Consider the following 60,948-nt stretch of genomic DNA (forward strand, 5'->3'; position numbering starts at 1 on the left):
GAAGGCAAGGCCGGGAAGACAGAGCAACTAAACTGCAGGAGTGTACGTTTGCCCAACGTAGAAGTGAAAAAGCCCAAGCCAAACAGAGAAATGTTGCCTTCACCAACCTGGCTGGTCCACTTCCTGAAACAGAGGACTGAAAAGAACCTGCTGTGGCTATTGTGGGTTGATCCAGGCTGAGACGAGCGCATTGGAAGGTGGCAAGCGGCTCTGTTTCTCAGAAGCTGGCAGGGGAACATGCTGCTGCCTTCATTTTCCTTTGCTGCCACTGTACTGCTCTGTCTCTCCTTCCAGGCCAATTGCAAGGAGAGGAGGAGGGCAGAAAAGTGTGATAGCACCCCCCCCCCACACACACACAATGAAGAGAAAACGGGAGAAAGGGGCAGCAGGTGCAGAGTGCAGCACAACACAACAGTCATATGCAGGGCAGCACGGCTGGTGGGAATGGTTGTAATGGTGGGGGGGTGTCTATGGGGTGCCATGCCACCTCCTCTCAGTCCACACCTGACACAACCAAATCAAGTTGCTTCATTGATCGGCCGCCCCTGTGGCCCATTGGTGATGATGGTACCCAGAAATGGTGGTATTGCGGCCCAGATGGCAGTCTTGAACCACAGAGCTCAGGTTTACCATGAAGAACTGTGGCAGGAAAGAAGGCAGTGGAGCCTGACTGATGGAAATTCTGTTTTGAGACCTCACAGCAGTGCAGTCTCAGCCTGACTTGTCAGGAAACAACAGAGCAAACTATTTTCTTTTTTTAACAAGGTCCTTTTTTGTTTTTTATTTCTTGCTTTGCTGCATCTTCCAGAGATTCTGTGGGGTTGAGCCTAGCTGCTTATTCTTGACTGCATTCACACGAACAAACAGTAAATCGTGTCAGGTGCTCGTGTGAGGGTAAGGCCTACTGTGGAAGCATGTACGCATTGTGCAACACCTTAAAAATAGGAGTCCTGTTTTTAGGAGTTACAGGATGAACCGTATTCAATGATGTCATGGAAAGATAGTCCAAAGTAGACAGGAAACTCCCTTTCTCTGTAGGCGGACTGAGGTATCGTGGGAAGTAGGAGATGGATAGAGACCTCATCTGCAGCTGTTTGAAGGAACGTGACCAGAGCAGAGTTGTTACTCTTCAGTTGTGCCCACCTTCTCACTTTAATTTCTACTAAAGTTTTTGTCTGTAAGAGAGTTTTCTGAAGTAGATGAGGGAGTGACATTCTATCACAGAGCACCGTTAATCCCAAATGAAAGGGAACAATTGAGTATGAACACATTTCCCCATCTTTCCAGCTATGACTTCACCTCAAAAGACTATCTGCTTTTGTTCAAAACACCACTACTGAAATAAAAGTCCAGATTTGGTAACTCTGTGTTCCAGAACACGGAGCCAACAACCAGGTTGGCTGCTCTCCATTTTCTCCTCAGCTGTCGCCTTTCATCTTTGCATTCTGATCTTGCTGAACTGAACTTTTCCCACAAGCTTCTTAGTGGTCGGAGGCCAGACAGTGCTTTGGCCCTGTCTACCACAATTGCTGCCATTTTGGAAACAATGCTGCTCAGTAATGGAACATGCCATTCTTTTGCCATTGTGCTCCCAAGGCACTTCCAGTGTGGAATGTCAAAATGAGTGAGCTCACCAGGTTTGCGTCCCTCACATAATGATCAATTCCCAAGGCTTTTCAAAGAATAATTACCTGGAAATGTGTTGGGCCCACAGGACAGTGGAGAGCCAATCCTCATTACCCTACTCATACGTCAACATATATGTTTTCCGGTGTTTTTCAGTCTACCTTATGCCACAGGCAGCTTCTGCTCCACTTCTGTTTTTATCTCTAAAACATTCTGTTTTATCTCTGAACTTGCCCTCTGTAACATTCCTGGTAGCGGATGTACCAGGAAAATGAGGAATAGCCCCCCTCCAGCCATCATCATGATGCACCAGCCTGAGCCAGAGAGGCTATTTTTCTGTTCTCTCCTGTAGTTTTCCAAGGATTGAAATAGGGCTGAGCCAGTTGCCTCAGGCAGCAGATTGGCAGGGCACCCCCCGTCCATCTATCCATTCACCTCCACTGCTTCTCCTCCTTGCTCTCCATGAATTTGGGAAGACAAAGGAGGAAGGGGCAGAAGAGGAAATCTGGAGGAGTAGCCTCAGCCATTTTCAACCACTGTACTGTGGCACACTGGTGTGCCATGAACAGTCCCCAGGTGTGCCAATTTGGCAAATAGTAATTTCTTAGTAGGGCCATTGGGGATGTGGGCCCCTCCTTGACAGCATGGTGTGCCTTGTCGATTGTCCAAAAAACTGATGGTGTGCCTTGACCATTTTAATGCCTTCTCAATGTGTCATGAGATTAAAAAGGTTGAAGATCATTGCTCTTGCTCTTCTACACTTCCTCTACTTCTCCATCTCCCTCTTTCTTTTCCAATCCAGAAAGCAGAAAAGCAGAGACTGATGCATCGTGTGGTAAGGGGGCAGCATTTGGCACCAAAAGGTCTTGGGCCAGCCCTGGATGGAAGAATCCAACTGGCCCAATAGAAGCGGAGGGCTCTGCATCTTCAAAAAATAACTCTCATTTTTCTTTAAGGAAGTAGCTTCTGTCTGGGGAGCTTTAGAAAACAAGTTTTTTAAAACCCTGTTATATAAAAGGCAACTATTAGCATGACTAAAACAAATTCATGGAATCAGAACTCTGGCGCACTCTGGTCAGAAATGCACATTTCTTATCTTCGTTATGAGGACATGGAAACCCTGGGAGCTCTGGGGTCTAGTTAATTGAGTGAGTTTTATTAAACAAATAAAACAGCAAGAACGCGAAAGGAGCAATTAAAATATGGCTCACTACTGGGGCTGGAGAAATGCCTCAGAACAGTTTTCTGAAGTATTTGCATGGGATAAATGAAAACCAGGATTTGGAGAAACGGAATTTGCATCCAGTTGTGCACAGAAAGGAGGTTGAAGAGTGTTTGGAGCAAAGGCAGGGGTGGCCCTTCCATTAGGCACGGCGATGTGGGTTGTGTCAGCAGTAGATTGCAGGGGAGTGAGAAGGTGGTGGATTGGAAAGTCCTTCACCCCAAGTCTGCCACTGTTACTGGCTCCCTCCAGTCTGCCACCGTAGAACCTGTATTGATCTGGTTTCTACCCAATAAAAGCAAGCTAAAAGTTAATCACTTGCCTCCTTACTGTGCCTCCTGCATGGTCTCTTCAGACACAGACGTGCAAGGCTTCTGGTTTAATTTACAGGGGCCATGTGATTGCTGCAGTCCCTTTAAATTGAATGTCGAAGTCCTGCACTTGTGAGAATGAAGAAACCTTGCTAGGAGCACAGTAAGTGACTGGCTGCCATTTTTTTTATTGTGCGGGGGTGACACACCCAAGGCAGTAGAGAGTTGCATTCTGGGTCATGTTGATACTGAGAGAGGGCTTGCACTTGAATCTACGCATAAATGTTTGCAAGAGTTTCTGCAATCAAATAACAAGAATGTTACACTTGGATCTAAGACAGGGAACTGGACTTAGTTCCAAGAGCATATGAAATGCCCTGCCGGATCAGACCAAAGCTTTTATGCCTGAAACAGCAGTGCCTCATCTCTTCAAGACAAGTGTCTTTTTTTCTTAATTTTTCAAAAAATGTTATTAGAGCAGTAAAATACAAAGATTACCATTCATAAGCATGACTGTAATTTAAAAGCCATACATGAAACATGATCTCAAAATATATTGCTTATATGATCATAATAAAAAATAATCTAGACATGCAGTCCTATGAACCTTCCACATTTGATGATAGGAAACACGAGCATGCTCAAGCACACTATATCAAGCATTGCACAACAATGAATGTAGAGGGGGAACAGTGGCAATCTTGGTCCTGGTTCTGCCCTTGGCCACAGCAGCAAGCTGCCACCCCCCCCACCAGCTGGGCTACCACTTCCTGCCTCCCTTCTGGAGGCCCAGGGAGGCCACCTGCAGTCTCCCAGACCCTCCGAAGGTCTCGCAAAGCCCTCAAAGGGCCAAAAAATCACTTCTGGTTTCATGGAGGAAACCGGAAGTGACATTTTTATGCCCTTAGAAGGCATTCTGAAGGTTGGGGAAGCCTCCCAGCCCTCAAAAGGTCATATGCTGCTTCCCCAGCCCTCAGAATGCCTCTGGCTGACTGAGTTCCAAAGGGAGGGCCCATAGGGGGTGGATGGTGGTGCGGCACTGCTCCCCCGAGCCTGGTGCCCAGGGCATTTGTCCCCCTTGCCCCCCCAGGTACACCACAGGAGGGGAGTGTGTGTAAGCCCCTATACCATATTGTATCAGATTGCTGCAGCAATGAATGTGTGACCCAGCCCTGACTGTAACATTTAAAACTATCAGTTCTGGGAATTGGATAATGTGCATCTCCGAACAAGCCTTTTGTGGGAGCTGCTAGAGCACGTCAATGGATTTACCTGTTTCATTGATGCTGCTCTAGAGTTGTGCTGAGATGTATCTCAGAAAGGGCCAAAGCCCCTTGACGCCCCTACGAATCTCCCAGTAACACCCATAAGTTTTACCAGAAACCCAAAGAACTTCAGAGACCACCCAATCATCTGGGAGTCAAATCAAAACCAACCCACACACTTTGCCTTTTAGCAAAGAAGCATTTGCACGGCCTGTCTCACAGCTGAACAAACTGCCCAAGGATTATTCATGGGACTTGTTTGAATTATTTTGAATAATGAGTAAATCTGAAAACAAGGCAAATTCCACACAGACCACCAGTGCCCCAAGAGACAGCGGTGACAGCAAAGCTGCTCTCCTACCTCTGCTATAGCACCCTTCCTACAAATGCATGGCTCCAAGATAGAGGGCTTAATCTTATGCATGTTATGTATAACAGAAGCACACACAGAGGTACTTATGCATTAAAGGAACAGCTGACACAGAAAACATTATAGTGGCCACAAATTATGAGAAGCCCCTGCTAAGTTTTTACCATTATACAGCAGAGTACAATGTACATCTACCTTAACATTTAGTCGGCATTCTGAGTACCATCCAGCCAGAGGTAAGCCCAATTCAACCCCATGGATTTGAATGGGAGAGTCAAGCCCCCAACTCTTCTGTTGAAATCATTGACCCTTAAATAGTGTTTAACTTTGGCTGGCCTGTGCCCTGTCATTTACCAATAATAATAATTTTTTAAGTAGAGTCAAAATACCAGAAGGAAAAAGTATAGATGGATGGATAGAAAATGCACTATCAACACAGCAGGACCAACCACACCATAAAGGAACAGAAGACAGGGGCGCAGATGCAAGTATAAGTATAAGCACCTGCTTGGGATATAGCAGCTATTAGCAGTCTTTACAGCTCTCTTGGTGCTTGTGCACGATTCCTGCAGGACCTGCTTGACACAACAGAAGGGATAATTCCTTAGCCAAATACTTCCTGGGTCATTATGTGGACTAACTAAGGCCCCTTCAATTCTAAGCTAGGACCATCGACATTCAATATGTTGTCAGAACAAGGGATGCAGTAGAGTTGACAGGATTTGTTAATCCTAACGTGTACTAGTTGAGTAACTAATTCAATGGCATTTTGACCAGCGCTTCTTAAAACAGGCACATAACACTTGGCCTCCCAAGAATGACAATCACTGATGCCACCCCTGTCATTGTATCTAACCTATTTAAGCAGCAAACCTAGTTATGATAGCAAGAGTGTAAACATGGAAGACTTACAGCCCAGTCCTATGCATGCCCAGGCAGAAGTAAGTGCATTGAGTTCAATGGGACTTGCTCCCAGTTAATTTGTATAAGATTGCAGCCTTAATTACATTTCTGTCCCAATACTAGTTAATCTGCCTTCCTGGGAAAAAAAATCCCAGCATGATTTCTTGTCTGTATCTTGAGCAATTAGTCTTTCTTTCTCATAATGAATCTGTAAGGACACAGCATGGTTCTCCAAGTCATAAGTAATTTTTCCTGGCTTCAGTAAGTATACGCAAAAAATCAAAAGCCATCCTTGGTGCTTCGGCACTTTTGCAAGAGCAAAATACCTTTTTTTTTGGGGGGGGGGGGGTTAGTCATGTTTGTATTTTTGCAGCGAAAACAAAAAAAGAGTCTTGTGGCACCTTCAAGAGTAACAAATTTATCGTAGTAGATGTTTTCAGTATCACTTACTACATTAGGCTTGATAAGGTGTAATGGCCACTAAAGGAATATTAGGCTTTCTTTTTTTCTTTTTTTTAATCTTTAGATTCAACAACACTGCAGGTATTTGTGTTCTTTGGATGGGAGAACACAGGAGACTTATGTTGTCTTTGTAAAATTTATTTTAACTACAAAAATAAAAGCAGAACAATACGGAAGCAAACCAACACTTCTACAGCAGCCAGCAAGTCCCCAGAACAAAAATCACTGTCCTTCCTGGTTACTATCATCCAAATTCCACTTCCCTCACTCTCATTCTCCCTAAATTCAAACTGCTGTTGGCTCTGTCTCAGCCCCTTTCCTCAGCTGAAAGAGTGTTGGGTATCACATTCTCAGAAATGGAGAGAGATTTCCAGCTATCAGGACCCCACTTCCCATTCATGAAACATCACACTGAAGTACTGGCTGACTTTCACCCTAACAAAGTATGGTCACCTCACCAGACTCCCTGTATGGGCAGGGAGTACACTGCCCGGGTACCATGGCTCTGCATGGGCAGTGGCAAAGCTAAGAGGGGGTAGGGGGTACATTGCCCGGGTACCGTGGCTGGAGAGGGTGCCAACCCACATCGCCAACAATGGACCTGAGGTGATGCCTAGGATAGATACAGACCTCAGAGGGGTGCAATACTGAACCTTTGGGGGGCACAGTTTTTACTGATTAGTTTTTTTAACGCATGGAAAATGCAACTCACAATTTATATTTTTGTTTTAAGATAAATGCAACATACTTAAAATATAGATATAACAATATTATTCATAATTTATTATTTTAAAGGATTTCTATACCACCTTTCTCACTGATTCTCACAACAAATGAGAGTCTTACAAACCCATGGCGGTTCTCATAGGCAGGCTATCACCAAACTCCATTATTTTAACAAATGGAGTTTTTACAGTTAATGTTCTTTGAGAAACTCCTAGAACTCATTTCCGGATGGCTTCCATCATGGTGTGGTTGTCATTCTTTACACCGATACATGCCATCAAGCTTTCAGCAGGAGCAGCCACAAATCACCCAGGTGTTATTTATTCTTGGAGCTGACCTCCACCCTCCTCCACCAACTTATTGCAGTGACTTCTTTGCCCTCTCACAGTCCAGTGATCAGCAGCGACAGTGACTCTTTGTGGCTCTGTTCTCTCACAATGGCTTATCAGCAGTGTCAGTCTCTCTTCCAAAGAATGGCCAGGGTTTCTCCCACTTCACATCTTCAGGCAAGGCAACAGCTTAATCACCAAGCCACACTTCTGGGAGGCCTTCTGAAGTGCAAGGAGGTTCTCTGGGAGGCCTCCTGAGGTGCAAGGACGTTGTGTACGGCCTCCCCACACCTCAGAAGACCTTCCTGAGGCTTCTGAGAGATACTTCTGCTTTGACAAAAAACTGTAAGTGCCTCTCAGAAGCCTCTGCGAGGCCTTCTGAAGTGTGAGGAGGTTGCATGTGGTCTTCTTGTGCCTCAGAAGGCCTCCCTGAGTCTTCTGAGAAGCACTTACAGTTTTTTGTCAACCAGAAGTGCCACTGAGAGACTTTCTGGAGACACCTCTGGTTTTTTGTGAGACCAGAGGTGCTTTTCATAAGTTCCAGGAGGCCTTCTGAAGTGTGATGAGGCTGTGCATGGCCTTCCTGCACCTCAGAAGGCCTCCTGGAGGCCTATAAAACCATATTTGATTATCTTTCTCAAGTACAAAAGAAAACGTTACAGCACACAAACAGAGCTCCCAAAGATACTGAGGGCCAACCTGTATTACTTATTCTTTCAATTTAAAGTTTAACAATCTCAAGTTTTGTGCTTTTCATTTTTTTCAACAAGACATATTTTTAAAAATTGAAGTTGGCAATTTTTGGGGGTGGTGGTGCAAGCAGTTAGCCTTGTGGAGGATGCAAAATAGCCTGGCACAAGCCCAGGGTGAAACCTCAGTGATGCCTGAAGGGTGGACAAATGGCAGATATGCTGTTCCTGGGAGTCTGACTCAGGGGTTGGACACCCCCACAAGCCTTCAAGATGTTTCTTTCTAATATTAAATTTGATGGGGCGGTGGGTCATGGCTTCATGGTGAATCTTCTTTAGCCCAGCATCCAACTGCATCTCAGATGTCCAACTGCATCTTCCATTGAGGCAACAGGTGGTGGGGATGGTGGTCTTCCTGACAGTCTCAGGATTTCATTGCCTTCCAGAGATGAAGGGCTGCTCAAAGAGCAGAGTGAATCCAAGGATGCTTTTGACAAATGAGATTGGCATCTAGCGGACACAACAACATACCATGCATCAGAACTCTGACTTACTAATGAGCAGAAATGAAGTAGAGCTGAGCATTGCAGAGAGGCTTCTTCCAGGTGCATACACACCCACCCAAAGAACCCATAATCCTATGCCATGAGCTGTGAAATGGGACTCATACCTTCAGATATAGGAAACGATGTCAGGGTTGATGTAGCCACAGAAGGGAGCAAAACATGGCAGGCATAATATGTGATATCCCCCACACTTATAAAGAAAGCAGTGGGCCTAAGGTTGATGCTGTGGGTAGTGGCTCTCTGTGAGTGCAGCAAAAGGGGACACTAGCTGCCACTTACTTCCCTCTTCTTCTTCCTGCAGTGTGTCGTGCAGAACACGTTGCTGTAGTCTGTGATGGAATTGATCAATAATGCTGCAAAGACAAGTCAAAGGACCATGTGAACTGATGTGAGAAAGTGAAGAAACCAGAGAACACCTCCACTGCCCCTCAGGTCTCTAAGACAGAGACTGCTCACCAAGTCATACATCTTTCTTCATTGAGCGCCTGGGTGTGGGGCCATGAGCCTGTTAAACAAATAGGAAAAGAATTAAACATGGAAGATGCGTGGGGAAGCAGGTCTTCCTTTCTTTTGCAGTCATATGTTGTTATTTTTCAATTACAGACTGCCACACACTTTCTGCCACTGTTCGATTCTTAGGGGACTCCCCAGATTGGGGGCTGCTTTTCATTTGGGGGCATTTTTCTCAAGGAGGCTTCCTTCCATGTAGGCTTTTTAATGTAGTTGGCAGTGTGAGCTACCTTTTCCCTGTTCACTCCCAGTTAAAAGGGAGAAGCAAGGAGTTGGTGTTAGTCACTGAATGCTACGTGCTCCACCTGCCAGGCCTATGTGAACAGGTCTAGGGTCTGAATCTGAGGAGTTCTAGAAACCCTCCTTCATATGGTCCTTATGTTGAGGCCAAAAAGCTAGTTTGTACATTCTGAAGAGAATACTAGTGTACAGATTCTGTACCTCCTCCTTGGGTGAAGTATTAACAGACACTGCATGGAGACCCCTAAGTCAGGCTAGGACGCATCTTTCTTCCCACAGTGAGGCTTTTCTCTTACCTGAGAGTGGTAAACCTACCAGAAACCCCAGAAAATGGTGAAGAGAAACAGAAACAAGAGCCACTGTAGCCCTGTAACAAAGTCACATTAGGGTATGTCCATCACGAGCAAGAACATGATGCTACATTGAAATCAAAGAGCAAGAGCTGCTCTAGCGGTTTCTAGAGGAGACCTAGATTCTCCTTGGAAAAACCTCTGACATCACAAAGGGTCTAGCACTGATTAGCTCACGGGACTTTTGTGATGAAAACACAGCAGACTTCACAATTAGGCAGGAACGCCACACCATAGCTATTATCTCTTCCCTGTTGCATGGTGGTGGGGAGGATTACAGAAGGCCCAGACATACATACACCCCTTATGACCCCCTTTATTCTCACAACAACCATGTGAACTCAGTTAGATGGAGAGAGAATGACTGGCCCAAGGTCAACCAGGAAGCATCATGGTTGAGCTGGGATGTGAACCCATTTTCCCTGTTGTGGTCCTCTCTAACCATTACACCACACTAGCTTATATCATAGGTTTCATTTGTGTATGATGGGGAAAGTTGATCCAGTTCATTGTAGTGGGCAGGAGGTCTGGTCTAAAGAGTAGAGCCTCCGTTTGCCTGAAGATAGCATCCGCAGGTCGCCAGTTCGAGGCCACCGGCACTGTGAATGGTGAGACCTTGAAGCAGCTGACAAGCTGAGCCGAATTATTCCACCTGCTCTTTGGTGTGAGCAAAGAAGCGTCTTGGTTGCCCTCCATGTGAGAGATGAAGGAGCTGCTTGTCGGCTTGCGTGGGAGGAAATCGGAGGCCAGAATGTGATACCAGATCAAAAAAATCCACCTGAAATGTTGTGGTTCTTGAAAGATAGAACCTTTCTTCGATTGTAAAAATCCCTACGGGGATTTAGAACAGCCTGCCCATGTAAACCGCCTTGAATAAAGTCTGAGGAGAAATCTGACGACCAAGAAAGGCAGTATATAAATGCATGTATTATTATTATTATTAGTAGTAGTAGTATCTAAAGCAGTGGTTCTCACACATTTAGCACCGGGACCCACTTTTTAGAATGAGAATCTGTCAGGGCCCACCGGAAGTGATGTCATTACCAGAAGTGACATCATCAAGCAGGAAAATGTTTAACAATCCTAGGCTGAAATCCTACCCACGCTTATCCAGGAGTAAGTCCCATTTACTATCATTGTTTAAAGAATATACATAGTAGCTTATTCAAAGTACAGATCTGTAACATTTCCCCAAATGCAGTTACATACCATGGGAGCATTAAGTCTAATATATTAAAAATACTGAAATGAATGGGGACCCACCTGAAATTGGCTTGTGACTCACCTAGTGGGTCCTGACCCACAGTTTGAAAAACACTGATCTAAAGGACAAAGTCAGACATATCTTCCCTGATTTCCATCGTTACTTTCATACAGGTCCACATGTAAAGACTTCCACACATATGACCCTGCTTTCTGGTATGTTTACAAATCAAGCACACAATGGACTGACCCAGCCTTCAGAGATATGTGAAAAATCCCAGATGCTGTGGCAACTATGCCCAAAACAGTACATGTAAAAGGGGCATTCATTTTTAGAATTATACATTGCAGTGATGCATGAGTACCTGACTGGCTTCTTGCTCTTGTGGGCATGGCCAAGCATTCAGTGCTGGAAATACAAATGTCAGGATGTGTCTTGGCCCAGTCATGTAGCATGGCAAGCAGTAAGCGCACAGGCCTGCCTCCATTTTCTCTTTTCTCCTCACTGGCCACTCCAACCAGGAATTGCAACTACTATATAGCTTGCTGTACAGGCTTGTGCTGAGGGTTTGACTCAGTGGCATAGCTAAGGAGGGCAGGGGGCTTACGTTGCCCTGGGTACCAGGCCTTGAGGAGGTGTCAAGAGAGCTTGACACTTGAGGTCAAAATTGTGGAAACCTTGGTATTTTTGAATAATGCCATAATGTTATGCATCATTCAATAGGTAATTTAATGCTGTGTGCAATGAAACAAACTGCACTGAATTAGCTGTATTATATCAAATGTTATAGCCAAATAACCAGAAAAGGAAAACACAACTGCATTATGTAACAAAAAGTGGATTTTGCTAACTCAAAACTGACCAATGAGACTGAGTGTTTTGGGAGCCAATGACATGTTATTATGTTATTGACATGTTGCAATTACATGTTATTATGATACAGCATGAAACCAATAAAGTGTTAATATGAGTCAGCTTTCATTTCCATGTATCATAATACAGTTACCCCTGCTAATTGTGTAAAAAGGCACTTTTTCAAGTGGTGCCCTTCTTATATTTAGCAGGGGGAGAATAACTGTTCCTCTTCACCCCAGCACAGTGTCTCGAACCAATCAGAGGCACATTTTTTATTTATTTACTTAATTAAATCTGATTTTGTCTGCGAGGGGCTACAAATCTTCTTTGAACCCAGGTAGCAATAGATGCCTTAGCTATGCCACTGAGGCAGCAGAGAAAGTGGGTGGTGAGCTCCTTGGAAGAGGAAATGGGTTCCTCCCAGTTTTTACTTTTTAAAAGCCTGGGTGTGATGTCACTTCCAGTTGTGACATCACTTCAGGGGCAACATTTTGAGCTTGGCACCTGGCTACATGATCATTAGCTATGCCACTGTGTATCACAATACAGTTGTCCCTGCTAACTGCATAAAGAGGTACTTTTCCAAGTGGTGCGCCTTTTATATATAGCAGGGGGAGAATAATGTCCCTCTTCACCCTAGCACAGTGTCTTTTCCCAGGTACCAGGAAACTTTGCTATGTCACTGTGCATGGGCCAGTATCATTGATAATACTGATAAGGAGACACAGGGATGTTAACACTCCTTTAAGGTGCCTGGATGGATGCAGAATGTAATTGTATCTACCTTGGCCAGAGCTCTGTTAGGTTCCAGCTTCTTCATTTTGAAACATCAGCAACACTGGTATAACTTGGCTAGGCAATAAGGTATTTTGTCTGTGAATTCATCTATGTTTCCTTTCTATTCCAGCCAACATCCATCTCTGGAGCTTCAGCAGAACCAGTGTTAAGAGTTGCTAAGTGCTTGTTTGCTGCTTCAGTTCAATTAAATAACAAACTTTTGATTGGAAAAGAAATGTATGAGAAATATCTTCAACTGGGAGATCTGGTCTTCAGGATCTACAAACATGGGTGCTTCACCCACTCAGGAATAGACTGCTATGAAAGCAAATTACTCCGTGTTTTGGAAATGTTGTTTGTCTGTTTAAAATTATATCCTGCCTTCTCCCCTCCAGTGGAGGTATTCAAGGTGGTTAACACCAGGCAAAAGATTAAAACTGTATAAAAATAGAACATGCAAGTCACTAAAGCAGCACCATTAAAAACAATCATGACTTATAAAAAAAAAAAAACTTACAGGCTTTTAAAAGGCTGCCAAAATAAAAACAGAACATTGCTAACATTGGGGGGTGGGTGAGTAACTGCACCTCCTGTGGAGGGAGTGCCACATGCTGAATGAGACGAGGTCATCTGAGTATCCAGTTTAGGGGGTGAAGGGAAGGTGACTAGCAATGCAATCCTATGCATTTCTGCTCAGAAGTTAAGTCCCATTGTGTTCAAAGTGTGTATAGGATTGCAGTCTTAGGTTTTATCTATTTAGGCAAGTTTTTTTTTAAAGTATTTCAGCTGAAGATACTAGGGATAAAGGAACTCTCAGTCTAAACTCACACCAATGCCCTTTATCCAATACTTGTGCGTGTGCGTGCGCGTGAACGTGACACATAGTGCTTGAGGCAACCATTTTGTAAGAACTAAGTATTGTTCATTGGGACAGGCAGAGCTCTTTAAAATGGGCATTGCTAGTCACCAATTGCCAGTGCAGTGTGTGTGGGGGAGGGAGAACAGTGAAATTCGGCAGTCAGGTTTTCCTCTGGAAGTTGAGGCTCCTTCTGCACCAGAAAGGGGTGCGGGGATGAGATTTCTAAAAGTGCAAAAACTCTAATGTTTGAAGGTGCATCAAGGACTTCTGTTTGACATCGCTGCATCAGAAACAGTGTGGTGAAAGCAGACTTTAGCCTACCCCACAGTCCCTTCTCAGATAAGGAACCATCTCCATCCATGGCAGCCAGAAACACTGGCTGCAGAGAGACAGCTCCTTACAGTGGTATCTCAGCACCACAACAGCAACTCAGTAGCCCCAGGATCAAATACGTGCTAGTTTAAGAATGCACTAGGCAGCTATGGAATGTTTTGTGTACAGTATATCATTCAAAAAGGCCTGATTTGGATTGGGACTGTGATGGGGGGGGGGGCTTTGCATGGTTCTCCTAACCTGAATCCCCCCCCCCACTATTTGATCAGGGGAATGAAGCTCTTATTGGTGCAGTATTGATACTGATCCTGCTTGTCCTATCTTACCGCATTGGTTCCATGATGGAGATTAGAAGTTGAGGATGGAAATGAGCTGGTGGAGGAGCAGGCACCAGGTGCCACCATTTGACTGACTTTGCTCCTATGCCTTTTGCAGTCCAGAAAATTAGCAGGTTTGGGTGTTCTTGATGTGGAGATGAAGTAATGGGGAAAGCTTCACTTGCTTAATTTCTGCATATCAGGGTGATATTAAAGGCACAGTATAAGGAGTGGTAAACAATGAGGACCATGCTGCCACTGGGATGGCCTATGGAGGGTGCATGGATGGGATGTGTTGGAGCCTAGTATATGTTACACAGCTGTTAAAATAAGCAAGAAAACCTTTCAGAACACAAAGCATCCTGAATAAGCTTAAAAGCTGCTTTGTCAGAAAATCGTTGCACTAATGAAGCTCCCAGTCAAACCTCCATATGTGCCCTCCCACCCATCAACAATCTCATCCTTACCACCTGCTGAAGCTGGAGTTACAAATAAGCCAGATGATGTGTGTAACTCCACCTACAAAGTGGGCAGAAAGTTCAATCTATTTATTAGTTTTAAAACCATGTCTGAAATTCACCTCTGTCGGGTTCTCCAGTGTAGCGGGATCAAGTTATGAGAAAAAGCCAGCAAGAAGAAAGGAATGTTGTGGCAGGAGATGCTTCCTGGCTTAAAACTCCTGCTTTTGAGCTTTACCCACTGAAATTCAGGAAGTGACTGGATAACTATGGCTTCCAAATCTCTGGAGAGGCTCCTGAAGGCTTCTCAAAGGGCAACTGATTAATTGCTCATTTTGTCTGATGAGGCTCTGAGGCAGGAACTAATGCTGATTACCTCAGTCAGATGACAGGCAATGCAGCCCTCCTTGCTCCCTCTCTCTGAGTTCCCTTCTCTGAATCACTCTGGGGTTTCCACTGCTCTTTGGGGACAAAATTGTGTCATTTTGATTGTTGGCAATGACTTTTTAATCAACTAGCCATTCTATTTGAAACCCAGCAGGTATCAAATCAGAATGTGCTTGTTTCATGGGACCGCCACTGCAGTCTCTCACTGGTCCCATAAATATTCACATCAGTCGCAATGCAGAAATGCAGCTGAATGAAGACGGTTGTGCCTGATCCCCAAAATAAGGTGATCGCTTGCAGGCTGCATCTAGTTAATGAGCTTAATGTTGTTCACCATTTCAGAGCCTTTAAGAACTTCCTGAAACACAGCCATCTGATGATTGGCACCCGTCAGTAGCCCTTTAAGGAGGGATCTTTCACGTTGGAAGAAACCTTGAAATAGGGGCCGCAGCACTGTAATCATTTCAACACCGTGCTCCTAAGTAATGAGTATTCTTGTTTTAATCTCTGATTAGCTGAACTCTTAGAACAGCTCGCCCCGGCTCTCTCCACTTCCCTGTCTGTTGGATGAAGATAAGGCTACATGGAAATAGGAAGTATTAAAAGGCCCCCTTCACACCCCCATTGAAGATTTACCACATTTCATGAACCACCATCACTCTGATCTACTACTAATATTAAACAATTAAAAACTCACCAGATTACATTTCACGTAACACATAGTTTGGTCCCCCCCATCCTCGAATAGTGATTTTCAACCTTTTACATCTCATGGCACATTGAAAAGGCATTAAAATTGTCAAGGCATATCATCAATTTTTTTGACTACTGACAAGACACACCACACTGCTGGCTGGGGGCTCACATTCCCCGATGGCCCTACTAATACATGACTCTCCCCCTAACTCCTGCGGCACACCTGCAGACCATTTGTGGCACACCAATGTGCCATGGCACAGTGGTTGAAAATTGTTTCTCTTATAGTTGGCCTCATAGTAGGCTGTGGAGCAAGGAGCTGCTCTCTGCTCTGGGTGTGTACCTTTTGCATCATTTCGGGAGTCGAAGAGCCAAGGGGAATGAGGAAGCTTCAGAGCAGTCTCACATGTAAGCAGGTAGTTGGCAGGCTCAGTTGTGCTTTCCTCTTAGAAAAAAAAGGCAGGCCGACATTGCACTGGTGATATTGGAGGTTGTTTTGGCATCTGAATCATTACCTTAACAGCCCTTCATGGCAATCGTCTATCAGAAGGGCTGAGAAAGATTAGGCAATGCACTTCAGCTAGCTCACCATCCCAAGGTGACTGGCATCATTTTGTGCTTACACTGAATTTTGCATACTATGACATATCCAGGATCATTACTGCATGCCATTGTTTTCACACATCACTGATTCTAAAAAGAAATAAAATCAATAGACCTTAATCAATGAGGACCTGTTCCCCTTGCTTTCGTCTCATTCCCCCTCCATTCCCCAGCCATTAATTTCTTGACTGCATAAGCATTGCAACCAAGGCTCCCAATCCAATGTCCATGTCTGAAGGCAAACAATGCTTTATTTTTAAAAGGTACATGGTGCTTTCAAGCAGAAGTCTCTGTATTATAACCACCGTTTTTTTTTAAAAGAGTGAACCATAAAAGGAGCAGCATACTAACTGTATAACAGCACAAAGAGTCGCATAATAAAGTAATCCATCATTCAGGGGTACAAATTACAACCCTCACCTGAGCAAGGTAGTCCTCACCAAGGTTGAAGGAACAAGACTAGGCAGGCTACTTCATCCATCCAATGCACTGATACACTACTTTTAAGCAAAAGGTCCTCAAAGTGGCTTACAAAAGAATGAGTTGTTTTCATTCATTCCACCAGGAACACTTTCAACAGACAATATAAATAAACCAATATTGTGTGTGTTAAAGATGGATACCTCAAAGATGCATTGCAACTGTCTAAACAAGGAAACATTGTTTCTGTTTCTCACCAAAGCTAACATTTTCTTACCATGAAAGAAATACTTCAAGTTCATGAATAAAGAAGGGAATTGTTTTCCTTCCCCAATTAATTTTTTAATCTTAATTCACAATCCATCCTGCTGCAGGCCCAACTATGCATACCGAAGGGAATCAGCATTGGGCCCAAAAAACCCCTCTTCTCACCTGCCCCTCAAGTGCCATTCCAGCCATTATTCAAAGTGAGAGGCTGTGAGCTTCCTATAACCCTTTCAGTTGCCCGTCTCCTCTTCAGACTCCAACCTGAAAGTTCCAGGCATGAATAAGTTGTGAGCTGGACCCTGGAGGGAGAAGGGAGCTGGATGGACATATGAATGGCATGCATAAGTTCTTCCACACTGAGCAGTGTTCAGAGACTATGGTGTCCAGAGACTACGCACTATGGTGCATTCTTGTGGACTGAACAGGATGATAGGGAAGAAGGTTCCATTGAACTCCCTGCTGATCCTTTTTCGCATGTACATCGATGTACATAGAGTGTGTACCATTAATTTTTATTGTACTTGGAAAGATATTGTACTTTGAAAGCTACATTCATCTTGGCATCATGTTCTAATCCTGGCATCATGTTATCAGTGCCTTTGCTTTTGTTTGATAATTGAACAGAATTCCTTGATCTGAAAAACTCATTTTTTTCATTTTTACACACAATTACACAACAAGCAACCCCATGGTAAGCTCATTCTGCCTTCCCTAGTCTTGCCGCTGATTAATGTTCCTACACTCATTTGAAATGCGGCCTACAATACTTGAAAGAACAGAACAGGCATCCACCCTCCAGCAAGTTCAACAGGCACAGCATTGCCTTTGTCTAGTATTTTTCATCTTCAAAGCACTGCACGAACACCGACTAATTAATCTTCTCTGCACCCTTGGGAAGGAGGTGACTAAGTAGCCCGTGCTATTATGTTGTGCAGCATAAGAATCAAACAAATTAAGAGATGAGGAAGCTATGGTCTAGCAGAGTAGGTCATGTTTGTTCCCCATGCGCAGTCACCTCTGGCTAATGTGCAGAATTACTCTTTACATATTGTTCTCCAGGGCTTTGTTGAGGCATGTTTTAAACAGCTTTAATAACATGATTTCCACCCAGTTCCCCAAGGATGTTCTTCCCCAATCTGTTGTTTCTTTCCATGGGAGAAATACAGGCTGCTGCTAAGCCCAGCATCTGTGTGTTGGCATCCTTCAGTCTCGGAAGACTATGGTATCGCACTCTGAATAGTGGTTCTGGAACAGAGTGTCCTCTCCAGTGCGCGAAGCCTGGGTAAAGTAGATATGGAGGATAGACTGTTACCCATGCAGCAAATCTTACCTCTCCACGTCGCTGAAATGGTCCAATGGAAAGGCAGAAGCCAATATGGTTGGTTCCAGCGGCGTCGCAGGAGTTGCCAGAACGTGACTGGGTTCAGCCATGAACTGCCTCAGGGACTCCGGCTCTGAATTTTGCCTCAAGGTTGACTCCTGAAGCCTTTTCCATAACTGGATGTAGCCACAAGGCAGTGGAGGTTTGGGATCAGAGTTTTCCTTCTCTCAGATGAGCTGCCTTCCCAGGCTGACGAGTCCCATCTACTCGGTGGCTGTTTAGTCGCCTCTTACGACAAGTACAGCCAAACTGAGGGCCTATTCTTATCCCCAGCCCCCAGGAGACAATAGCATCTACTTGCTGAGCAATAGGGGTTGTTTTCCCAGACTGATTTTGGTAGAGGAAAGATGGTCAATTTCTTCAACCTGAGGGCCAGATTACCCCAGTCAAACCCCACAGGGCTGATCCCCTGCACCAATACCACCCCCTTAGCAAACTTACCAAGAGGGATGACATTGAGCAAGAGAAGCAGCAACCCACTGCTACCAGACTCCTGGGCTTGGCTGGATTGTTCAAATGCAGCAGTATTAAAAAGCAGTGTTTTTCTCCTGGCTAAAAAGAGAGAAATGGGGGAGTGACTACAGGTTGCCAACTGGTCCTCCTTATCATCTCTGTTTTGATTGGCCTCTGCTGCAGTAAATGTGTGTAAACTATAGGGCTGCACAGAACATCAAGCAGAATGTTGTTGACCAGAAACACAAGGAATATATATTGGGTGGCAACTTTAAGCACAGTTGCATTTCAGTCCTAAACACATTTACTCACATTGTCACATCCAGTTGGATGCATAGGACTGTGGTCCTAGCAAAGTCCAAAAGGACTTCAAATGTGATATACTTCTGAGTAAAGCTATTTAGGACTGGCCAGTTAGTCTTCAATGGCATGCCCTGGTATCCGTGGGGGTTCCATTGCAGGATCCCTCGTGGTTAACTGAAACCACGGGTACCAGCAAGCACGTATCCTAAGGGACTTTCCTGGGCTCCCCTTATACAACCCCCGCTTATAAGGCATTGAAAATGTCATTTCAGGTTTTTTAAAAACCCAGAAGTGACTTTTTTCATTGAGAGGCTCAGACTGATGTCCGCGGCCTCTGCTGGACTCAGAGGACCCTCTGGGGGCAAGGGGAGCAGAGTTGGGGGGCCCACAGACCCAATCCATGTATAAGTGAATCCACAATATGGAATTTGCAGATATGGGCCCTCCCATACCAAACCAGCCAGAAAGCAAATTATTCTGCATGTCCTCTAGAGAATTTTTGTGCCTGTCTCTAAACGTATAAGAGTATCTGCTCCCTGAATTGTGTAAAGGAAACTTAGCTCGGATAACTATTTCATGTAAATCCAACCTAAAAGAATGCCAAGGACATGACAGAAATCACAAGTCCAAGAGCTGTGAGGTAAAAGTTAGGAATTATGCATGCAGTATAGTACTAACAGCCTAGGTTACAAAAATAAGCAAGCAGAAGAACCTGCAGAAGGGACTAAGGGCCCAATCCTACCCGGTTTTCTAGTGCCAGTGCAGCCGTGCCAATGGGGCATGCACTGCATCCTATGGTGAAGGGACGGTCACAGAGGCTTACTCAAGGTAAGGGAACATTTGTTCCCTTACCTTGGGGCTGCATTATGGCAGCAGCAGTGCTGGAAAGTTGGATAGGACTGGACCCTAAGACAACAAAACATCATTGTTAACATTTTGTTCAGAAGAGGTAGCGGCAGCATTTTAAAAATAAGACCAAATTAAAGTTTCAGAATCAAACTGCAAACAGCAGCTTGTCATGAAAATTAAAGCTGCATCCTTTATTTGGAAGGTGATACTGTCCCCTCCCATAAGTGACCCTCATAGCAGAAGATTGGACCAATAAGGTAGCAACTAAACAACTACCCATCATCAGCCCTACTACTGCCACAAATAAGCTTTTTACATGGTGCAGCTGTACCATGGAGGTTAATGGATTAGCAGTGCACACGTAGGAGCTATCATACAGTTTGGAAACTGGATCTGGTTCCTCTGGTACATCATTTGATTGGGATTAGTGGATCTGACTTTGATTTCCAGGGAAAAAGCTCTGGAATATTAGATCAGCCACAAGACTCTGTTCAGCAGCTTAATTCCTTGCTTGTTTGGCTACCTATAACAAAAACAAAAAAGGAAAAAAATCCTTAATAAAGGAGGCAAAAACTTGTCAATAGTCAAATCTTTAACAGTTTGCTCATCTGACTGATGGGAACAACTACCACCAATTGTGGATTTACAGGAGTTTGTCTTCTGACTCAATTTAGAAACAGTAGTCTGTTAAAGCCATTTCTGTCCAGCATTGTCTATATGCAACAGGGATCAAATGTGTACACCTGTAGGTTGGGCAGAAATGGGTTAACAGCATAGGTAGTTGATTGATCCCAAGCACACAAACATGCATTCAAGGCAGGTGTGAAGCAAGAGGGAAGTGGTAGCTTTAAACACTGGCCTATTAGTAACGATACAGCCAAAACTGTTATTTTATTGCTTGCTGTATGAAGAGGTTTTCATTCCGGATTTCTGTTTCCTGGATCACTGAGACAAGGCATCAGTACCATGAGAAAATTGTAGCCTCCAATTATGATCAGTGCTTCAAATGAAGGTCTTGCTACCATCTTGTGGTTATGCTGAGAATGGCAAGGCATACACCCAAAACCACAAGCATTGGTTGCCTTCAGGACCACTTTACATGCTTCTCTCGCAGATGGTCATTTGACTCCACAATCAACATTTCTTCCCCTCTGTAATTTCCTGTGTGCCTATTTGAAGCTGATGCAACTAGCTTAGTTCACAATAGTTTATGCCACTATAAATCTATTTGTCTTTAAAGGTGCTACAAGACATTGTTTCTATATTAGAAGAAATACTATTAGAATTGTATTTAGAATACAATTTCTTCTACAAGTAGAAATTAACATGTACCTGCTTCTAACCTGCACCTTGTGAGTCAGATGCACATCTTAGCTCTCCCAACAAGTGCCTGTGTAGTATGTACTTTTGATATATGTGGGGGAAACCATGCAGCTGCCTCACCTACTATAGACTGGAATGGGGGGGGGGATCACAGGTGTGGTGATAAAATAGCAACATTTAAGGATTGGGGACATTTTACACCTCTGTTACCCCCAAGACTTCATCAACTGCCAGGAAGAACCAGAAGTAGCAGACTATCCAAAGGCCTGAATGAGTCCTACTCCCAGAGACAAGCACATACAGTGTTACCCAATTCTAGTTCCTGTGTGGCATGCAATGTGGGGAGGTGGGGGGGCTACATACAATTTTTCCTGTGGCCACTGTGATACCTTTAGAGAAGCAACAACTGGAACAGCAGCAGCATCTAAGGACTAGGGGACAGTTACAACACTATCCCCCTCCTTTCCTGGTACTTCATTTATCACCCATGCTTTGAAAGCCTCTTATTAGGCAAGAATATAAATATTTTAAATATGAAATAAAATGGATAGTTGCTAGTAAACCAAGCAGGTACTTTCCAGTCTATGCTTCTGTAGCTGATCAGCCAGTACATACTGCTTCCCACTTTTTGCTTTCCAATTGAGCATCTTCTGAAGCCAGCAAGAGTTCTGGCAGCTGCCATCTTTGTACCTTAATTAGTAGGGGTAGAGATGGAAGTAATGGTGGTACCAACATCCTGCCAACTTCCTTCTGAGGCCAACTGACAGTCTCTCTCATTCCAGACTGCACACATAGACTGCCAATTGTTGACCTCTTGAATACACAGTAAGGTTTTTTTTGGTGTTTCTACCATAGCAGATGAAACTGCACCAAGGGCTGCTTCACATGATGAAAATGGAATTATCAAGAATGTCTGTTCTCTAGGGCTCCTGGAGATCATCCCACTTTCTTCATTCTGCTCTCCTGGGTACTATCCCTCCCCTTGGTGGGTAGGCAGGGCATCCATTTTGCATAAGCACTAATGTTTGCTGAACAAGCACTAGCAGACTCTTCAACTCTCATATAAACAGAACAGGAACAAACCAAGAAACAGAACACTATGTTTTTTTTAAGCAAAGAAACCAGCTTCTAAGAGCAAGGAGGAACCAAGAATATGAATAGAAATAAAGACATGCCTGTGGCAGTCCTGGCTACCACCATCAGGTATGTGGTGAAGGCAGAAGTCAACCAAAAACCCATTCTCCTGAAGTGGTGGGCCAGTGGCCTCTGGGAGTCCAGGAAAACATACATTTCTGGTAAGAATTTCCATTTTCTCTCAGGACTCCTGGAGGGCATTCCACCTTCTTCATGCAATCTTCAGGACATATAAAAACAGTGCAGTTTGTGGTTAGGCCCACAGGTGAACATCAGTCTGCCAGAAGCCACTACATAACCAGTCTCCTAAACAGCTGAGGATGTGGGTACTATTGGCATTATAACGAATGCTGCCATTTCTTCTGACCTTGGGGAAAAGCTGCTGTGTTAGATGCCACTGACGCAGACATTTCTGGGCCCTATGGGACAGTGTTGTGAGAACTATCTGAATACCCCAGCTCCTAAACCACTGCCTTTCAAATACCAGACTGTCACTCTGAGGCTGAAGATGACATTCCTCCTGGGGGAAAAAAAACCAAAAAACTCCCATGTCTCCTCACTGATAGTCCTTTTATCACAAGTGGCAGTTTGTCGGACCTAGAAATTATACAGAATTCAAACTCATAGGGAACTGGTCAAGAGATTTGGCCTGAAAGTCTGTGCATCAATAGTTTCTAACACAGGAGCTTTCCCCCAAGATCAGAAGAAACAGCAGCATTCATTAAAATGTGATCAAATTTCCTACAAGCCAGTACTCCTTTTGTGTAGGACATTCTCCCAGGACCCCTGGAGAAGCATTCCAACTTCTTCATTCTGTGCCTTTTGGGTTATAACCTTTCCTTGGGCAGCAGACAGGGCCTCCATGTTGCAGTTGCTTCTCCAAAGGGGAGGGCTTTCTGTATTAAATAGCATTCTGAACTGCGAAAGATCCATCTCCAACAGTGTCTATATCCACAGATTCTCAGGGTGTATCCCCTCATTAATGCTCCACTGGTTCATAGATTCCCACCCTAGAATTTGAACTGAGTCCTCAAACCTCTGATTGGGCTTTCCTTTGTGCCTATGGCTACATGTTCAATAAAATTGTTGATGTTGCCTTGTTCTTTTTTATGGTAGAAGTTCCAGTTTCTTTTTTCCACCAACCCCAAAGGACAATAATTGGCCCTGTGAAAAATGTACTGTTAGGTGGGTCTGCGCAAACATTTTGGGCTTAGAGCTCCACCAAGACTATCTCTGCCAGTAAACAGGACAGGGTCACCTGCCCCTTTGGAGAAGCAACTGCAACATGAAGCCCCTGCTACCTGGTTAAGAGGCACTTTTTCAAGTGGGTGCTCCTCTTTTATTTAGCAGGGGGAGAGTAACTGGCCCACCTCACCCCAGCACTGTCTGTTCTAGTGGCAGTCTGCTGGTGTTGCATCTTTTTAGATTGTGAGCCCTTTAGGGACAGGGAGCCATTAGATATTTGATATTTGATTTTCTCTGTAAACCGCTTTGTGAACTTTTTGTTGAAAAGCGGTATATAAATACTGTTGTTGTTGTTGTTGTTGAAGGAAAGGGGCTATACCCCAAAAAGTACAAAATGAAGAGGTTGAAATGCTTCTCCAGGAGTCCTAGGAGAATGTCCTACATAAAATGAGTACTGGCTTGTAGGAAATCTGATCACATTTGGAAGAGCCCTTGTTTTTCTTAAGTTATTTTTTCATCTCAAGAATGAGATTATCAAAATGAAAAGGTAAGCACAAAGTAGTCTGAATCAGTTTATTTAATTATTTTAGTTTAAACTACAACTTAAAATATTTTTTGAGATTTGCAGGTTCATGGAGAACACGTCTGCCTACCATTTCTTTCCCTCACACAGAGCAGCAAGAGAAAAACTGTAAGCAGAGGTTGTATACATAACCTCATTCAATAACAAGAACTTTGAAATATTCTGCCACTGAAGATAATGCAACACACAACTCCAGATCCTTGGACTATAGATAGCAACTGTTACTTTCCACTGGTTCTCTTTTTTCAAGAAGAGCTTAACTTTCCTATCTGCAGAGCTCTTGAAAATACAGTAATTTATCAATATACAATTGCCCTAAGAAGAGCGTCCATGCCATTTGCAGTTTCTTTGGACTCATTCTAGGTCATCATAAATTAAAATATGTCTCTTGGTTCTCCATTCAACTGCAATGATACTAGGAGCAAGTTGAGCTGTTTTGCAAATAATTTGGTTCTGCAGAAACAATTTTAAACAGCACAAGCAACAAGTATACTTGACAATTAAAAATCTGGTATGAGTGTGTATCCATTTAATAAGGTAGCAGCAGCCGGGCCGGGCTCATGCCTTGGCCTCCTGCCCCAGCACCAGCAGGGACAGGCAATCAGAGCCCTTGGAACGCGGGCCCCTGCTCATAAAAGGGCAGTCGTTATGGCTGTTAGCCATCCTGGCTCTGCCGTCGTGTGTGCCACATCCATCACCCTTGCAACTCTGCTGTCTCCCTCTGCTTTGCCCTGACCTCATCTTGTGCCTGCCACCTCTCCGGTCTTGACAGCCAAGAACCAACTAAGCCATGCCAAGAGGGCGCAGATTGCTTTTGAGGATAATGCAGAGGAGAAGCTTCCAACGTGGTGTCCACCGCCTGGTCTCATTTATGGTTGATCCAAGACTTCGTTTTTGTATCCCTTGGCTATCAATTTACCGGCGTGGACCTTCTGGACGTCTTACCAGACTGATTCTACGCCAATCCTTGCACTGTGACTGGATGGGATGTGTCACCCATATGATTCCGAGATGCACAGGTCTGCAGAGCACCAGGCGTCCTGGAGAAACTCAGGACCAAACTGCACTGAGAGCAAGTTTGGCCACCTTATATTTTTTGATGATCATTTATTACCATAATTTTTAGAAGTAAAAGAAGCATCGTGCTGGAGGACAGATGGGAGATGAAAGATTGAAGCATTTGTTTGTTATTATTAAAATTAAAATATTCAGTAAGGTCCTTAACGATATAGAAATTGACTGAATTGCCTTCAGTTTGCCTGGCTTGTCATTAAGTCTCTGCTTTAAAAAAATAATTATTTTTTTTTTAGTCCAATAGACTTTCAAGCATAGCTTGGCATGCACATCAGAGAGAGACTTCCTCCTTAGATTGGTGCTACAAAACCCAGTGACAATCTTTTTCACATAAAATGCAGCTGCAAAGTAGCAGCTTCATTATGGGATCTTATGGTTTTCCCTCTTAATTAGCCTGGGAACACTGCATAGATTAATACTTACCTGCCTTATGCTGGGCTATCTGCTGGCCATTTGGCCTGCTTATTATGTACCAAAGGTTTATGTTCCTAAATACAAGATACTAGAGGCCCTACTATTAGGCCAAACATACATAGGATAGCCAAGATGACTGTCTAGTGAACATAAATGGGTTTTAAAGTCTCGGGCTAATTAGACTGTTCTGAAACTACCGATTTCCATGCCTAATGTTCCTGTCTCCTTTAGAAAATAATCTGAAAAAAACACATACACACAGAAACTGATGGAAAACTTGTAGAAAACTAAGAGTTTTCAGTTCTTCCAGAAACCATCGATAGAAAATTTTTTTAAAAGAAGCTTTTCATGCCATGAAGCTGGAGTCATCAATGGAGCTTTTCATTAAGGAACTAAAAGAGAGGGCAGAAAACCCTGACACATGACCAGCACATATTTGTAGCATCCGGAGCAGCCGCTGAGCTGTGGTAATTCTGATCTTTTCGCACTGGAAAAAAAAGAGGGATACAAAGATCTATTAGCCTAAAAGGGGGGAAAATACAGGAAAATTAGCTGATGCCGAGGCAGAAGCAACAGTAAAAAAGACAGAACCAACCATCCTATCCCTAATGGAATCCAGGCCCAGATGTGGCAGAAGCAGAAAGCAGTTGCACTACAACATGAATACAGAGCACTCTCTCCACAATAACTCAAACATGTTTCAGTTCTGGGGAAAGTGGAGAGTTCCGAACCTGCATTCTTCTTTGCTAAAACAAGGAGGTGGGAGCCATATAGTCCCCTTTGAAAATGCTGACTGCAAACATGTCCATCTTTGAGACCAAATTTTCAAACACAAACGTCATTTGGGGAAGCAGGAAGCAACATACATGAATTGACTTTAAAGAGCATCCACTATTTACAGTCAATGGGGCAGCCAACAGGGAGCTTTTCATCATCTTTGCTTGTTATTCGCAAGTTGTTCCAAACAGTGATCTCTGTGTCATGTGCTATGGCGCCAATAGTTAGAGTAATTGAGAACAGCAGGACACAGTATTTGTTCTCTAAACCATCCCAACATATCAGGCTTGCAATGGGCGAGATAGGAGGTTTGGTAACCTAACAATACAGTTAGTTAAAAAGCCAAGGACACTTACTTCCAACTCGCAGAATAGGACAGGGCTGCAGTAAAGATCTGCCAACTTCAAAATAGCATTCATCTCCACATTGATTCGATTCATTCTACCAGCTATAAAATGAGAAAATCAGAAAGACGGCAAGATATTTTTCATTCTATTATTTATTTTTGTCTTCTGAATAAGACAACATTCTTTTGTAGGGTTTATATAATTAATTATATTTTTGCTTATTTTCAGTTTGCATTCCAATATCAGTCATTTTCTATGTGCATTTTATAAGCCAAACTTTCTATAACTTCCATCCAATAGCTATCTTTTTATGGCCAGTCAATGAGTACTGCTTAGAATTTTTAATCTGTTCTGTTTAACACAACACATCCAGGTACTATCAAACAAGACAAATATATGGTTACAAATCAACCCTAAACAAACTTAGAGCCCAATCCTGAGCACTTTAGTGCACGTGGTATGAGTGTACCACTGGCACTGGGTGTCACAAATGTGCTGTAAGGCATGGAGGTGACACCCTGCACCAAGATAGCACCAGTTCAGCCCAGCACCCGACGGATGCTGCCTGGAGATAGGTAAAAGCTCCAGTTGGCAGTGAGGGCCTCGGGGATGGAACGAGGAACCAGGGCAGAAGGGAGCAAGATCAGGAGTAGCTCCATTGGACCTTGAACTCTGTGTCAGGCCGAAAGGCCTGACACAGAATCTCTCAAGTCTGTGCAGGCAAAATAGCTGGTGCAGACTTGAGAAGCCCCACTGCGGGGCTTCAGGATTTCCTTGGGGGAAGGGGACGAAAGTCCCCTATCCTAAGGAAACCTCTGGCAGCTGGCATAGAGTCAAAGAATGCTTTGGCACCACCATCTTTAGGACTGTCCAAAAGAGCATGTAAATTATATAGAGAAAAATGGTCAACAGCTGTGATTGGTTTGAGACAACATTTGAGGCAAAGCACCTACTGCAGAATCAAACTACTAAAAAAAATTATCAAAGGCAGTAAGCAACTTCAGAAAAACCTCTCAAAGTTTGGAACAAGAACGATGTCTCATACATACCACCTGTGGCCAGGAAACACACTTTTCCAAGGAAAAAGTTGGCATCTACATGCAGCAGGGAAGCTTCAATATTTGTGAAACTGGTGGGAAAGCACAGTGCACAATTAGTTAAAAATCACTCAAAGCAAAGCTCCTGGGAATAGTTACGAGACTCATACTATCTATATCACTCTACCAAATACTAAGAGGAAAATATACACAGCAAGAGAATATTGCTCAATGAACACGTACTTAAATGTATTAAGGCATTAGAAACTGCAAATTCAGCTACCATTCAATTAAATACGCAAGTCCAAAGGCTCTTTTTAAAATCCTTTATTACAATTTTTAAAATGGTTTTTTGTCTGTGAGAAAAAAAGCACACCATACAAACAGAATAAAATAATCACAAACACACAGCCCAATCCTAAAGGCGGCAGTGCCTCCAGTTGCAGGGATGCCTAAGAAGTATCCTTGGGGGAAGGGGACTTGTTTCCTTCCCTTTCCCAGGGAAAAGCCCCAAGCCCCACAATGGGGCTTCTCAAGTCTGCACTGGTTATTTTGCGGGTGCAGAGTTGAGAGACTCTGTGTTGGACCTTCTGGCCCAAAACGGAGTTCAGGATCCAGTAGAGCAGAGCTCCACCAATCCCCAGAATGCCTTCCCTCCCACCCTACCTCGCCCCCTCCCACCTCCTGCTCCCCTCCTACCCCAGCCCTAAAGAGCTCAGGATTGGGCTCCAAGTTATCTGTTTTCAAAACCATTACAAAGAAAATCTGATGTATCTAAAAGGAGAGAAAAATAAGAAAAAGGAAAAGCAATCTTTTTGAAATTCTGAATAGAAAAAGAAAACTCCTTTCAGCTCTGTACAATTCATTTCATTTCAGTGAATATGTGGTATAGTCCAGAAGAATCATCCTCAGTCTACAACATTTTTATTTTCATTATAAAAACACAGGCTGAAGGGTATTATACAGTGGGAAATGAAATGTACTATTTTGTACTGCTTTTGATTTATCCTGAAACAAATTTCTCAAGTTCCAAATCTTAGGAAAAATCATTTTGAAAGCTACTTTAGTCCTCAGCTGCCAGAACAAATTTGATTAAAGTGTCATAAAACGTGGTCTTGTATGATATAAGGGTAAATGACAGGATCTTTCAGAAAACATGTAGTTACTGCAAGAAGGATCATACCATAGCCCAGGCTATCAGGTTATTATTTATTACATTTGTATCCTACATTTATTCCAAGTTAGAGTAGTTTAAAACTAGATTGTTTCAGTTTATCCTAATAGTCTCTTCATCCAAGTAGTTAGGCTAAAAGGCAAAACGTTGGCCAAGACTCTCCAATGAGTTTCAAGGCTACACAGGCATCTGAACCTGGGTTTTCCACATCCAAACTCAATACCTTGGCCACACTAGCATAAACTTAAGCATAACAAGTCTCCCATTCCCACACAGTTACCCTTTCTGCACATACCTGAGTTTGCTTTGCAGATTAATCATAAAAACAATCAGGTCAATCCGAGGTCGAATGTGATCTCTCTCCGCAGGTAAAGGGAGAGACGTTGTCAAGTGGCTGTCAAGACAGACCAAGGTGCATATTGAGACACAATAAAGGAACTATTTGAGTGAATTTAACCTAAAGCAGTTTTATGGGAAGATAACAAAAAACGTTCACACTTATGTGTTTTACTAAATCACTCCAAGCAGGCAAATAAGCAGCAAGCAACACAGAATATTAACTGGAATGCAGTAAAGATCAAGCCTATTTCCCAGCTTTAAATTGCTATATTTCAAGTCTGAATAACTTAAAAAGATAGTTATTGGCTATATCCCATTTGCTGAATGCTGCAGTATTGGACCCTTGACAATATTTGTAGTTCTGTGCTTTTAGGGGTAATCTTCCATTTCCTGGATAGAAAACAATATTTACCACTTCCCATTCAACACCACTTTTCCTTGGGGAATAGTGCCAAGCAACAATAAAACCAAAGCCATTATCCATTGCTGGGTTTATAAAATTTCCCTTAAAGTTTCCAAATTTAAACCAAAAGAGAATAAACCTTTGTTTGTCTCACCACTTACATATTTACTTTTAAATCTTGTTTCTCTGTAAGAATTGTCTCTGCCAGTTGCTGTTGGAAGACTTCATTTGTTCCCACCAACTGTTAAAAAAAGATTAGTTATACCAGTCACTGAAAAGACAAAACAGGTAATGATTATGAACTCAAAACAATTTCCAGACATTCACTTTCTCTGACTTAATAAAAAGTGGTGCTTCCTCGTCCCCACTTTTACCAAGTGCAGCCCCTCGCTCTGCCACTGGCCTGTATTCCACACTGGATTTAAATTCCTGAGTCATTTCTCAAACTGTGTTTTATGCCAATAAAGGTTTTCAAACTCAAACTCTCAAACTGTGGGTGGGTCATGAGCCAATTTCAGGTGGGTTCCCATTCATTTCAATGTATTTTATTTTTAGCATATTAGTCTTAATGCTTCCATGGTATGTGACTGCATTTGGGGAAATGTTACAGATCCTTACTTTTAACAGTCTATCATGTCTATGTTTTTAACAATGGTAGTCAATGGGGCTGACTCCCAGGTAAGTGTGAATAGGATTGCAGTCTTTGGTATGTTTGAGGAATTTTTTAAAAACAGATCAGCAACTGCTTGGGAGGGTTCGGAAGGTTCTTCCTTAAATTTTTTATTGTAAACTTTTAACTTACTTACTTGATTGATTGATTTGATGCTGGGGGATGATAAGTTCCTGTTTGATGATGTCACTTCTGGCCATGACATCACTTCCAGGTTAATGACATAACTTTTGGTGGGTCCCAACAGATTTTCATTCCAAAAATGTGGGCCCTGCTGCTAGAAAGTTTTGAGAACCACTGACTTACTGTATTCCACACTAAATATGGGCTGCCGTAGGTTTGACATGTGGCTGGAAGGGAGAATTTTAGTAGATGCTGATTCTCCCACCATCACAGCCAGGGCAACAGTGCTCAATTTTTGTAGATCTGAACCAAGCACAGATCCATGGATGTGCAGCGAGTGCCTCTGAGCATGTGCAGAGTTCTTTTTAACTTGACACAACCAGCTTTCCCCTGTGCTTTAACTTAATGTGCGTCAAGTTAAAAAAAACTCTGCATGTACTCAGAGGCACGTATTCCCTATGCTCAGGAGCTGAGCCTTGCCACAGAAGAGCAGCTCTGAGGCTTCAGTCAGCCCCACTTAACCCATTCCTGCCCGGCCAAGAGATGTGCACATTTGATCCCTGTTGCGTATATGCAACGTTGGGCAGAAATGGTTTTAGAAAGGCAGACAAAGGGTTAACAAGGCGTGATGGACAAAATAGACCACTAATAGGAGCAGCGTGAAGGCGGGTCAAAATAGACAACTTCGTGCTGATTGGCCGACGCGGGGGCTCCCCTATTCCACGTTAAAGGGGCCCGCAGCCATCCAGAAACGCGGCTCCGGAGCCAACCAGGGCGCTACTTGGCCCCGGCTGTCCTTTACCCGCCCGCCGACGCGTACCAAGATGGTGGCGGAGTTCAGTGTCGGCAGCTTGCCGAAGGCCGTCAACGTCGACATCCTCACAGGGCTGGTTCAACAGTTCAAACTGCCGCCCGCGGAGCGTCGTCACGGCGTTAACGCGCCTACGTCACAGCGTAGGGCGGGCTTGGGGACGTGGCCTCCCCATGACAGACGGGGGTGCGTGGCTCTCACTACTGCGCAGCCGCAGCCCGACTGGGGAAGAACGGGGAAGAGGCGGTTGGTGGTGCTGCTGTTCTGTGGCCGCGTGACGCCTTTGGGAGGCAGTGGTGACGTCACTGCCTCACGCTCTGGGGTGGTAGGGAGCCTCCACGGGACAAGGAAGGCGGGGCGTGAGCCCACCAGCGCCTCCCCCTCCGGGGAGTACCCAGAAGGCCTGCCTTGCTTGTATTGCCCTCCTTGGGTAGCGCCTGAGGCGGGTGCCCCCCAGGTCAAGATTGTGCGTGGTGAGGAGGCAGGTGAGGCAGAGCCTCCCCACCAGAGTCCTTTGGAAGGCCCCACCACCGAGAGGCACCCAAGCAGCCACCTCCCGTGCTCAGAGCGGGGAGGGAGAGAGAGCAGAGCGCATGGGTGGTGGGTGCCTGGGTGCCTCACACAGCGGTGGCACTTTTCAAAGGACTCCAGTGGGGAGGCTCTGCCTCACCTGCCTCCCCACCTACCCAACATCCCTGCCTCAGGCCCCACCCTAGTTGCACCTCTGCACAGCTGCTCAGCCTTTAGAAGCAGCATTGGATGAGGCTGTGATAAATAGTTCTGCCATAAGCAGAATTCATTGATTTTGCTCTTGTGTGAGGATGGGGGAGGACGCTGGGGAGAGCCAGCGAGAGGAGGCTGCTGTGCTTTCTGGCTGACCTACTTAGCTCGCTCTTCTGCTTTTCCTCCTCTTGAGGGGGAAGATGAGGCGCATGCAGCTAAAAGCATTGCATGTGAGCTAGTAGGAAGGAGCAGCCACCTTGTTCTTTGAAAACCGTATGCGTTTCTTATGGAATAAGAGAACAACAGCTAGGAAACAGCTCTTTCTGGTGCCCCCATTGGAATAAATGGTTTTATATCTAGGATCCAAGCACATAGCAGTGCACAGCTATTGGGTCTTGCTTTCCACAAGCCAGAAAAGTTATGTGTATCCCTGCTATGTTGTCGTAAAGTTGGAGTAATGTCTGACAAGTCGTAAACCAGTTCGGCACAAATAGGGTGGGAAGAACTAGAGCCCAAACAGATCCACAAAGGCACAACCTTGCAGGCAACTTCTTCAGCATCCAACAGCAAAAGACTGCGTCAATCATGTGGTATTATCCCAATGATAGTTTTACATGGCCTGACATGGAGGGAGGAGTCAACACATGGTGATGGGGAGACACCCCCAGGATGTCAATGCACTATGCCAGGCACTCACACAACCAGCCTCATATAAGGGGAAAGCTGAACCCGCTTTTTGCATGACTTGCCTGACACTCATGGCAGATGCAAAACAAAAGGAGACTGGACTGGTCTGCAGCTCTTTAACCATTTAGCCAAGGTGAAAAGCACTTCATGGAGCATTTAGCAACCTATAGACCCTCCTCCTTAGAAAGGAAGGAATACAGTGCTTACATACAAAGTAAGCTTACATATACATACATTCATGCATGCATACATACATACATACACACACACATGCACCAGGAACAAAGTGTTTACATACAAAGTAACAGCAAGATGGAAGAGTGCAGCCTCCATGCGTGGACAACCATGGGTCCAAACCTGAGATGTGCCTGCTCCTTGGAATACATATAGACGAACACATAGACGAACAGGCCTTGCTGAGGGAGAGTCAGCATGGCTTCTGTAAGGGTAAGTCTTGCCTCACAAACCTTATAGAATTCTTTGAAAAGGTCAACAGGCATGTGGATGCGGGAGAACCCGTGAACATTATATATCTGGACTTTCAGAAGGCGTTTGACACGGTCCCTCACCAAAGGCTACTGAAAAAACTCCACAGTCAGGGAATTAGAGGACAGGTCCTCTCGTGGATTGAGAACTGGTTGGAGGCCAGGAAGCAGAGAGTGGGTGTCAATGGGCAATTTTCACAATGGAGAGAGGTGAAAAGCGGTGTGCCCCAAGGATCTGTCCTGGGACCGGTGCTTTTCAACCTCTTCATAAATGACCTGGAGACAGGGTTGAGCAGTGAAGTGGCTAAGTTTGCAGACGACGCCAAACTTTTCCGAGTGGTAAAGACCAGAAGTGATTGTGAGGAGCTCCAGAAGGATCTCTCCAGACTGGCAGAATGGGCAGCAAAATGGCAGATGCGCTTCAATGTCAGTAAGTGTAAAGTCATGCACATTGGGGCAAAAAATCAAAACTTTAGATACAGGCTGATGGGTTCTGAGCTGTCTGTGACAGATCAGGAGAGAGATCTTGGGGTGGTGGTGGACAGGTCGATGAAAGTGTCGACCCAATGTGCGGCGGCAGTGAAGAAGGCCAATTCTATGCTTGGGATCATTAGGAAGGGTATTGAGAACAAAACGGTTAGTATTATAATGCCGTTGTACAAATCGATGGTAAGGCCACACCTGGAGTATTGTGTCCAGTTCTGGTCGCCGCATCTCAAAAAAGACATAGTGGAAATGGAAAAGGTGCAAAAGAGAGCGACTAAGATGATTACGGGGCTGGGGCACCTTCCTTATGAGGAAAGGCTACGGCGTTTGGGCCTCTTCAGCCTAGAAAAGAGACGCTTGAGGGGGGACATGATTGAGACATACAAAATTATGCATGGGATGGACAGAGTGGATAGGGAGATGCTCTTTACACTCTCACATAATACCAGAACCAGGGGACATCCACTAAAATTGAGTGTTGGGCGGGTTAGGACAGACAAAAGAAAATATTTCTTTACTCAGCGTGTGGTCGGTCTGTGGAACTCCTTGCCACAGGATGTGGTGTTGGCGTCTAGCCTAGACGCCTTTAAAAGGGGATTGGATGAGTTTCTGGAGGAAAAATCCATTATGGGGTACAAGCCATGATGTGTATGCGCAACCTCCTGATTTTAGGAATGGGTTAAGTCAGAATGCCAGATGTAGGGGAGGGCACCAGGATGAGGTCTCTTGTTATCTGGTGTGCTCCCTGGGGCATTTGGTGGGCCGCTGTGAGATATAGGAAGCTGGACTAGATGGGCCTATGGCCTGATCCAGTGGGGCTGTTCTTATGTTCTTATGTTCTTATATATGTTTCCATATGGTGCTGCTGCAAGGGCAAAATTACTAACAATTTTGGGGGGAAAAATAAACTGTAAAATGCGACCCCTACACCAACCTTTTGTGTTTGTTTCTCCTTCCTAGGTCTGATGAGCTTTATTTGGCTGTTATATTAGTGTTTATGTTGCAGCTACCTTCTGTAAGTAGGTGCTAACAGTTAATGAGCATCAAAGCTGGGGGAAAATGTATTGGCAAGAGCCAGTCAACCTTCAGGGCTTCAAGGACAAACAAATCTGTTTCATTTGCTGCATCCTTCGCTGCTTGACCGATAGCTCAGAAGAGCTGCAGTTTGACTGTGGAGAACATGTGATCAGCTTGTTCTTTATGGGCTTGAATGTGTTTTTGTTCAGTCTGTTCTACTGAGGAAGGAAGAGAAGGCTTCACAGTGGTGTCACATTCTAATGCAAAATATGGATAGCAATACGCAGAAACATCATTTCATCACTTCCTCTGCTTTCCTCTTTCGAAACACTGTACAGCACAGGCAGCACAAGGGGTGTGAGTGTGTGTATTAATGACATCATTGTTTTTTTGATCATAACAAAAGCTGACAGCTCAGCTCGTCGCCAACACTGGACAAATTACTGGTGAAGCAGAAGAATTCTAAAAATATTTATGTTCCCTGTCAGAATTTCTGAGAACTGAGTCCATGTTCTAAAGGTCTGGGAATAAAAAATAAAGTGTTAAATAATCTTGGGCTGCCATTTGAAAATGGAATGAGAACTTAGCACAAATGTAACGTTTTCAAATCTTCAAGGTCAACCCACTAAAAAGAGAACATTTTCTTTCTCATCTTTCAACCTCTATTTCTCACCTTGTTCTCTTTATAAAACGTGAGAACTATAGCCTGAATCAACTTTGCAATTTAGGTTACAAGTCCCAGCTATTGATCACTAAGTGATGCAAGGCCATGAAAGCCACTTATGCTAACAAACCAAATGTTTACTTATGTTAATAGTGCTTAGCATGTTCATAAACAAATTATTAGCTTAAGGCAATTAAACAAATTATTAGTTTAAGAAATAGGAAAAAATGTTCATAGCATGCTCACAAACAAGCTTAAATCGATTTTGCTCTCTTTGTATGGAGAAGGCCTGAAAAAAGCAAGACAGCTTTTGCTGAAGTTGCAGGAGACAGGTTTGCTAAAATTGGCAAATTGCCTGGCAAAGAGATAGCTCAGAGTATCTCAGAGCAGCCAGATAAGAGAACAATTCACTGCTTGTATTTAGGGGGGAAATTCCATTTTTAGCTCACTGCCTGTTTGCTTCTATGTAAAACAAGTGGACAGATGAAAACACAAGGAAAGAAGACATTTTTGGATTTTTAGAACATTATTCCTTTAGGCTTCTCTTTAAATCAGAAAACAGTCTTGTACATACATAAGTTAAACACTGGAGAGCTGTTTAGAGCTATTATACCAAAGCAACATACGAAAGCATCATAGAAGTGCCAATGTTTGCATGCATGCTTCAATATTTAATAACTATACTCTCTAGAGTGTAACTAACACATATATGGGATATCATAACATTAAAATGAGTTTGAAAGTTTAGTAAAAGCATTAAAATACATAAAAAGGTTAAAAAAGCTATTTCTAGCCAAACCAAGGGTCTGACAGGGAGACAACTCACAGGAAGATTCTGGAATGTGGGAAAAACAACATCTCACAGATAAGACTTCTCTGTAAGACCTTGAAGGACTCGGAGCCTTGCACTGATACTTTTAGAATGTGAACAAGGGAGTAAGCATCCCACAGAGATTTGCAACAGCATATGGGCAGAACAACAGGCTTTGCAACAAAAGGCAAGGGCAATGTTATCTATCTTGGCCTTAGAAGATAGATAATTGAAAAGTTATACACAAGTTTGAAACATTTGATGGGGAAGTCTTAGCATATGCAACTTTTTATCTTGTTTGGCAGATGGAAATAGAATTTTCTATACAAACACCTGCAGAGACAGCTAGACAGGAACAATATAACAAGGTTGTCTATGGGAAAGTCCCCTGATTAACAAAACATCATTGGAGCCTCTGTCTGAGCTTAAAAGCTGATAGAAGGGGCTGGATTTAGTTAAAATGAATGAGAAAGGTCTCTTAAAATCCTTTTGTACGATAAGAGTTTAGTTTGTCTTGTATTAAATATATGTTTACACCACTATACATCTCAAAAGGTAACAGATCACATATGGAATCACACAAGGAATAGAGGCAAGCCAGAGGACTTGATTTAGATAATATTGGCACAGAGCCCCATGGTGTCTGGGAAGAACAAAGAAAGGAATTTAGAGTGTTAGCACTGGTGGCTCTGCCAAGGTCAAAGATAAGCACAAGACATACCAAAAAACCCAATTCTGTAATAATTGAGTAAAGAGTACCACCTACTGGCTTTTGAAATCTTTAAGATATATATGTCTCAATGTACATTTTTGCCTTTTTGGAATCTGTAACTTGAAACCAACCAATCAAATGCTTGCAAAGTTATCTCTAGCTAATCCTGAGAAAGCCCCATCTCTGATGTCACACACCAGCCAATGAGAAGTGTAAGACTCCTCAAACAAAGGAGCCAGAATGAAATATAAGCAAGAGGTTCAGACTGGAAAATTGCTCTCTCTGAGGGCTCTGAGAGCTCCCACATGGCTCTCATTGCTCTCTTCGCTTTGGACAAGGAGTCCCTGAGAAGCCTGTTGCTGGCAACGAAATAAAGCTTGCAGACGATCACCACTCTTGCCTACTGAGTTTGCTTTTGGACTTTGCTTTTGACCTTGCAACATTAGGGCCCAATCCTATCCAACTTTCTAGCACAGGTGCAACCGTAATGCCGCCTCGAAGTAAGGGAACAAATGTTCCCATACTTTGAGGAGGCCTCTGTGATTGCTGCCCCACCACAGGACGCAGTGCATGCCCCATTGGCACAGCTGCACTAGCACTGGAAAATTGGATAGGATTGGGCCCTAATTTGTTATATGTTTCCCAATATTACATTTAGGCATACTTTCACAATATGTGACATCGGGCGCAATCCTAACCCCTTATGTCAGTGCTTTCCAGTACTGGTGTAGCGGTGCCAATGGGACATGTGCTGCATCCTGCAGTTGGGTGTCACTCACAGAGGCCTCCTCAAAGTAAGGGAACGTTTGTTTCCTTCCCTCAGAGCTGCATTGCCCTTATGTCAGTGCTGGAAAGCACTGACATAAGGGGTTAGGATTGCACCCATCCAGATAAGAGAACAGCCACCACTAGGAATCAGCAAGGTGGGCCTTTTATGGAGACCCTGATGCCAGTAACACTGCCAGTTCATTTCACCTAGGGCAGCATTTCTCAACATTTATCCCCTGCCATACCACTTTGCATTGGTCCACTTATTGGAAGTACTACTGGAAGTGACTGGTGATGATGTCATTGCCAGTTACTTCTGGATTGCTAGACCAGACATGATGCAACAAATACCAGTAAAAGGCTCAGGGTGGATTTGAGCACATGGAAAGCACATGGCCTGCCCACTAAGCCAAGCCTCCTACCACTGCTTGTCACATTGCATTGCTGGTCTCACAGCCAGGTAGCAAGGGTCTGGGGGTCTCGTGTATACCACCAGACACCACCTCACGTACCACTGCTACAGCTTCTCAGTGGCACTGGAACTTCAAAACCGGAGCTTAGAAGCTGGGATATGTCACCATTTTTCATTTTTTTAAAGGCATAAATTCATATATATATTACACATTCATTCATAATTATCAGTTGATGGGCAGACACATGAGCCACACTTTCAGCAGTGCTTCTTCTGCTGATGTGTCAGTTTGCAGAGCACCTCTCAGCTATTGAGCTGTGAAGTGATGCTGTGTTGGAAGTGGTGCTGCTGAAAGTGTGACCCATGTGATAGTTGCACTCTCCCATGTCTTGAACATAGATCAAGATTCACTTATTTTCTCTTCTGACATTTGCAGCTAATGGGTTCTTTCTGGGCTTCATTATGTATTTAGAGTAATGTGTGATTGGGTCCTTCATCTCAAAATGAAAGTGCTTCAGAAGGCTTGCTGGAACCTTCTGAGATACACTTCTGGTTTTTTGCTAAACCAGAACTACATTTCAGAATGCTCAAGCAGGTCTTCTGAGGTATGGGGAGGTTGCACATGGTCATTTTTGGGAAGCTAAGACTCTTCTGGTCACATCTAGGAGGTACAGTGAGCCACTCCTGACCTATGCTGGGTCAAATTCATAACTCCTGAACCTGCAAATAAAGAGGGTCAATCCGTAGTCACAAAGATGAACTTTGGGCAAGTAGCAGCAGAGGAAGTTGAAGAAACAACACTGCCTAAACTGGGTAGACAACTTAGGGTCCATGGTCTGGATTCCGCCTGCCACCCAAAATCATATGATCTGTAGTTCCCCAAAAAGTTAAATCCACTTGGCCTGTGGTGGTCCTATAAAAGAATTCAAGTTTTTAGAGGTTGAGACTAATTATTTGTGTGGGTTCCATTTCAAGCACTCATGTGGATTAAAAAAAATGCACTATAGCAAATCAATTTGAAAAACAAAGTTTCTTTGTTCCAGTGATTGAAAAACAGCCTTGCTGACCTTTTGACTCTAAGAAAAGAGTCATTAAGAAGACAATCCATCAGCACTTCACTCAGCCCCTCCCTTCACCAATGCAAAATGATCACCTTTCTTTCACGTGCTGGGGGAAGGGAGGGGTCCGCAGGAGAGAGAAGGATTGATGGATTGTTAGCCTGCTGCCCTCTCTCTCTCTCTCTCTCTCTCTCTCAGGAGACTGGACTGTTCAGTTTTTAAAACTGATTTTAAGGGATGCATTTTTCCCCTTCTCCAGGGATCAGCACATTCTTTCTCATTTGCAGGGGCCATTCATGTTGAGTCAAATCCGTGTATAAATAGGCTGGACCTGTACTTCTCTCTCTGTAAGGCACACAGTATAAGCAGACCAAAGGTAGAAGTTTCTTTTGAGCATCATTCTCTGTCTGGGTATGCATCTCTGTGCATTGTGCCCATCTCTTTTTCATAGCTATATGACCTAGTTGGGAAGTTTGCACATGCGTATCAAATGCACATGCATTCTTAATATTGATGGCGCTGATGCCTGGCCCTTATGCAGAGAAGGTTGCCAGCTCCTGGCCTAAGCCAATCAGTTCCCTTCCCCATTCACATTTATCTCATCTGGAACTGACTGCAGATTAAGAATATCTTTGCTGGATGTGATTGAGTGGCTATGTAGTCCAGTGTTCTCTTTACAACTATGGCCAGACAGGTGCTTTAGGGAAGCCTCCAGTATATCATATTGGAGGAGGTCTACTGCCTTTGGATGCAGAGGTTGCATTTACTTATCATGGCTAATAGGCATTGATAGAGCTACTCTTTTAAGCATTTTTAAAAAATCAATACAAACTAGGTTTTTATGGACTCTGGGCAAAGAAGCTGCAAACCTACTCTCACCCCAAAGAAAGAGCACTAGTACTTCTCTTCACAAACAAGATGCTTTATAAGAGTATCTCTTCTTAAGAATTTGAAGCCTTGATCTCACAGTACCAGTAGTCTCTGGGCAGTGATTGATAAAAGAAGCTACTGATTACAATATATGGAGCTAGCTCTCATAAACCACTTTACAAGTTTATGCAGTTGATCCATGTTAGCAATCTCCACAATGGGCAATATTTGGACAAATGGACAATGTTTTTTTTTTTTTAACCTGGGCGCAATCCTAACCAGGTCTACTCAGAAGTAAGTCCTAGTGTGTTCAATGGGACTTACTCCCAGGAAAGTGTGGTTAGGATTACAGCCAAAGCTGAACTTCCACGCAAATTACATTTTGACATGTCTAATGGTGACTTCCCTGAGTTAGTTTAATCAAACAAAAGATATATTTAAATTCAAATATTATGGATTGTATGTATAGCATTACAGCGTGATTTGGCACCTGTTTGTTTTTTATTCAAAAAAAATGCAGATAATAAAATCTCTTTCTGTTCCAGGAGGGCATGGAGCCCATGTGTGGAGGCCAAGGAGCGAAGTTGAGGAGGAAGCAAGCTAGAAAGGAAAAGGAACTCCAGCATTGAAAATGTCCTCCTTTACTTCTCCATTCAGTTTCAGTCCAAAAACTTGGCAGGCTTTGCTAAAACAATCCATGAGCTGCTAGAGATCTTTGGCAGAGTGGGTAGTGACAGCTGCATCGTCAGCAAAGAGGAAGTCACGCAGACATTTCAGCTGGACTTTGGACTTTGCTCTCAGTCTGGAGAGGTTGAAGAGCTTTCCATCTGATCTGGTCCGGAGATAGATGCCTTCTGTTGCAGTTCCAAAGGCATGCTTCAGCAGGTCAGCGAAGAAAATCCCAAACAAGGTTGGTGCAAGAACACAGCCCTGCTTCACTCCGCTTCGGATGTCAAAGAGGTCTGATGTGGAGCCATCGAAGACAACAGTGCCTTTCATGTCCTTGTGGAAAGATCTGATGATGCTGAGGAGCCTGGGTGTTGGGGAGAATCTTGAAGAGGCCGTCCCTGCTGACCAGGTCGAAAGCCTTCGTGAGATCTATGAAGGCTATAAAGAGTGGCTGTCATTCCCTGCATTTCTCCTGCAGTTGTCTAAGGGAGAATACCATACCAGTGGTGGACCTGTTGGCTCGGAATCCGCACTGCGATTCTGGATAGACGCTCTCTGCAAGTACCTGGAGCCTCTTTAGTGCAACTCGGGCAAACAGCTTTCCTACTACGCTAAGGAGCGAGATGCCGCGGTAGTTGTTGCAGTCACCCCTGTCGCCTTTGTTCTTGTACAGCGTGATGTCTTGAGGTACTCCAACTTCTCTCCAGCAAAGACAGAGGATTTCATGCAGCTCAGTGACGATGATCTCTTTGCAGCACTTTAGGACTTCAGCAGGGATGCTGTCTTTTCCTGGTGCCTTGCCAAAGGCAAGGGAGTCCAGTGCCACATGAAGTTCTTCTAGGGTTGGTTCACTGTCAAGCTCCTCCAACACAGGCAGGCACTCAATATTATTCAGTGCTTCTTCGGTGACTACATTTTCTCTGGAATATAGCTCAGAGTAGTGCTGCACCCAGCGTTCCATCTGCTACACCCGATCCTGGATGACCTCGCCTGCTGCAGACTTCAGAGGGGCAATTTTCTTCTGTGTTGGACCGCATGTGAACGCATTCCACATGCGCTGCCTCCAACACATCCTTGGCATCACCTGGCAGGACAAAGTTCCAAACAACACAGTCCTGGAATGAGCTGGAATCCCTAGCATGTATGCACTGCTGAAACAGAGACGCCTGCGTTGGCTTGGTCATGTTGTGAGAATGGATGATGGCTGGATCCCAAAGGATCTCCTCTATGGAGAAGTCGTGCAAGGAAAGCGCCCTACAGGTAGACCACAGCTGCGATACAAGGACATCTGCAAGAGGGATATGAAGGCCTTAGGAGTGGACCTCAACAGGTGGGAAACCCTGGCCTCTGAGTGGCCCGCTTGGAGGCAGGCTGTGCAGCATGGCCTTTCCCAGTTTGAAGAGACACTTGGCCAACAGTCTGAGGCAAAGAAGGAAGGCCCATAGCCAGGGAGACAGACCAGGGACACACTACACTTGCTCCCAGTGTGGAAGGGATTGTCACTCCCGAATCGGCCTTTTCAGCCACACTAGACGCTGTGCCAGAACCACCATCCAGAGCGCGATACCATAGTCTTTCGAGACTGAAGGTTTCCAACAACGAACTTCTCCATTACCCACCTGATCACTCACCCTCATGCAGCTTCCCTCTGCTACTGAAGTACACAGTTGACCTCAGTCATGAAGACAGAGGAGGGACTTTCTTCAGTTGGCCAACTGAAGTACTCTCCCTTTTATCTTAAGCCTCACTGCTATTTTCTGTCTGTAATATGGATCATGTTGTGGTGGTTCAGTTACTCGTTTCTTTACAGTTATTTGGGCGGAAATGGCTTTGAAAAGGTATTTACACATAACTAGTGGTGGTGCCACGAAGTGGTGAGCAACTCACATGGAAATGCACCTCAGAAAGCGCATCATGTTGCAGACAATGAACGGCAGCCACACGAGAGTGTGGATTCCGACATGGACCTGCGTTGACAGCTTCTACTCCAGCAAGTAATCCAGTAAGGCTGCAATCCTATATGCACTTTCATGGGAGTAAGCCCCACTGAACACAGTGGGACTTACTTCTGAGTAGACATGTACAGGCTTGTGCTGCAAGCCTTACTTACTGGGGCCTGGGAGTCAAAGGTGGCAGCGGTGATGTGGGAAATGTGGAGCTCTGTTGCCACCTTTGCAACGCTGCCGCAATCCAAGATGCGCTCGCGAGCGCGCATCCAGAGCAGAGCATCTCCCTTCCGCTCCTTCTGGGTCAAGGGTACCACGTGCGCTGAAGAGCCCTTTCGCCTGGTTGTCATGACAACGGTTGTTAGCCCCCGGCTGCTGCGGCATTCTGATTGGCCCGGGGAGGCCTCGCCTCTTGGATGAGAGGGATGGAGAGGGAGCGGGGGAGGGAAGGAGCCGGCGCTGGTCCATTTATGGGAGGGCAATGCAGGGGGCGGTGCTGGGCAGCGGAGGAGGCGGGCTGGATGCCCTGCACGGCGGCTGGATCCGCCAGCGGGCTTTCCTGCAGAGCAGGCGGGAGCTCCGCCCATCCTTGCACCTGCCCTGTGATGCTCCGGCGCCGCCTTCCCGGGGAGAAGCCTGGCACGTGCAGCAGGGAGCGGCGGTGCCAGAAGGGGGGGCAGCCTGGAGGAAGGATGCAGGGGGCTTCAGGTAGGTGATGATGCGCTTCACGGACCTGCTGTGGGGATGCAGGCCAGCAGGCAGGCACTTGACACTCTTCGCAGGCCGCCGGCGTCACGGGTTGCAAAGGACAGGTGCGCTCCCCCTGGGCAGGTTGCAAAGGACAGGAGTGGACAGGTGGGCTCCACTCCTGGCAGCAGCTCCAGCACGTCACCCTATGGAACAGCATCTGATACAAGGCTTGTTTTTTGAATGGAAGGGTCTTCCCTGTGTGCGCACTACGGCTGCATTTATTTTAACCCAGTGGTGAGGTGCAGAGCAGGGTGGGAGGGGGGGACAGAGAGCGCATTGTGGGCCGTCTCCTCGAACTGAAACCTTCCTGCGTGGAAGAAAGTCCCATGCCCAGAACAGACAAAGTGCTGGGCTCCTGTTTAAAGCCTTTGGCGATGGAGATGCACAAGAGACTGGAAGAGAGGAGAACAGACTTCCTATTGGTGTGTGTCAGCCACCATGGGAACTGAAGAGTGAAGATGGCTGGGTTTAGAGAGTGTTTGACAAAACTGTAGCTATGATGATGATGTGGGAGGTCCAACTACAGGCGCTGATTGTACTGTACTCACACTGCTGCACAAAGAGATTGGTTTTAGGCTAGTGGCATTCTGCTTTCCGTTTGGCAAGAGTGCATGGATTTCAAGTTTCTGGGTCTCTTTTTTTTTTTCCTCTATTAAGAGTCCCAAGATTCACCAACAGGAGACAGGAGCAAAAAAGTAGCTGGATGAGCTAAAAAAATGGATGAGCACAGAGCCTCTGCAAATATATTCAGCCCTGGAATTAGTTTTCAGTGCCTGGGGGTGAAAACCCATTTATTTGCTGCTGGTGTGGAACCCCGGGGAGTCAGAAACCTTGCAGATTTATTGTAAAGCACCCTGAGATTTGCCAGTAGATCCCAAACTACTTTCTGCCTGTCACTGCTCTTAGAACAATTTTTCTGTCTCTCATAGATGAACATAAAAAGATTGTCAGCAGCAATGCTGACATGTGCAAAGACTCCAAGCATTATAGTGGGTAAAGGGGAGATTCGAGACTGAGTCAAGAAGTTGAGTGGTGTGTGTGTGTGTGTTTTGTTTGTTTTAAGAAAGTTGATTGCTCCACTTTCAGGGATGTGTTCACCTGATGATGCCTACTCAGTACTGTGTGATGGATTTTTAGTATCTTGATGTAAACAGAATAAAAAGGGGTGCGAGTAGGACTTTTGCACACCAGGTGTATGCTACTTTTAAGACAGTCAAAGGGTATACAGATGATCATTGAATCAGGTACTCTGCTTTGACCTGAGTGCACCTTGCTCTTTGTTTTTGCTTGCATCACTTTCAGTTTTGTATGCCTTGAAGAAAATGTCAACATGCTTAAGGTTGCAAAGGTCACCATGTGACACTTTACCCTTCACTTATCCTAGGATAGTTAAGGTAACCTGACCAATCATGAAGTGGGTTGACATCTGGCCAAGATTGTTAGATCTTCATCAGGAAACTGACGAGGGGAACAGCTCTTTGGGAACTCTCAGATGGATTTGTCAGTGGAGTAGAACATTAGATACTTCTGTGTTGTTTGGGAATTAATTAGGGCCCAAACTTTCCAGTGCTGATGCAGCCCCATTCCCTTACCTTGAGGAGGCCTCTGTGACTGCTGCCCCACCGCAAGATGCAGCACGAATCCTGTTGGTACGACTTCATCAGCACTGTAAAGCTGGAAGTCATTGGGCCCTAAATTGGTATCTACAGATCATTGGGCTGGTTCTGTTTTCCTGTCTGAGCAGAGGTGCAGAGCAAATTTAGGGGATGTATCTTCTGCGCCATGAGGATTTTCACGTATTGTTCCACAGGAGTCAATATTATTGTTTATGCTGTTCATCCCTGTTTGAAACCATTGGGGAGATTGCCCACAGATTTCAACTCTAGTCAAATGTTCTTTAAGCATGGAGAGTATTCCCACAGACAGTGTTTGCCTGTGCAAACCACACTGTCCATGGAGAGGGTGGGGGCAGGGCTATGGAGTGCGGTGGCAGGAGTGGGGTTTGCCGGCATGCTCACGCTACCTCCCCACCACATGTTCCCTCTAAGGAATGGAAAGGGCTCTGGAGTATGATGTCATCAATATGCTGATCTATGTTGTTTAAGTATCTGGGAGTAGCCGTCTCAATTCTGAACCTAGAGGCCAAAGTCCCATCATAAAAGGACTGGCAGGCTAAAGCTGTATCCAGGCAAGATGGAGGTGATACTTGTGAGGAATCTTAGAGTGAGTTTCCCAGTTTGATGGAGTATGAATTCACCTGGTAGAGCTGGTTTGTAGTTTGTGGATGCCCTGACCTAGATTTCTTGTCTGAAAACGGATAGCAACAGTATTATGCAGGTTGTGCCCCTTTCCAGTTTTTAAGTATCCTGCTACTGCCATTCATTTTTAGATCAAAGTTTCACGTGGCACACAAATCTACTGCATGGGGTCCCTGAGAGCTAGATTTGCTTTCTCCCATACAAGTGAATAGTTGTCACTTATTTGTTATATAGGGCAAAGGAATGTGCTGCACACAGGATCAGTGTTGAAATGGGGGCAATTTTAGAGGCAAATTATCCCTGATACAGAGTAGCCTGGCCATTTCTAAGGATATCATGGGGGGGGGGGAAGGGAAACAAAATGGGGGTGGGGAGAGCAATGTGATTCTGATGCTTTGCCCCAAATCACAAGTGAGGCTTGGAAGGAGGGAGGCAGTGCAGAGCAACTAGATCAGGGGTGTCAAACTCATTTCATACAAGGCCGAATAGCATTCAAACTCATTTCATCATGAGGGCCGAATAGCATTCATGATGCCTGCTGAGGGCTGAAAGTGATGTCATTAAGCAGGAAGTGATGTCATTAAACAGGTCGTGACCATGTTGTAACAAGCACTTTTTCTCACTTGGGAACTCATTAGCTGCAAATGACAGAAGAGAAAATATACATATCTTGATCATATTCAAGATATGGGAGAGCTCAATTTTTAAGTGGGCTGCCCTTTCAGTTAAGTGGGCTGCCCTTTCAGCAGTAACACCTCAGTAGCTGAGAGCCTGAGGGCCAGATAAAAAGCTCCAGCGGGCCACATCCGGCCCCCGGGCCTTATGTTTGACACCCCTGAACTAAATATTTATATCGCACTGTCAGTGAACAGAGTACTTTAGAGAGGAATACAGAGCTTACAATTTCCATTTTGATGATAGAGGAGAAAATAAATAAATAAATAGTGAGAGCAGAAAGTAGAGACCCAGCCAGCAGAGATAGCAGCGAAGAACAAGGGATAAGTGTAAGCAAATGCAGTCCTGTATGTTTATGGGAGACAGAACCATTGGAGCATGATAGATCTATTTTGTTCCAGTTACAGTGGTTACCAATTTGCTTCCAGGCAGCTCAGTTTAGTTTTGACCTTTAATGCCTTAAAGAATCTGTGACAAGGTTATGTTAAGGTCCATCTTCCAGGAGAGCCTGCCCAAACTTTGAGATCAGCTGTGGGGGTCCTGATTTTCTCTGGCCCACCATTAAAAAGATTCAGCTGGTGGGTGCCAGAGAAAGGGCAGCTGTAAAGAGTTTGGCAGATTCCTTCTTTCTCCATTTTCAGCTGGATGGGGAAGATCTTCCCCATCTTCCTGTTCTGCAGCTAAGGTTTTTTTTAATGCTGTTCTTTCAAATGGTTTTTATCTTCTGCTGCTCTCCATTTTTAAAGTGTTAGTCTATTTCACTTGTTTTGTGAAAAACATGTGGTGTTGCAAACTACTGTTTTTAATTTAAACACAGGGTATAAATGAATTAAATATTACAGGGTCCATTTCAGAGTGGCTGAGATGAGAAAAAAGGAAAAGACACAATCATGCATGGGAGAAAATAAGAAGGAATACAGTACAGTCAAAGTATTTATTGCTTCACAGTCCAATCCTGAGCTCTTAGTGTCGATCCACCTCTGGCGCAGGGTGTCACAAATGTGCCATAAAGCACATCTGCAGCTCTCAGCACCAGTCCAGTGCTAGCTCAGCGCCAGCTGGTGCTGGGTTAGTGCCAGTGGATCGCCGCTGCTCCATCACTCTGCAGTCACCTCCATGTTGGGAGGGAGGCATTCTGGGGTGGGGGGAGGGCAGGTGGTGGGCATTCCCAAGGGCAGGCAGGGAGCGGGAGGTGGGGCCAGGATCCAGCACTTGTGCCAGATTGTAACCCTGTTCTCTGGCAGCCCGGGGCAGTCCTGGGCTGCTCGGACTTGCAACACCTATTTTGGTGACATAGATCCAAGTAACCCCTTTGGGGCTGCTGCAGGTCTTCCTGGGGTAAGGGAAAAAGCCCCCCCCCCCGTCTTGGCCTGAGCCACAAGCAGCCTGGACCTTGTGCTGGATACAATTTAGGATTGCACTGTAACTTATTTCCATTGGTAGCTGGTTTAGGACATAGAAAAGAAATAGAACGTAGAGTTCAGTAAAGTAAGTCATCAAGTGAGTGTAGGAAAGAGGAAGGGAGAGAATAGTCAAAGTCAAGGATGGCACAATATTTCAAATAAAGTAAAATAAAGCAAAATTCATACTATTTGAAGAGAGATGCATGTTTCCTTGGCTGACTTTATTCTGATGTTTGATTTCTTAAATATATTTCCTCCTAGGAATATAGTGACTTGAAAAAGAGCTGCTTAGCAGCAGTCCAAAAGAAGAAAGATTGCTTGTTCCAAGGTAAGCCATTCTTTTTGATCTAATCGTCAGAGATTATTCTTGAGAACTCTAGTATAATTAAAGTGTATTACAGTAGAAATACCTTGCAACAGAAGAATATATTAAAGAACAAAAGCGATGGCATCAGAGGCCACAGGGCATGAGAAAATCAATAAAAACCCTTCAGCACTGAAAAGCAGGCCCATAAATATCATTCTTCTTTCCTTCCTTTTGTCTCCTGCTACCTTTGATTGCTTGGGAAGAAGCACATGATCAGAATACAGAGGAGAGAGAAGAATGATATTCGTAGCTGATAATGTAGTACACCAGTGGCCAGCATAGATTTCATTATTAAAGCAGGTAGGTTACAATCAACTTGTGATCAGAACTGTGCTGACCAACTGGCTGCACTTCTTGATTCTGCATTTTGAACAGATCTTGTGCAAAGAACCTCTGCAGGTCCAACTGGGTATGTGGGATCTTGTATGTGGGATCTGCAAATACGTTTTGCTGTGTACATAAAATTAGGCAAGCGTTATAAACCAGCACAAATGAAAGTTTAAAACCTTTTTTTTATATTTCGGTGTGTAGCTAATCTCAGAAATAGCTATCACTCAGCCTTAAACAAAGTTTGAATGTGTGCAGCCTTCTTAGCTTCTGGCTAAATATAGAGAGAGACTTGAGGTTGAAGGTCATAGTCTTCAGCCAAAAATCAACTGTGTTTGTCTTTATGTACTCCAATTAATTGCCTGCATGTGTTTGCCTTTCCTTTGTCCAGCCATCATGCCTCATTTCTTGGATTGGTTTGTGCCTGTGTATCTGATGATTTCCATTCTCATCTTGGTGGGCTTTGGAGCGTGCATATACTACTTTGAGCCAGGACTGCAGGAAGCGCACAAGTGGCGGACGCAAAGGCCCATCCTGGATCGGGACCTTCGGAAAACGTTGATGATACGTGACAACCTTGCATTTGGGGTGCCTGAAGTCTAGCATACAGTGCGTGCAGATTCCTAGAAACAAAGTCCATTTTTGTTTTTGAAATTACAGGTAACTATGTGAACTGTGACTAGCTCAGGACAATTTCCAGGTGCAAAGCACACCAACATAACTACATTCCTGTCTGACAAGGGTCTCTCTTAATGTTAATGAAGCACTGTCTGTTGCCATCTCTGGTTCTAAACCAAGGCTTGTGGACTAATGTCAGGGGGAAGGACCTGGTTTCTGGCTCTAAATGTCCCAAAGACATTTTGGATCCTCCATTGATCAAGGTCTCCATTAGCCTACTAGGCATGGTCATTCCTGTACGTGAATTTTAGACTTCTCCGGGAATATAAGATGGCCACTTGATGGCAAGAATGGCATGGACAATTAATGGCACATGGAATCTTTTACTGCGGGTGTGATCTGAGTATGTTGGTCCAGTGCCTCCTGGACAAAGGTTCAACTTACAAAGCTCACTACTGGCATCATTTCATTATATTGACAAGAGTCTCCTGGGCAAGGCAGTAAACCGAATCAATTGCACAGAATGAATTCCCTTTCCACCTCCAGCACCAAGCTCAGATGCACTGAAGGACATACTCTGTAATGCTTCCATACTCAGGCTGTGTATATTCAGATTTCAGATAGCTTCAGTCCTTGCAGAAATCTGTCTGGCTCTAAACTCACTCAGCAAAATTTCAACCTAAAAGTCCGCATGGATTCATTGCTGAGCATTTCTTTTGCTTCTCCATTACTGGGGAATTTATGTGGCATTGGATTCACTTCTCTGTACTTCTGGGATTCAAAATCCCTTGTCATACAAAGAACTGCACTTTTTCAGTCCTCTGCTGCAGCTGCAGACTTTCAGAGTGGGTCTAGCAAGAGTGCGCATTGCTCTTTCTAGACTGACCACCAAATTTAAAAGCTGAAATACCCCCAACCTACCTTTCAGCATCCTTGGTAAAGGCCAAATAGACTGTGATGTTTCGATTACTGCGTGTCCTTCTGGACCTCCATTGTTATGTGGTCATGTAGTAGCTATATGCTCTTTGTGCACACAGAGGGTTTTCCTTTGTCTACATTTACCCTAATTGTTACCAAACTACTGTATGAAAACATTGCTGCCTAGGAAAATGGGATCACCAGTCAACAATCCCTCTTCATTGCAGATTACCTACTTCACAACATTGGCATGATGAGAGCTGGTGTTACTGTGCCCCTCTTTCTTGGAGCTTCATTAGGGCATCATTTCTAGGGGCAGAGTGGCTTTATCCCCTTACTGACCCAATATTGTACACTGTACTAACTTAGTGAATCTGTTCTATTGTTCTACCATTGTGAGGTACCCACCAGTTCCACTTCTGTACATTCCATGCTACATATGTGCACCTCTGCTTTTCCACTGCGTACGTCTGTATACATTCCATGTTAAGGTAGCACAGCCATTACCATCTGGATGTGGGCACCATATTGTTGTCTGTCTTTCCATGTCACCACTTCTCAAACAGTCTTGTGCTACCAAAGTTATGTCTGTACATTCCATACTGAATCGGAACTCCTTCACTGCCACCCTGTAGCACACAGCTCTCCTTTCCAGCACCTCCTTGCCTATGAATAGGTTTTCATGCATACTTCAATACATTCCACTGCTTTCACTGTCATACTTGGTGCCATATTCCCTGACAGTATAGTAGTCACTTGGATCCCTGATGGAAAAATACTTGCTCCTTCATTGTGGCTTTTGCATCAGTTTACAATGAATTGCCTCTGGGATGAAGCCACACAGCCTGTGATCATTGCCATTAGAAGATGGCACCATTTTTCATCAGCTGTTGAATCTGAGGATAGCACATTGCATGTTGTAGTGTGAGATTTGTCATCAGTGGTTGCCTGAGACTATTGGAAATATGAACAATGATGGCTTTTTACCTTTTAGCACAAAGTGTGCTTGTGTGTTTGGGGGGGGGAGTGTTTTGTACAAGCGGCTGGAACACATTCTGAAGCCTTTTGGCCGAGCAAGTGGTCTCATCACCAGGCTAGATCTCATCACCAGCACCACCATTTCCATGGAAATTGTTTGGCTTCACTCACACAGAACAAATAGGTCACCTTCCATTTCTGAGCTGTGCTGAAACTAGTACAGTAGTTTTGTAGTACAAAGTCATGTGTTCTGTATCATGGATCTTAACCATGTGTATGCCATTTGAAGTATCAGAAGGATCTTGCACATTTTTGAATGTGGTTAAATTGGCTATGCACTGGCTCCATCCAGAGAGCTTTGCAGATAGCAAAAGGCTGTGCCAGGGCTAGCACTACCATTGGGAAGAGTGAACTGGTTCTTTGGGTCATTAAAGGGTGCCAACTTGTCAATCACTATACTGTGGGTGTTTGTATGTTGGATTTTTTTTCTCAGCACCAAAATGTCTTGGGTGACCTTGAGTGGCTTGTTCCTGTATGAAAAGATCAGATGACACCAACAAAGACAACCATCTGTTTGGCAGGTGTAGACATTGCTCTGATCCAGCAATGGGTCTTTATATACATCTCTAAATGCTGCAGGTGTTTTGTTATGTTTAGAATGTGCAGTATCCTTTAGGGCTCTCATTGACTGATGCAGAAGAGGATCAGTACAATATAACCCTATTTGCAAGCACAGGTTGCTATTTGGAGCAATGCTATATTTGCTATGGACATGAGACCACTAAGAAGTTCCTAAGACATTTTTCTGCTCTTTGACCTGAATGTAAATCAGTGGCTACCTTTCTATATCAATGACCTATCAATTACTATTGCTAGTATAGCCATAGTCTCTGAGTACAACTTGGAGACCTGTTTTCTTCACCTTGATTTTTGTTCTGTAGACGAGACTACCAATGCAAATGAATAAACCCCAGGCTGAGCAATGGGGCAGCAATACGTTTCCTACTATTACAGGTCAGGAGCTCTAAGAGTTTGGGATCAGGCTACATTTTCCCCTCTCACCTAATGCACCCTATTTTGGGGGGGGGGGGGAGAAAAAAAACTCATGACACAAAACTTTTTTGCACAGCTGACATGATCTTTCACTTGTATCAAGTTTCTTTTCTCAAAGCTGTTTCACAGGATAGAGGAATGGGATGTTGCAGCACATCCACTTCACATCCATTTGAAGTGGCTGTTGTTACAAGAGCAGCTCTATGAGGGCATGATTCAGTGACCACATTAATTACCTGTTTGCAGGTGCTTTGTTTTCAGTGGAAGAGCATCATTGAAACAGCCATCGAGCGATGCCCTTAATATTAACAAACACTGCAAGCAAATCTAGCTTGCCATCCAGAAATGGTTGAGAGTGAGATCAGCCACCCAGATTCAAGTGCCTAAGAAATTTCAATTCAAAATGAAGTTGAGCCTTGGACATAAATTGATCTTCTCGTGATGTTTCCGATCCAGAATTGATTCACATTAGCAGTTATGGAGAGAATGCTCTGCTGAGGAAAGTTATATTTTCGGCTTCTATCCTAGGAAAAAAATAGAGGAGTTTGATTTCCACACTTGCTACCAGCATGAAATCTACAATATGTTTTCTATTTCAATGTGTTCATATATAAAACATGTTCATAAATTTCAAAAACTAAAGAGACGAAGAAAAAAATCAATCACTGAGTTTTATGCCAAAACTCCTTAGGGTTTGGATAATGTTAGGGAAGAATAATGTTTAGAAAGACCGTACTTACTGAGCAAGGGGAGCCAAACCGATACTTGTGCTTGACTGTGCTCAATTAGAAATAGTGAATGCTCCTTTCTCATGCGTGTAGCCACCAAGATCTAAACAAGGAGAAATAGGAACTAGAACAACCAATGGCCTGCCTCTCTCTCTCTCTCTCTCTCTCTCTCTCTCTCGTCCTGACTCTTTTCTACTTTGTGTGCCAAGTTTTAAATGTTCTGATGTAGTCCATTCTGTGTCCTACTAGATCTTAACTACCTGCAACTGAACAAAAGGTTTTTGTGAGTGAAGTCTATCTACATATGGGATAAAAGGACTGTGGTCATTTTTAGAGTTTGTTGTAAGCCTTGCTATGTTTTGTGCTGTTCTGAAAATACTAACTTGGTTCTGAAAACTTTGTGATGAACTTGTCATTGGAATCTGATGTGTGAACGTTTTATGCTCCGACTGTAGCTTTGTAATGAAACTGATGGATCACTTCTGGGGATCATATACCTCATTATGAAATTTAAGCTTTTGCAAGCTTATATGATTGAAATGATATTCAGATGAGAGCTTTAATTTGACTAAATTTGAAATAAGTATCAAATTTAAATCTGTTTAGAAATTGAAATGTTGACATTTCAGATGGAAAAGTTTAGAAGTTTAAAAACCAAACTGAAGTTCTCAAACTTTCAGTGTGCAGTGCTTTGAAAATATTGAATTGCCCAGTCACACAATGCTGGTGTGTGTGCCTGCAGTCTGAATCCAAGGTTCCCTTTGCCCAGAAACCACCCATCTGAGAGTGTTTGAAGCTGTGAGTGGCATTTATTCTCCAGACTTGATTGCTTTGTGAGAACTTTATGGAAGTGCTGTGCTCACGATTACTGTATTTACTTACTGTGAAGCCTGTTTTGTTTTTGCTAATGTTGGATTAGCATATGTGCTGAGTACATTTATTGTGTGATTTTGTAAAAGAGAATCTGACTGTCTGGCAGACACACAACATCTAAAGCTGTTGTTCTGATTCTGGAGCACATGAGGCTGTTCGAAAAACTCATGCAATGCTCATGCATACTGTGGCCGTGGTCCGGAGAACTGCAAGAACAGCCACTCCATCTTGGCAAGTCTCTTAGGGCCCAATTCTGTCCACTTTTCCAGTGCCGGTGCAGCCGTGCCAGCAGAGCATGTGCTGCATCCTGTGGTGGTGGGGCAGTCACAGAGGCCTCCTCCAGGTATGGAAACATTTGTTCCTTACCTTGGGGTCTGCATTGTGGTTGCTCTGGTGCTGGGAAGTTGGATAGTATTGGGCTCTTAGGCTGCAATTCTATACACACTTTCCTAGGAGTAAACTCCATTGAACACAATGGGACTTTTGAGTGGACATGCCTAGGATTGTGCTGTCGATGTGATTGGAGCTTCACACCCAGCAAACTCTCAGCTCAGTTATGTTTCTGCAATGATTCAAGAGAGCTGTGGAGGTCTGCTAGAATTGGCTTCAGCATAGAATTGTACTTCTGTGAGATTTCTTTTGCTGGCTTGGGATAAATGCCTTTTACCCACCTATGGGCTTTTAGTCTCAACCTGGTCACTTTCTTCCTCTCCCACCTCAATGGCAGATGAACTCTGTGAAGCCTGTCAGTCAGATAGTAAGGAAACACTGACATTAAACCTTTCCAAACCTCACTATCTTATCAATGAGGTTTGAACTGGATGACTGATTGAAGAGTACATTGCTTGGGGAAAGGGAGAACAGTTACAGAGGTGGGGAGGCTGAATAAGCTGTGACCTTCGTTTCTGCCACCTATACCTATTTTTCTTCTGCCACCTACACCATGTCTGTTTTCCCAGACAGTCTGGTACTGTGAATTTAACTCATTTGCCTCAGGAGGTAATGGAAAACTAAAAGTATTCCCAATCCTCTGTGATGTTTTATGGAATGTGTTCCCAGCTTGTGTTTTGCACTAAATCATAGATGCTCCTGTTCCTGATGACATCAAATGTCTTGTTGTTGTTTCAGGCTTTGTTATGAATTATAAATAAACTCTAGGTTTAAAATTCGAATAAACTATCCAGAGTCAATCAAGTTTACTGGCGCTTTATTGCCTTTTACACTTGTATGTTAAGTTTCTAATGGGCAGTTGACGTAACTGCAGTTTGGCTTCACTTTTGGTGTCCTTTCATGGGCCTTGGTCCCAATTAGTTTGTTACAAACACAATTGCAAGGTCAACTATGTGATTTTTTTTTCCTTGTGCAACTGGTTTATTCCTCCGATTTGTGTGGCACAAATGCACAGTGCTCTTCGGGTGGGCTTATTGCAAGGTTTGAGTGCAATACAAAACATCTTGATAAATTCACCACGTTTTCAAACATTTTAGGATCCCATGAAAGAAATATGGCTTGGTCATTTTTGATCTGTGGCTCAGCAGATCAAATCTAGTGTACACTCCAAGAAACTGTAAATTCCTGTGCACAATATCCAGCAGGACCATTTGTGGTATGAAAAGATGTACTTATGATATTTTTAAAATGAGCAAAGAAAACTGAGAGTGCAATCCTAGCTGACATTTAGACCAGCTCAAAGCACTTTCCCTGACTTCCTGGTGTTGTGAACATGCCATAAAGCACATCTGTGCCACCTCGGGAGTCAGAAAGGTCAGCGCAAGCATGCACACCGGCCTCCCCGTATCAGATCCATCCCCAGACTTGGTGAGTTTTTGCCAACTGAGGAAGGCCGTCATGAGGATTGGGGAAGGTGGGGGGAGGGTAGGAGTGTTTTGGGGCAGGGTAGGCAGTGGGCAGACCAGGCCTGGGTGGGGGATGGAACCAGCCTCCGGTACTTAGACTGAATCCTCACCCCCCTCCTGAACAGCCCAGCATTACACCTGATTGCTTGGATTTGTGTCAGTGATTTCGCTAGCACAGATCTGAGTAGCCTCCTTGAGGTGGTTGCCGCATGACTCTCGATAAGGAAAACTAAATACCCTTACTTGGAGTAGTGTGGGATGCACCTCAAACCCTGCACTAGATTCAGTGCAGGCCAACCAGCTGGTCTGTTCAAGCACAGGTTAGGATTGGGCTGCAAAATTACTAATCAGGTAATCGAAACCAGCCCATCCATGAGGCAGACAGAGGCAGTCACTGCAGGCAGCCTATTGGTGCGGAACGCCCTCCTCTGTCCACTCATTCACGTCTAATGCCATTGCTCCTCCTCCCTCTCTCTGGATTGGAAAAGGAAGTGGAGGGCAGAGTGAAAGAGGAAAGTGGTGGGCTAGAACAGATTCTGGAGCTACCACTCTAGTCCTCTTCACATTTCCTCTTCTGCTCTTTCTTTTCTAAGTCAGGAAGTGAGAGAAAAAGATGCTGACATATCACCAGGTTGGGGGGGGGGCAGCATTTGGCATGGCACCTCAGGCACCAGATAGGCACCAGATAGACTTGGTGCTGCCCAGCTACTAATGCACTATTTTCCAATTTCTCACTTTTCACATACTGGTAGTGATTTCTGAATCTGTTGCTTTGCTTTACTGTTTCTTTCTTAGAATGGAGCAAGGGAGCTCAAGAATAGCTTAGCTTTATTTTTAGGAAGTGCTTTTTAAAAAAACTTATGAGGCCTGTCCATCAGTCTTTTCAGGCACATATCCAAGCACTCCCACCCAAGCTTGGAGCTTTTCATATTTCCTCTTGTGACTGCAGCTGTGCATTAAATGCTTATCTGAAGGGCAAGGGAGTTTCATGGTTTTGTTTTATTTGGAGTGGCTTGTTGGTGGTTTGAGGTGCTGCTATGAGACTGGGAGGGGGGCTTCTGAAGATCATGGAAGCTGGGCCAGCAAGTCCTGGATCCTATTAGCAGTGGATATTGAAATCTGGAACTCTGAAAATTAATGCAATGAAACTGAGTTTTATGTAGAGGTATTTGTTTCTGGTGAGTAAGATAGGATTACAGCCTTCATCTTTCAGAACACAATGGGCTTAGTAAGGTAAATAATACCATTTTCAAACACCTCTAGTAAAATGATCATGAAAGTGTATACAGTTCTGGCCTCTGCATATGGAAATGTGCTTTTTCTGCTATGCAAAAATATATATTTTGAAGATAATATTTAAAAAACAAATGTCTAGTAAGGCTGATGGGAGTAGAACCCCTTTGTTCATTTAACACATCACATGAATCCATATTCCAATATCAAATATGAGAGGACCTGCCATTTTTATAAGCATTACCCAGAATGGTTTCGCACTCCATCAAATTCAATTTTATTTTTATTTTTAATTTTAAAAAATTATTGTTATTAAGAATACTTATATACCACTTTTCAACAAGAGTAGTTCACAAAACAATTTACACTGTAAAATAAATTGACAAATGGTTCTCTGTCCCCAAAGGGCTCACAGTCTTTAAAAGGGTGCAGAAAAGACAGCAGCATGTCATGCTGGGATGAAGAGGGGACAGTTGCTCTCCCCATGCTAAATAAGAGGAGCACCACTTGAAAGGTGCCTCTTAGCCACTAGGCAGGAGTGATTATGCTCCCTTTCTTTCCTACCTACCTGTATCCTATCTTTCTCATCAAGACCATCCAAAAAACCCCTGTGTGTATCTTCTTGTGAAGCATGCTATGGAAATAAACAAATTCCAATAGTGCCATCAAATTAGTGACCTGCAGTTGACACCTTGGTTTGATTTGAAGTGCAGAAGATCCTATGTTTAGTAAGATAGTCCCCAGGAATAGAGGAGCAAAATAAATCATTAGATTTTAATGTAGCTTGATTTTGATATTTCAGTTTTAAACAAGGAATCCATACATCACTGGTTTCACCACTTACATTGACTCCTGAATCTTATACACACTTATCTGAGAGCAAGTCCCATTAAACTAAATGGAGTTGAATTCCAAGTAGACCTGCATAGGATTGCACTGTCAGCCTTGTCTGGGAATGACAGGGTGAGAGTGGCAAGAATGTGGTAGAGTCAAAGGTCTGGAATGGCTGTAATGTCAAGATTCCAGGGCCTCCAGGCCTTCCACAGGCAGTGTATTGTTCCACCCCCGCCTGCTCTTGTGCCCTGTAAACAAACACCAGATGAAGGTGGGGGTGAGCATGATAATGGAGTAGGTATGTTCACTCCATGCATGACTAAGTAGGTCAGGAGGGCTCAATGGTTCAAGGAACTCAAATGATATTTCAGACTTAAGGCCATAGGAGGTAGAACACCTAAAAGTGAGAAGCCAAACCAAAGAGGCACTATTGTACCAAAGTTAATGTACAGAAAGCTTTTGTACATCTACACAGTTGTTGCCGCAGTTCACTCTCTTTGTCCTTCTGGATGATCAGTGAATGACCAGGAGACACTCCCTTAAACAAGTGGCATCCGTTACATACACACCTGCCCATGCGTTTAAAGACATGAGTACTCATACTGGGCCACCTGCAGCCCAATCTTATCCTTCACCACACTATAGCATGCAACCACAACAACTCACTAACCTCTTGGTAGGCCTTCTGCCTGTGTATGGGTCTCCTTGAACCCAAACCAGCTATGTAGCTGGTGTATGTCTGAGGACAAGAAGGAGCAGGCTGGGTTGGTAAATGGGGGGTGGGATCCAGCATGTGCTTTTGCTGCTGAGATCCACCCCCTGCAGCCTGCTCCCTGCCCCGAAACCTCCCACAGCCTGTCCCTGCAGCCACCTTATCTGGGCCACCTGAGGTCTAGCCATGTCTGGTGCTCATGCAGCACCGCTGGCCATTTCCATTAGCAGCTCTGCAACACATAATGGTGGCACAGCTTTTGTGCCACCTCAATAGAGCCCATGGCAGTGGATCGAAGATAAGCTGCTGTAGGTCCTTGATAGGATTGGGCAATAATCCTGCTTTTCCTTCACTTCTAGGGTTCCCAACTCCAACTGCAACTATTCCCAGAGATCTTTTTTTCCCTCCAACATGATGTAATCTTGGAAATTCCTGGAAGCCCTATTAAAATCTCCAGGGTTGCTTTCAGTAGTCATCTGGAGATAAATGCCGATTTCCAAGTCCTCCAGGCCAGACTTGGAGGATTTCCAGCTCAACTTGTTTGATCTGCACCTATTTGATTACAGTACCTTTTCTTTTAAGCTTCTCATATTCCAGCTATATTGCAGCCAGGCATGCCACTGGTCTCCATAGAAGTGACGTGTAGCTTTCAACTGGCTGACTTCCAATTATAATTGCCAGAGACTTATCCATGTTTGTGTTTCCAAGTTGTTCACTGGCCCTTCCACACACGACTGCTGCTCCCAGATCTTCAAATCTGTGCAAGTGCTACATCACAATATCCGTACAAATCTGTGATCTCATCTCTTGTACTGATATAGTTGGTTAAGGGCATGGGGGAGGTGAATGGAGGGAAGTGTCAAGAAGGACCTGATGGGCTATTTCTCAGACCTTTGGGCTATTTTTAAAATATACAAGAAGCATTCAGAGGACGGCTTCTGTTCGTTCATGGGTTGCTCTCACTGTACTGGGATGCAGGACAAGGTATAAGACTAACAGGGCCTGTCTTGTCGCTGTGCAGTGTTTTTAGGGCCTTCTCCCCTTCTCAGAAAACCTCCAGAGTTGCAATCCACTGGAAGTCAATTTGAGGGCAGCATTTACTGGTTCGGAGCACACACCGCTTTCAGTCCTTGCCCCTCACCCACAAGAGCCCTACACTACAGCCCCTGGTTATCGTCTATAAAGTGCTTCAGCAGAGAAAAAGTTGTCCAGTGTTTCTTGTTGTTTGCACTGAGACCTTTAGGATCTACACACCCCTGTTTTTTTTTATTTCCTAGTCAAGACTTCCTATGAGTGCCCTCATTCAGTGCCTGCCCACTCATTCTTGCCTCTGTGGCCAGCTGTGCTCAGCTCCAAGTTCTCCCAGACTCTCTCTCCCCCACTTAACCTCTTCAGAAGGATGGAAAAACATTCCACAATAACGGAGAATGGAGAGAGAATGCAAAGGGTAGACCCCATGAAGAAGGGCACTGACCTGTTCCTCTTGACATCCAGGAGATCTTGTGGTTGATGGTTCTTCTAAGTGCTGATATAGTGAAAACATTTTGGAGGGATTCACTTCTGTCTGTAGGAGAGTGGAAGGCAGGTTGCCCGTTGGAAGATCAGGGCTGTCAGGGCCAGCTGCAAGCTCTGGGACAGATGCTGGTTCATAGGGGACATTCTGCTGCTTTACACCCAAATCTTTCCAGGTAAGCTCTTAATTCTCACTTTCAATTAAGAATCATCTGGGGAAAACAAGAAAGAAAGAGGGGAAGGAATCAGAAATCAAAGCCTGGGTTAACTGATTATTCACTGTCACTGGAGACATCATCATAATAATAATTTTAACAGGTTGTTCAGAGAGCTGAAATTGGTTTGAGAGGAGGGGTATTGTTTCTCATGATGTATGTACATATTTTGCTATTACCTCTGTTCAATCAGACATTTAGGTTTTCTTTTAAACATTAGACAAACCAGCAAAACCTGTTTTACTAGAAGCAAAAGTAGAGTAAGAATTACACCGCTTGAAAACTGTTTTTAACTCTCCAAAATGTCATCTGTCTCCAGTCCCTGACTCTTTATACAAATTTTTGCAAGCAAAGCAAACAGACAATGTGGTTTAACATGTTGTATCAAACAGCATTATGGATAAGAGCAAAATGTGTCTCTTTTGGTACCTCACCGGATTGTGAAGATCTCCAAATAATCTCAAGGAGGGAGACTCTCTGCCTGTATGTTTCAAGTAATTTACAGCCTAATCCTATCCCCGGTGGCTCTGCTAGATGTTGTGACACCAAAATGGCTACCATTGCATCCAGCACCACCACCAAGGCCACCTGAGGTCTCCACAAGGGAATCCCCAGGCCCCACAATGGGGCTTCTCCAGTCTGCACCAGCTATATTGCCAGGGCAGGCTTGAAAACCTCCATGTCAGGCTTTGCAGCACAACACAGAGGATAGGACGGAGCAGAGCTCTGCCAGTCCCATCCCCTCCTGTGTCAGTTCCTCCCCCTACCCCGCCCAATTCCCACCTCCCCCTGCCCCAAAAATATTCACCACCTGCCAGCATTGGTGACTCCACGCGGCACTGAGGCTCAGTGCTGATGGCCCCTTCTCTCCAGATGCTGGGGACACAATTTGTGGCATGTCTGCAACACTCAGAGCAGGTGTTGGAGACCAGCACCAATGCTGAGAGCCCAGAGGATTGGGCTCTTAGATGAATACCTTCAAGAGCTTTTGATTGCAACCTTGTGCGTGCTTTCTTGGCAGTAAGTCCCACTTTGATCAATGAGCTTTCTCCTGGCTAAGCATGCACAGGATTGCACTCTTTGTGTTTTTTTAATCCGGGTTAGTAGGAAATAGTGATGACCTTAGGTTTTATTATCATTACATGATCAATGTGTGTGGTGCCTTGCAGAGTAGAGGATCTCTGTCCTGAAGCACTTACAGTTTC

General features: G+C 44.3%; 2 protein-coding genes across 2 annotated transcripts; one reads left to right on the forward strand and one right to left on the reverse strand.

The window, feature by feature from the left end:
- Positions 1 to 24,072: 24,072 nt before the first annotated feature.
- On the reverse strand, positions 24,073 to 31,233 carry CENPM (centromere protein M). The gene is made up of 6 exons (XM_066634095.1): positions 31,135 to 31,233; positions 29,683 to 29,762; positions 29,075 to 29,173; positions 27,618 to 27,697; positions 26,578 to 26,669; positions 24,073 to 25,931 (listed from the first exon to the last, which is right to left on the reverse strand). The coding sequence occupies exons 1-6, from the start codon at positions 31,189 to 31,191 to the stop codon at positions 25,791 to 25,793; spliced, it is 549 nt and encodes a 182-aa protein (XP_066490192.1). The 5' UTR covers positions 31,192 to 31,233; the 3' UTR covers positions 24,073 to 25,790.
- Positions 31,234 to 48,609: 17,376 nt separating this feature from the next.
- Positions 48,610 to 48,816, forward strand: SMIM45 (small integral membrane protein 45). Its single transcript, XM_066633267.1, has one exon. The coding sequence runs from the start codon at positions 48,610 to 48,612 to the stop codon at positions 48,814 to 48,816; it is 207 nt and encodes a 68-aa protein (XP_066489364.1).
- Positions 48,817 to 60,948: the final 12,132 nt, after the last annotated feature.

The sequence above is a fragment of the Tiliqua scincoides genome, chromosome 7 (genome assembly GCF_035046505.1).
Source record: "Tiliqua scincoides isolate rTilSci1 chromosome 7, rTilSci1.hap2, whole genome shotgun sequence".
In the NCBI taxonomy this organism is placed as follows: Eukaryota; Metazoa; Chordata; class Lepidosauria; order Squamata; family Scincidae; genus Tiliqua; species Tiliqua scincoides.

Coding starts and splice junctions, on each gene's coding strand:
- CENPM (XM_066634095.1), bottom strand. CDS start 31,191: ATGTCGACGTTGACGGCCTTCGGCAAGCTGCCGACACTGAACTCCGCC. Junction 27,698..29,074: donor AATCTGCAAAGCAAACTCAG/GTATGTGCAGAA, acceptor CTTTCCCACCAG/TTTCACAAATATTGAAGCTT. Junction 26,670..27,617: donor GTGTTTCCTGGCCACAGGTG/GTATGTATGAGA, acceptor CTCATTTTATAG/CTGGTAGAATGAATCGAATC.
- SMIM45 (XM_066633267.1), top strand. CDS start 48,610: ATGCCTCATTTCTTGGATTGGTTTGTGCCTGTGTATCTGATGATTTCC.